This window comes from Neofelis nebulosa, chromosome 10, assembly GCF_028018385.1.
Source record: "Neofelis nebulosa isolate mNeoNeb1 chromosome 10, mNeoNeb1.pri, whole genome shotgun sequence".
NCBI classification, from domain to species: Eukaryota; Metazoa; Chordata; class Mammalia; order Carnivora; family Felidae; genus Neofelis; species Neofelis nebulosa.
The window spans coordinates 4423522-4495610 of NC_080791.1; the positions used below are offsets into that span (position 1 = coordinate 4423522).

General features: G+C 41.2%; 3 long non-coding RNA genes across 7 annotated transcripts in view; 2 read left to right on the top strand and 1 right to left on the bottom strand.

Annotated features, from left to right (window-relative positions):
* Nucleotides 1–3874, top strand: part of LOC131486743 (uncharacterized) — a 7180-nt gene extending 3306 nt beyond the window's left edge. The window contains exons 2-4 of one of the 2 annotated variants that reach the window (XR_009249424.1): nt 1–2143; nt 2400–2551; nt 2950–3874. The exon at nt 1–2143 is cut by the window's left edge and continues 1702 nt beyond it. This is a non-coding gene — a long non-coding RNA (uncharacterized LOC131486743). The remainder of the gene's footprint in view (nt 2144–2399; nt 2552–2949) is intronic. The other variant, XR_009249423.1, reaches the window with a different exon arrangement.
* An 18391-nt stretch (nt 3875–22265) lies between these two features.
* On the top strand, nt 22266–58196 carry LOC131486744 (uncharacterized). Of its 4 annotated transcripts, XR_009249429.1 has the most exons (7): nt 22266–22381; nt 22492–22678; nt 22894–22963; nt 48456–48896; nt 49393–51259; nt 52837–53002; nt 57982–58196. It is a non-coding gene; the product is annotated as an uncharacterized LOC131486744 (long non-coding RNA). The 4 variants fall into 4 exon arrangements; XR_009249425.1 differs by having other exon boundaries at nt 48456–51259; XR_009249428.1 differs by lacking the exon at nt 57982–58196 and adding an exon at nt 53667–53997 and having other exon boundaries at nt 48456–51259.
* Nucleotides 54286–58433, bottom strand: LOC131486745 (uncharacterized). Its single transcript, XR_009249430.1, has 3 exons — nt 58323–58433; nt 56389–56527; nt 54286–54346 (listed from the first exon to the last, which is right to left on the bottom strand). It is a non-coding gene; the product is annotated as an uncharacterized LOC131486745 (long non-coding RNA).
* Between the last annotated feature and the right edge of the window lie 13656 nt (nt 58434–72089).

Genomic DNA, 72089 nt, shown 5'->3' on the forward strand with positions numbered 1-72089 from the left:
ATGGAGAGAAATGGCTTGAGGCAGAGTGTGCAGGTCATTAGCAGGTAAAGTCCAGAGTGTGCCCCATGGGGAGGTAACCATCATCTGTCTCCCCCACTGTCCCCAGTCCCTACTCCATTCCCCCGTGCTTGAGCACGACCTTCCCTATGTTCCAAAACCAGGCGTCAGGCATTGTGCTGTCTCCAGAGCCTGCAGCCTGGAACTTGAAAAGATGGATTATTGATCTCAACCAAAAGCTTTTGAGAATAAGGTCTGTATTCTCCTTCTGGACCGAGTTATGTGCAACATGATGGTGCATTGCTATTCTTACATCTGCTGATCTCTGGATTCTGGATTGTAAGTGAGCAGTTTAAAACACCACAGCTTTCTCTTACATGAAAGGAGAAACCTATGTCCTCACCCAGCCTTCCTCTGATTGTGAAGACATGGCAATTATTATTTGAAGGCACAATTATCTACCTATGAGTCTGATGGGCACTATTTCATCCATCTTCACCCTGAAAGCATTTTTCATTGAAAATATTACCAATATAGAGGCAGGAAATTCATAACAGATGTGTAGCTCCCTCTGGGTATGCATTCTGACCTTGTCACATTTGTGTCATCAAACACATTATTGACAACATGAAAAATAAGCTCTCAACATCAAGATGGTGACATTAGAGAATGTGGTATGAATTTCACATGCTCTCAATTAGAAATAATTTTTTAATGGTGAAGGAGAAACTTAAAGTTTTGTCAAATTTTATTGAAATATAATAGACACACCATGTTGTATTAGTTTCAGGCATATATCATAGTGATTCCGTGTGTATACATTATGCTCTCCAGATACCTAGACAAGTGTAGCTATCATGTGAAAGCATGCAACACTTTCTTACAGGATTGACTGTATTCCATAGGCTGTACCTTGTAGCCCAATGACGTATTCATTCCATAGCTGGAAGCCTGTATCTCTTTCTCAAGGGTGTCAATTTTTTATTCAACCCAAGTATTTTCGTGGTAAACACCACTGCCTGTGGCTCATTCATTATGTGTCAATTTGCGTTCTGTATTTCTGGGAATGCTGCTTAAAGCATTATAGATGAGGGGCGCCTGGGTGGCTCAGTCGATTGAGCGTCTGACTTCAGCTCAGGTCGTAATCTCGCAGTTCGTGGGTTTGAGCCCCGCGTCGGGCTCTGTGCTGACAGCTCAGAGCCTGGAGCCTGCTTCAGATTCTGTGTCTCCCTCTCTCTCTGCCCCTTCCCCGCTCATACTCTGTCTCTCTCTGGTTCTCAAAAATGAATAAATGTTAAAAAAAATTTTTTTTAAAGCATTACAAATGATATCATGACATCAATAAATTGTTTCATTCTTCACTCACTATACAGGAGAAAGAAAAGATTTCTTTGTGTCCCAGGCCCTGTCACTAAGACCTTTCCCAGTCTGGAGAACAGGCCAACTGGATCAGCTACACCCTCAGTACCTCCAGCTGAGCTGCCATGGCCTTGAGCATTGCAGGAATTCCTGCAGCCGGCAGAGGGCGCATGCGCGCGCGTGCGTACCACGCCCAGGGAGGGCCTGGTCTTCTGCGTGCTCAGTGATGGCGGGAGAAGGCGCTTGTTAGGTTTTTCTGATCCAGTGTGCCTCAGAGCTGGAAAGGCTTCCTTGCTTCTGAGGTCCCAGTGCCTCTGAGTGTGGGCAAAGAGCCAGAGCTGCGTTTCCAGCAGGTTCCACCCCAGGCCGGGGGACACCCTGGAGGCTTCCAGCCACTTGGCATCTCCTCAGTGGTGGGGCTGAGTAGTGAGGCAGGGGGCTGGGCGGCTTCCCCAGAAACGCGGGATGGTCAGTGAGCGGCACAGTCCCTTGCATTTTCTGGGGTGTTCTGTGGTTTGTTCCTCATTTCCCCTGCCGCTTTGTGAACAAGATGTATTTCACTCAAGGATCCGTGGATTCAGGGGGTCCTGGGACGCCACGTCCGAGAGGCTGGCGTTGGTTTGTTCCAGGTTCAGGCTTGTTTCGGGGGAGAAATCCTGACACAAATTCGGAGGAGCAGGAGCCGCATTCAGTTGGGAAGTGAAGAAGCCAAATGTTGACTCTCAGAACCTTCTAGAAGAATGAACTGGGAACCACTCTCCGGGTCCCGCCGGAACCAGAGCCCGAGGTAAAAACGCGATGTGCCCTCCACATCATACATGCTTTTAGTAATGTTCAGTGGGGATTTTTTCCCAACAATGTTGTAGTTGTTGACAACAACTGAAAAACTGACAGGTAAGTTGTGTCAGGAACCTCCCGTTATTTGACTGTTCAGTATTATTCCTGCCACAGAATTTGTTACGGTTGTCCTCTGTTGTCTTCGTTGGAAGGAGTCTCATCAATAATATCTTAAAAACATAGTCGTTACCTTTTCCCCTTTTCAGTTGAGATTTGGCATGTTTTCTGATTTCTCATGAACTCGTGAACATCTAAAATACTTTTAAATTGATTGCGGTTTTTACTAAAAGCTGAATCACCGGATCCCTCTGTGACTGCTGCTGGTCAAAGGACATACCAAGGCCACTTCTCAGTGTGGGTAAGATTGTGCTAAGCAAACACTGTGAATCAATTTTATTTTTTTATTTTTTTTATTTATTAAAAAAAAAATTTTTTTTAACGTTTATTTTGAGACAGGGAGAGACAGAGCATGAACAGGGGAGGGTCAGAGACAGGGAGACACAGAATATGAAACAGGCTCCAGGCTCTGAGCCGTCAGCACAGAGCCCAACGCGGGGCTCGAACTCACGGACCGGGAGATCATGACCCGAGCCGAAGTTGGCCGCCCAACTGACTGAGCCACCTAGGCACCCCTGTGAATCAATTTTAGAAGAAAAAGCCTGATGGTATTTTGTCTTTATGAAAATTGATGCTTAGATTCCCCTGTCTGATACATTTCGACTTTTTTTTTTCTTTTTTGCTCATTTTCTCATTCAGAGATTCATAGACCTGCCTGAGTTTCACATTCACCACACATACTTTCAAGGCTCCTTTCTGTCACTGTAAGAAAGAAGACAGACCTTCTGATGCACATGCAAGTTTCTGTAACTTCAAGATTTGTTGTGTAGGTCTCTGTTACTTTTCCCATCCAGTTGAAAATATCATCCCACCTTGGGTAGTTCCATAAAAAAATGTAATCTGTGTGCATCAGTATGATTTCATTTCATTATACTGGATTTCTTCATTGTATGTGTATGTATGTAAGATGTTCTTCATCTTATGTATATGTATACATTAGATGTTTTAGTCCTGAGAAAATCCCACATGTAGTTGAATTTGAAAGAAAAATGTATATTCTGTACATTTTGCATATTAAATTCCTAAATGTAGATTTTTTGCAAGTGAAATTAGGGTTGTTTTCTGAGAAAGATGCAAGGGGAGAAAAACCATTTCAGGGGGAAAAGAATGGTGTGTAGTTTTCACATGTCTGCAGGAGTTACTCAATTACATATGTGTTTATGAGCAGTTTTATGACAGTGTCCTATTTTTCCAATTCATTAATGATTTCATAAGCTACGTATATCACTTTTCATTCCAAGATTATAAAATTAAAACTTCTTTCTTCTGTTGCTATGAGAGTATTTCCATTTTGTATTAACTTGTAAAATTCAAGTGTAATTAACATTGGGTTATGTTTGCTTCAAGGTGTACAGTATAATGGTTTAACACTTCTCCTATGACTCCATGCTCCTCAGTATGAATGTATTCTTCATCTCCTTCCCCTCTTTCACCCACCCCCCACCTACCTGCCCTCTGGCAAGCACCAGTTTCCTCTCTAAATTTCAGAGTCGGGTTTTTTTTGGTCTGTCTTCTTTTCTCCGTTTTCTTTGTTTCTTTGTTTTGTTTCCCAAATTCCATGTAAAGTGATGTCATATGGTATTTTTCTTTTTTTTTTTTTCTTTTTTTTTTTTTTAATTTTTTTTTCAATGTTTTTTATTTATTTTTGGGACAGAGAGAGACAGACAGACCATGAACGGGGGAGGGGCAGAGAGAGGGAGACACAGAATCGGAAACAGGCTCCAGGCTCCGAGCCATCAGCCCAGAGCCCGACGCGGGGCTCGAACTCACGGACCGCGAGATCGTGACCTGGCTGAAGTCGGACGCTTAACCGACTGCGCCACCCAGGCGCCCCGGTATTTTTCTTTTAGCGTACAGCCTCATGGGGGGCTTGAACTCCTGAACTGTGAGAGCATGACCTGAGCCCAAACCAAGAGTCGGACGCTTAACTGACTGAGCCACTCAGGCACCTAAGGTGAATGACTTTCTAAATGCATTGTTGGATTTGGGTTGAAAATATTTTCTTGACAATTACTGTATTTATGTTCATCGGAGATATTGGCCTGTTGTTTTGTTATTGTTTTGTAATGTCTTTATTTGGTTTGGTATCAGGGTACTCATGACCTTGTAGAATGAACTTGGAAACTTGCCTTCCACTTTCATATTTTAGAGTATTTTAAGAACAGGTATTAACTGTTAATTTTTTAAAATATAATTTATCTTCAAATTGGCTTATATACACCACCCACTGCTCATCCCAACAAGTGCCCTCCTCAGTGCCCATCACCCACTTTCCCCTTTCCCCCACCCTCCCATCCATCCTCAGTTTGTTCTGTGTATTTGAGTGTCTCTTATGGTGTGCCTCCCTCCCTCTCTGTTTGTAACTATTTTTTCCCCCTTTCCTTCCCCCATGGTCTTGTTAAGTTTCTCAACATGCACATATGAGTGAAAACATATGATATCTGTCTTTCTCTGACTGACTTATTTCACTTAGCATGACACCCTTCAGTTCCTTCCACGTTGCTCCGAATGGCATGATTTTATTCTTCCTCATTGCCACATAGTACTCCATTGTGTATATAAACCACAATTTCTTTATCCATTCATCAGTTGATGGACATTTAGGATCTTTGCATAATTTGGCTATTGTTGAAAGCACTGTCATAACCATAGGGGTACATGTGCCCCTATGCATCAACACTCCTGTATCCCTTGGGTAAATTCCTAGCAGTGCTATTGCTGGGTCATAGGGTAGTTCTAGTTTTAATTTTTTGAGGAAGCTCCACTCTGTTTTCCAGAGAGGCTGCATCAGTTTGCATTCCCACCAGCATTGCAAGAGGGTTCCCATTTATCCACATCCTTGCCAGCATCTATAATTTCCTGATTTGTCCATTGTAGTCACTGACCAGTGTGAGGTGGTATCTCATTGTAGCTTTGAGTTGTATTTCCCTGATGAGGAGTGACATTGAGCATCATTTCATGTGTCTGTTGGCCATCTGGATGTCTTCTTTGGAAAAGTGTCTATTCATATCTTCTGCCCATTTCTTCACTGGATTATTTGTTTTTCGAGTGTGGAGCTTGATGAGTTCTTTATAGATTTTGGATACCAGTCCTTTATCCGGTATGTCATTTGCAAATACCTTTTCCTATTCTGTTGATTGCCTTTTAGTTTTGTTGGTTGTTTTCTTGGCAGTACAGAAGCTTTTGATCTTGATGAGGTCCCAATAGTTCATTTTTGTTTCTAATTTCCTGGTCTTTGGAGATATGTTGAATAAGAAATTGCTGCAGCCGAGGTCAAAGAGGTTGTTGCCTGCTTTCTCCTCGAGGATTTTTATGACTTCTTGTCTCACATTTAGGTCTTTCATCCATTTTGAGTTTATTTTTGTGTATGGTGTAAGAAAGTGGTCTAGTTTTCTTCTTCTACATGTTAATGTCCAGTTCTCCCAGCACCATTTGCCTTTTTTTCCCATTGGATACTCTTTCCAGCTTTGTCAAAGATTAGTTGGCCATCCATTTGTGGGTCCACATCTGGATTCTCTATTCTATTCCATTGGTCTATGTGTCTGTTTTTGTGCCAGTACCATACCGTCTTGATGATTACAGCTTTGTAGTAGAGGCTAAAGTCTGGGATTGTGATTCCTCCAGCTTTGGTTTTCTTTTTCAGTATTATGTTGGGTATTCGGGGTCTTTTGTGGCTCCATACAAATTTTAGCATTTTTTCTCCTAGCTTGGAGAAGAATGCTGGTGCAATTTTGATTGGGATTGCATTGAATGTGTAGATAGCTTTGGGTAGTATTGACATTTTAACAATATTTATTCTTCCAATCCATGCATGGAATATTTTTCCATTTCTTTGTGTCTTCTCCGATTTCCTTCATAAGCTTTCTATAGTTTTCAGCATACAGATCTTTTACATCTCTGGTTAGGTTTATTCCTAGGTATTTTATGATTCTTGGTGCAATTGTAAATGGGATCCATTTCTATATTTATCTTTCTGTTGCTTCACTATTGGTGTATAAAAATGCAACTGATTTTTGTACGTTGATTTTGTACCCCGTGACTTTGTTGAATTCATGTATCAATTCTAGAAGTCTTTTGGTGGAGTCTTTTGGGTTTCCATGTAGGGTATCATGTTGTCTGTGAAAAGTGAAAGTTTGGCTTCTTTGCCAGTTTGATGCCTTTTATTTCATTTTGTTGTCTGACTACTGATGCTAGGACTTCCAACACTATGTTAAGCAAGAGTGGAGAGAGTGGACATCCCTGTCCTGTTCCTGATCTCAGGGGGAAAGCTCTCCGTTTTTCCCCACTGAGGATGATATTAGCTGTGGGCTTCTCATCTATGGCCCTTATGATGTTTAAGTATGTTCCTTCCATCCCGGCTTTCTTGAGGGTTTTTATTTAGAAAGGATGCTGTATTTTGTTATATGCTTTTTCTGCATCTATTGACAGGACCATATGGTTCTGATCTTTTATTTTATTAATGTGATGAATCACATTGATTGATTTGTGAATATTGAACCAGCCCTGCATCCCAGGAATGAATCCCGCTTGATCATGGTGAATAATTCTTTGTATATGTCGTTGAATTTGATTTGCTAGTATCTTGTTGAGTATTTTTACATTCATGTTCATCAGGGATATTGGCCTGTAGTTCTGCTTTTTTGTGGGGACCCTGTCTGGTTTGGGAATGAAAGTAATGCTGGATTCATAGAATGATTCCACAAGTTTTCCTTCCATTTCTATATTTTTGGGACAGCTTGAGAAGGATTGATATTAACTCTGCTTTAAATGTCTGGTAGAATTCCCCAGGGAAGCCATGTGGTCCAGGACTCTTATTTGTTGGGAGATTTTTGATAACTGATTAACTTCTTTGCTAGTTATGGGTTTGTTCAAATTTTCTATTTCTTCCCATTTGAGTTTTGGTAGTATGTGGGTGTTTACGAATTGTCCATTTCTTCCTGGTTGTCCAGTTTGTTGGCATAGAATTTTTCATAGTATTCTCTGATAATTGCTTATATTTCTGAGGGATTGGTTGCAATAAATCTCTTGTGATTTTATCTACTTGGATCCTCTCTCTTTTCTTTTTGAGAAGTCTGGCTGGAGGTTTATCAGTTTAGTTTATTTTTTCAAAAAACCAACTCTTAGTTTCATTGATCTGTTCCACTGTTTTTTTGGGGGGTTCTGTATTGTTTGTTTCTGCTCTGCTCTTCATTATTCCTTTTCTTCTTTTGGGCTTGGGGTTTCTTTGCTGTTCTGCATCTAGTTCCTTTAGATGTGCTGTTAGATTTTGTACTTGGGATTTTTCTTGTTTTTTTGAAATAGGCTTGGATTGCAATGTATTTTCCTCTTAGGACTGCCTTTGCTGCATCCCAAAGCGTTTGGATTGTTGTGTTTTCATTTTCACTCATTTCCATATTTTTTTTAAATTTCTTCTTTAATTGCCTGGTTCACCCATTTGTTCTTTAGTAGGATGTTCTTTAACCTCCATGCATTTGGAGGGTTTCCAAACATTTTCCTGTGATTAATTTCAAATTTCATAGCATTGTGATCTGAAAGTATGCATGGTATGGTCTCGATTCTTTTATATTTATTGAGGGCTGTTTTGTGACCCAGTATATGATCTATCTTGGAGAATGTTCCCTGTGCACTTGAGAAGAATGTGTATTCTGCTGCTGCAGGATGAAAAGTTCTAAATATATCTGTCAAGTCAATCTGGTCCAGTGTATCATTCAGGGCCATTTTTCTTTATCGATTTTCTGTCTATATGATCTGTCCATTGTTGTAAGTGGAGTGTTAAAGCCCCTGCAGTTACCACATTCGTACCAATAAGGTTGCTTATGTTTTTGATTAAGTGTTTCATATATTTGGGTGCTTCCGAATTCGGTGCATAGACGTTTGTAATTGTTAGCTCTTGTTGATGGAGAGACCTCGTAATTATTAACTAATGCCCTTCTTCATCTCTCGTTACAGCCTTTAGTTTAAAATCTAGGGGCGCCTGGGTGGCGCAGTCGGTTAAGCGTCCGACTTCAGCCAGGTCACGATCTCACGGTCCATGAGTTCGAGCCCCGTGTCAGGCTCTGGGCTGATGGCTCGGAGCCTGGAGCCTGTTTCCGATTCTGTGTCTCCCTCTCTCTCTGCCCCTCCCCCGTTCATGCTCTGTCTCTCTCTGTCCCAAAAATAAATAAAAAACGTTGAAAAAAAAATTAAAAAAAAAAATCTAGTTTGTCTAATTTAAGTATGGCTACTCCAGCTTTCCTTTTACTTCCAGTAGCATGGTAGATGGTTCTTCATCCCCTCTGTTTCAGTCTGAAGGTGTCCTCAGGTCTAAAATGGGTCTCTTGTAGGCAGCAAATAGATGGGTCTTGTGTTTTTTGGTTTTTTTTTTTAATCCGTTCTAATACCCTATGTCTTTTGATTGGAGCATTTAGTTCATTTGCATTCAGTGTTATTATTGAAAGATATGGGTTTACAGTCATTGTATTATCTGTAGGTTTCATGCTTGTAGTGATGTCTCTTGTCCTTTGTGGTCCTTGTACCATTTTACTCAGAGTGCCCCTTAGGATCTCTTGTAGGGCTGGTTTATTGGTGATGAATTCCTTCAGTTTTTGTTTGTTTGGGAAAACCGTGATCTCTCCTTCTATTCTGAATGACAGGCTTGCTGGATAAAGGATTCTTGGCTGCATATTTTTCCTGTTAATCACATTGACACTCTCCTGCCATTCCTTTCTGACCTGCCAAGTTTCAGTAGATACGTCAGCTACTTTCCTTATGTGTCTCCCTTTGTATGTTAAGCCCCATGTATCCCGAGCTGCTTTCAGAATTCTCTTTATCTTTGTATTTTGCCAGTTTCACTATGATATGTCATGCAGAAGATCGATGCAAGTTACATCTGAAGGGAATTCTCTGTGCCTCCTGGATTTCAATGTTTGTTTCCTTCCCCAGGTTGGGGAAGTTCTCAGCTATGATTTGTTCAAATATACCATTGGCCCCTTTCTCTCTCTTCTTCTGGAACTCCAATGATATGGATATTGTTCCGTTTTATCACTTAGTTCTCTAAATCTAATTGGATCACTTAGTTCTCTAAATCTCCCCTCATGATCCAGAATTTTTCTAATCTCTCTTTTCCTCAGTTTCCTCTTTTTCCATAATTTTATCTTCTAATTCACCTATTCTCCCCTCTGCCTCTTCAATCCTCGCTGTGACCACCTCTATTTTATTTTGCACCTCATTTATAGCATGTTTTAATTCATCATTACTATTTTTTAGTTCCTTGATCTCTGCAGCAATAGATTCTCTGCCTTCCTCTATGCTTTTCTCAAGCCCAGCCATTAATCTTACGAGTATTATTCTAAATTCTTGTGCAGTTATATTGGGTATATCTGTTTTGATTGATTGTTTAGCTGTCATTTCATCGTGGAATTTCTTTTGAGGAAAACTCTTCTGTTTCATCATTTTGGCCAGTTTTCTTTTATGTGTTTTAAAAGGTTGTTATGTGCCCTGCACCTGCGAGCACTTCTAGATTAAAGAGGGGTCACACACTGTCCAGGGCCTGGCCCTTTAGGAGATGTTTTTTTGGAGAGCGTTGCTTGCTCTTTGTTGTTGTGACCTTGGGTACTTTATATCCCAACTTGTAGTGATGTTTTGGACCCTCCACCAGGTGTGTTTTGATCATTGAAGTAGCCCTGGAAAGGAAAACCAACAGATGAACAAACAAAAAAAAGAACACAAAAACACACAAACAAACAAACCAAAAAAACCTAAAACAAAAAACCAGAAACATCAGCTATAAGTAAACCACAGGGTGGAGGTGGTGCTGATAAAAGAGGCCTTATCCCATACAAAGAGAGACAGGATAGGGGCGGGGAAAAGAAAGAATAAAAACGGACCAGAGAAACTATACAGCTTAATCTAGAGAGAGAGAGGAAAATAAAAAAGAAGGTGGGGAAGAATGAAAGAAGATAAAGTTGTGCAGACAGAGAAACTATAAGGCTTACTCCAGAGAGAGAATGGAGAATAAAGTAGGAGTTTTGGAACATGTATCAAGAAAATGGATTAAATATGTCTGCTTAAACAAACCAACAACCAGAGTAACCAGAATAGAGGAGGGAAGAGATGAGAAGGAGAAAAGGAAGGAAGAATGTATCTATATAATCAGAAATGTCTGAGAATTAAACCAGGCAATGTAGCAGCACAGGTCTGGAGGAGGGGGCGTCCACTGTGGGTCCTGTCTGATCCCTGTGGCCCCATCTTGGTGGTTGTGGGGAGAAAAATGGCGACTCCCCACCCCCCGCCGCCATCTCTCCTCCACAGACCACTCTGTTCAAGCTGTCCTCACTCTGCCATGGATACAAATGAGGCAATTTGTCTTGCTCCCCCAACTCCCATGCCTGGCACTTGGCTGGGATTCAGACTCACTCCACAGCCCCAATACTGGGGAAGTGTTTCTCCACACCACCTGATATGTGGTCCCTGGCTGGCGGGTGCAGGCAGGCTTTGTCTTGTCCCACAGGACTCCAGGGAGGGGATCACTTTTCTCCTAGTGCAGACTGCACCCCTGACCTAGCCCCCGAGCCTGGGGCTGGCTCCCCTCTTCCCCACGTTCCTGATATGAGCAGCTGGCCCCAGTCCGCAGCAAGCCCCGCAGTTAGAGATTGGATCTTTCTCCGTCCTGGTCTGACGTTTCTCTCTTATCCAGATACAGTCCTATGCTTCCAAAGCCACTCTTTCTCTTCCCTTTGTCTCTCTGAAGAAGCAGATCCCTCCCTCTGTTCATTTCATCTCTCCCAGTTCACAATCACGCACCTATGGCTTGTCAGGTTGTCCCAGTGGGTCCCTGGAAGCGTGACTATCTCTTTTCCTCCTGGACTCATGGGATTCAAAGTCCTTTGGCTTCAACACTTCTTTGGGAGAAGAGTGAAATTTGGATCCCCCTACTTCTCCGCCATGTTGGCCCCTCCCCTCAGGTGTTAACTCTTTAAATGGTTGAAAGGATTCAGCTCTGAAGCCATTGGATCCTGGCCTTTTGTTTGTTGGGAGTTTTTTGATTACTGGTTGAATTTGATTGCTATTCATCAGTCTGTTCAAACTTTCTATTTCTTTCAGGTTTGCTTTTGGATGTGATGTTTCTAAGAATTGATGCATCCAAAAAGAATGAAGGACCAACCAATCAGGTCCTTGATTTGGTTGGTATATATTTTTTCATGATATTCTGTTATAATCCTTTGTATTTCTGTGATGTCTGTCATTATTTATCGTCTTTCATTTCTGCTTTTAGTTTAGTCCTCTTTTTGCGGGGAAGGGGATGAGTATAGCTAAAGGTGCATCAATTTTGCTTATTCTTTGAAACTATGAGCTTCTGGTTTCATTGAAGGCTTCTGCTGTCTTTGGGGTTTGTTGGTTTTCTTTTTTAACTATGTTATGTGTAAGGTTAGATGGTTTATTTGAGATTTTTCTTCTTGAAGGAGGCCTGGATTGTTGTAATCATCCCTCTTAGATCTTTCCTGGCATCCCAAGGATTTTGGACCCTGGTGTTTCTTTTCTCATTTGTCTCCCTATATTTTTAGATTTCCTCTTTGATTTCTTGGTTAACCCATTCATTGCTTAGGAGCATGTTATTTATCCTGCATTTCCTGATTCTTTTCCTGTGATTGATTTCCAGTTTCCTGCCATTGTGGTCAGAAAAGATGCATGAGATGCATTCATCTTTTTGAATTTGTTGAGACTTGTTTTGTAGCCTAACATGTGATCTCTTCTGGAGAATGTTCCATGTGCACCTGACAAGAATGTGTATTTTGCTGTTTTGGGATGGAATGTTTGGAAGATAATTATTAGATCCATCTAGTCCAATGTATCATACAAAGCCACTGTTTTCTTTTTGATTTTCTGATTGGATGATCTGTCCATTGTTGTAAGGTGGTGTTAAAATCCTATACTAATATTGTATTGCTGTGAATTTCTTCTTTTATGTCTGTTGTTAGCTGCGTTATATTTCAGTGCTCCCATGTTGGTTGCATGAATACTCATAATTGGTATGTCTTCTTGTAGATTGTTCCCATTATCACTATGTAGGGTTCTTGGTCTCCTGATGTAGTCTTTGTTTGAAAGTCTATTTTGCCTGATTGGAGTATTGCTACCCCACCTTTCTTTTCACTTCCATTTGCATGATAAATGTGTTTCCATCTTTTTACTTTCAATCTGCATGTGTCTCTAGTTCTGGAATGAGACGCTTGTAGGCAGCACATAGGTGGGTCTTGCTTTCTTCATCCATTAAGGCACCCTGTGTGTTTTGATTGGAGCATTTAGTCCACTTATATTCAAAGCTATTATTTATTTTAGTATATTTTATTTGCTGAATAGTTAACATGCAGTGTTCTGTTAGTTTCAGGTGTTAGTTTCAACAATTTTCTACATCACCAATGCACATCACAATAAGTCCACTCCTTAATCCCCAACTGTGATTCCACCCATCCCCCACCCTACCCCGTCTGGTAACCATCAGTTCTCAATAATTAAGAGTCTGTTTCAAGGCTCGTCTCTCTTCTCTCTTTCCTTCAGTCGTTTGTTTCTTAAATGCCACATGTGAGTGAAGTCATATGGTATTTGTCTTTCTCTGATTGATTTCACTTAGAAGTATACTCTGTAGCTCCATTCATGTCATTGCAAATGGGGATATTTCATTCTTTTTTATGGCTGATAGGATTCAATTGTACATATATATTCCAGGTATGTATGTATTCATCTATCTAGGGACACTTGTGCTCTTGCATAATTTGTCTTGTAAATATTGCTGCCTAAACATGGGGTGCATGTGTCCCTTTGAAAGAGTGTTTTTGTATTTTGGGGGTAAATACTCAGTAGTGCTGTTGCTGGATCATTGGGTAGTTCCATTTTTTACCTTGTGGAGGAACCTCCATAGTGTTACCACAGTGTGGTAGCAGTTGGCATTCCCACCAACAGTGCACGAGCGCTCCTTTTCCTGCACAACCTATTCTACCCTTGTTGGTTCTGTTGTTGATTGTAGCCATTCTGACAGGTATGAATTGATGTCTCCTTGTACTTTTGATTTGCATTTCCCTGATGAGGGGAGATGTTGAGCATCTTTTCATGTGTCTGTTGGCCATCTCTCTCTTCCTTGGAGAGAGATCTGTTCATTTCTTTTGCTCATTTTTTAATTGGATATTTTTGTGTGGGTTGATTTGCTTAAATTCTTTATATATGTGGGATACTTAACCCTGTTTTGGATATGTCATTTGCAAATATCTTCCCCCATTCAGTATGTTTCCTTTAAGTTTTGTTGATTGTTTCTTTTGCTTGATTGTTTCTTTTGCTATGCAGAAGCTTTATATTTTGATGAAATCCCAACAGTTTATTTTTGCTTTTATTTCCCTTGTTTCAGGGGACATATCTAGAAACATGTTGCTATGGTAGTTACCAGAGATATTACTGCCTGTTTTCTGTTCTGGGATTTTTATGGATTCATGTATCACGTCAGGTCCCTAATCCATTTTGAATTTACTTTTGTGTATAGTGTAAGAAAGCAGTCCAATTTTATTCTTTTGCTTATAGCTGACCAGTTTTTCCAGCACCATTTGTTGAAGAGCCTGATTTTTCCCATTGTATATTCCTTCCTGCTTTGTTGAAGATGAATTGAACATAAAATTGTAGGTTTATGGGGCGACTGGGTTGGCTCAGTCGGTTGAGTGTCCGACTTCAGCTCAGGTCATGATCTTGTAGCTCGTGGGTTCGAGCCCCATGACAGGCTCTGTGCTGACAGCTTGGAGCCTGGAGCCTACTTCAGATTCTGTGTCTCCCTCTCTCTCTGCCCCTAACCCACTCGCATTCTCTGTCTCTCTCAAAAATAAATAAACATTAAAAATTTTTAAAAAAATAATTGTAGGTTTATTTATGAATATTTTATTCTGTTCCCTCAACGTATGTATTTATTTTTGTGTCAGGACTGTACTGTTTTACTATCTACTGCTTTGGACCAGAACTTGAAGTCTTGAATCGCGATCCCTCCAGCTTTGCTTTTGTTTTCCAAAGCTTCTTTGGTAATTTGGGATCTTTGCTGGTTCCAAATATATTGTTAGGATTTTTGTTTTAGTTGTGTGAAAAAATGCTGTTGGTACTTTGATAGGGATTGCATTAAATCTGTAGATTGCTTTTTAGTAGTGTAGACATTTCAAAAATATTGGTTCTTTCTTTTTTATTTATTAAATTTTTTTTATATTTATTTTTGAGAGAGAGAGAGGGAAATAAAGCATGAGTGGGGGAGGGGCAGGGAGAGATGGAAGCATAGAATCCCAGGCAGGTTCCAGGCTCTGGGCTGTCAGCACATGGCCTGATGTGGGGCTCGAATGCACAAACTGTGAGATCATGACCCAAGGTGAAGTTGGACACTTAACCCACTGAGCCAGCCAGGTGCCCCTTTTCTTTTTTGTTACATTTTTTTTAACGTTTTATTTATTTTTGAGAGAGAGAGAGAGAGAGACAGCATGAATGCGTGAGGGTCAGAGAGAGAGGGAGACACAGAATCCCAAGCCAGCTTCAGGCTCTGAGCTGTCACTACAGAGCCTGAAGCGGATCTCGAACCCATGAACACGAGATCATGAACTGAGCTGAAGTCAGACGCTTAACTGACTGAGATACCCAGGCTCCCCTGGTTCCTTCTGTGCATGAGCATGGAGTGGCTTTCCATTTATTTATGTTGTCTTCAATTTCTTTCATCAGTGTTTCAAAGTCAGAGTAAAGGCCTTGCACTTATTTGCTTAGGTTTATTCCTAGGTATCTTATTTTTTGTGTGTAAATGTAATTGGGATTGTTTCCTTAATTTTCTTTTTATTGCTTTATTATTATTTTATACAAATGGTACTGATTTCTGCACATTGATTTTCTGTCCTGTGACATTACTAAATTCAGGTTTCAGTTCTGGTAGCTTTTTGGTGGAGTCTATTGGATTTTCTATATAGAGTATCATGTCATCTGCACGTAGTGAAATTGTACTTCTTCCTTCCCAATGTGAATGCCTTTCATTTCTTTTTGTTGGCTAAGTGCTGTGACTAGGGCTGCCAGTACCTATGTTGAATAGAAGTGATAAGAGTGGAGATCTTTACTTTTTACTGACCTTGGAGGAAAGCTCTCTGTTTTCTCCACTGAGTACGATGCCTGCTGTGGGCTTACACAGATAGACTATATTAAGCTGAGGTATGTTCCCTCTAAACCTGCTTTTAGAGGGCTTTTATCATGAATGGGGGTTGTACTTTGTCAAATAATTTTTCTGTGTCTGTAGAAATGATACGTATTTAATCCTTTCAATTATTACTTTGATATAGCAGGTTGATTGATTTTTGAATATGGAACTACCCTTGCATTCTGGAAGATATCCCACTTTATGCTGGTGGACTATTTTTTGAATGTGTTCTTGGATTCTGTTTGCTAAATCTTGGTTGAGGACGTTTGCATCTGTGTGCATGAACGATATGGACCTGTAGTTTTGTTTTTTTGTGGTATCTTTATCTGGTTTTGGTATCAGGGTAATGCTGGCCTCATGGAATTAATTTGGGTATTTTCCTTCCTGTTCTGTTTTCTGGAATAGTTTGACAAGTATAGGCATCAACTTTTCTTCAGATGTTGAAGAATGTGCTTGTGAAGTCCTCCGGTCCTGGACGTTTGTCTGTTAGGCGATTTTTTTTTTTTTTTTTTTTTAAATAAGGGTCTTTTATTTATTTTTTTAAATTTTTTTTTTTTCAACGTTTTTTATTTATTTTTGGGACAGAGAGAGACAGAGCATGAACGGGGGAGGGTCAGAGAGAGGGAGACACAGAATCGGAAACAGGCTCCAGGCTCCGAGCCATCAGCCCAGAGCCTGATGCGGGGCTCGAACTCACGGACCGCGAGATGGTGACCTGGCTGAAGTCGGACGCTTAACCGACTGCGCCACCCAGGCGCCCCTGTTAGGCGATTTTTGATTACTGAGTCTCTCTCCTTGCTAGTAAACAATCTGTTCAAATTTTTGGTTTCATCCTGCTTCAGTTTTGGTAGGTTCCATGTTGCTAGGAATTGATCCGTATGTTCCAGTTTGTCCAGCTTGTTGGCATATAGTTTTTCATAATATTCTCTTACAGTTGTTTGTATTTCTGTGGTGTTGGTTGTTCTTCTCTGTCATTGTTATTTATATGCGTCATTTCTGTTTTCTGATTAGTCTGGCTAGGGGTTATCAATTTTATTAATCTTTTCATGGAAGCAGCTCCTAATTTCATTTACCTTGTTCTGTAGTTTTAATTTCTAATCATTTATTTCTCTTCTGCTTTTAATTATTTTCTTCATTCTTCTGTTTGGGGGTTTTATTTGTTGTCCTTTGTCTAGCTTTTATTGTTATAAGGTGATGGAGTTTACTTCAGGGTCTTTTTTGTTTTCCCCTGAGACAGACCTGTATTGCTATAAACTTCCCTGTTAGAACCACTTTTCCTGCTTTACAAAAGTTTGAATTGTTATGTTTTCATTTTCATTTGTTTCCATGTTTTTTGGATTTCTTCTTTGATTTCTTATTTGACCCGTTGATTGTTTAGGAGCATGTTATTTAACTTCCATGTTTTTGTGCTTTTTCCAGATTTTTTTTTCTTGTTGTAGACTTCTACTTTCATAGCATTGTGGTCTGAAAAGACACATGGTATGAGTTCGATCTGTCTGAATTTATTTTGGCTTGTTTTATGACCTAATATTTTATCTAGTGTGGGGAATGTTGCATGTGCGCCTGGAAAGAATGTGTATTGTGCTATTTTAGAATGGAATGTCCTAAGTTCATCGGTTAAGTCCATCTGGTCTATTCTATTATTCAAAAAGTCACTACTTCCTTGTTAATTTTCTGATTGAATGATCTCTCCATTGATGTCATTGGATGTTAAAATGCCCTATTATGATTATATTACTATCAGTTCCTTTACTTTTGTTTTTGACTGTTTTGTGTATTTGGATGCTCTCATTGAGCGCATATATGTTTACAATTGTTCTTTTTGTTGATTGTACCTTTTATTATTATAGTATCCTTCTTTGTCTCTTGTTACAGTTTTATTTTTAAATCTATTTTGTCTGATGTAGGTATTGCTACTGCTGTTTTCTTTTGATACTTTATTTCTATAATTAGTCTCTTGTCGGTAGAAGATAGATGGGTCCTATATTTTTATTCATTCTTTCAACCAGTGCCTTTTACTATTAAGAGAGAGAGCATAGGTGTGGGAGGGTGGGGTGAGGGGAGTGGGGGAAGAGAGAGAGAATGAGAAATGAATCTTAAGCAAGTTGTATGCTCAGTGCACAGCCCAACATGGGGCTCAATCCCATGATCCTGGGATCATAGCCTGAGCTGAAATCAGTAGTTGAAATCTCCAGTGATTGAGCCATCCAGGGGCCCCTATCTGTCACCCACTGCCTTTGATTTGAGCATTTATTCTGTTTCCATTCAAATCAATAGACATGTACTTGTTGTCATTTTATTACTTGATTTTGGTTGTTTATGAATCTTTCTGATCCTTTCTTCCCTTTCCCTTTTTTATGGTTTGCTGGGTTTCTTTAGTAGCACATTTGAAATTGCTTGTCTTTATTCTCTGCATATGTATTAGTGGTGTTTGATTTGTGCTTATTGTTAGGTTTGTAACCTAACCACTTGTGCATATAGAAGTCTATATTAAGTTGATAGTTAAGTTTGAACCAGTTTTTTACTCCTCTCCTCCCAGTGTTGTAGATATATAGTATCATGTTTCAAAACATTTTATATCATAAATACCTTGACTGATGTTTGATGGAAATACTCATTTTCATTGCTTTTGTGTTTTGCACTTTAATACTGTCACTTTAGGTGTTTATTTTCCACTCAAAGAGTCCCCTTTAACATTTCTTGCTGGGGTGGTTTGTTGTTTGTGAACTCACTTCATTTTTATTTGGGAAACTCTTGATGTCTCCTTCCATCTGAATGATAGTGTGCTGGATAGAGTCTCCTTGGCTGCAGATGTTTTCCATTCAGTACCTTTAACATACCATGCTGCTCACTTATGGTTTCAAAGTTTCTTCTGAAAAAATCCAGTGATAACCTTACAGGGTTTCCCTTGTAGGTAACTGTCATCTTGTGATTTCCTGCTGTTAAAATTTTTCTTTATCACTACATTTTGTGTTTTAATTACTCCATGACTTGGTGTGGATCTGCTTCTGTTGAATATATTGGGAGTTCTTTGTGCCTCCTGCTTCTGGATCTGTTTCCTTCCCCGCATTAGGGAAGTTTTCATCTATTGTGTCTTCAAATTTTCTGGTTCTTTTTCTCAGAGTTCTGAGAATGAGAGATAGGACAGGAAAGACCTATTGAAGGTTCTCTGATGAGTCACTGGACTTACATGCATGGAGGATAGATTTGGGACTCAAATGAACAACCTAACTTTAACTTCAAAGAACTAGAAAAAAACAACAATCTAAGTCCAGTGTTCTCAGATGGGAGAAAGTAATACATATGAGAGTGGAAAAAAATGAAACTGAGACCATGAAATGAATAGAAAATATGAAGAAGACCAACAGTGGGTTTTTTGAAAAGTTAAACAAAATTGACAAGACTGTACATAGACTATGCTAAGACAGAGAGAGGACCCAAATCAAAAGAATTATAAATAAAAGAGAAGGCATTACATCTGATATCACAGAAACATAAAGGAGACAAAGAGGCGACTATGGCCAAATTAGATGCCAGCAAACCGCCTACCTAGAAGAAATGGATAGATTCTTAGAAACACACAACCTACCAAGACTGTATCAGGAAGAAATAGAAGGTTTTCACAGACCAATTAAAGGAAAACTGTATCAATACCAGAAGATAACTAATGCAAGTAATTTGAATCAGTCATTGAAAATCTCCCAGTGAAGAAAAGCCCAGGAGCAGGTGGATTCACTGGTGAATTTGACCAAACGTTTGTAGAAGAAACTAACAGCAGTCCTCTCACCGATTAAAGAGGGATGAACACCACCAAACTCATTTCATGAGATTGGAATTACCCTGTTAGGAAGCCAGTAAAGGATACTACCTGAACAGAAAACTATAGGCCGGTATCCCCATGATGAATATAGATGAAAATTTTCCAATAATATACAGGCAAACCAAATTCAGCAGCACATTAAAAGGATCATTGACCGTGATGAAGGGTTTTTTCCCTGTAAAGGAAGGATGTCTCAGAAATGCAAATCAATAAATGTGACCCCTCACATAACTGAATGAAAGAAAAATCAACCAGAAACCAGACTCTTAACTATAAATAGCAAACTGAGGGTTACTGGAAGGGAGGTGGGCAGGGAGATGGGTTAAGGGTGATGGGCTAAGGAGGGCACTAGTAGCAAGGAATACCGGGTGTTGTATGTTAGTGATGGATGACTAAATTCCATAACCGAAACTAATATTACGCTATATGTTAACCAACTGGAATTTAAGTAAAAACTTGAAAAAATAAATACTAAATACACAAATAAATTTAAACTAAAATAAATAAATTTTAAAAATTGAAAAGAAATCTCATATGACCATGTCACTAGACACAGAAAAAAATCTTGAGAAAATGTGGTATCCATTTGTGCTAAAAACAAACAAACAAACAAACAAACAAACAAACAAAAAACTCTTTAAAAATTCAGTGTAGAAGGAACATATCTCAACATAAGGAAGCCCATGTTTCTGAAGCCCACAGCTAACATCATACTCAATAGTGAAATTGTGAAAGCTTTTCCTCTAAGATCAGGCACAAGACAAGGATGCCCTATATATGTGAAGGGGATTGGGTGATGCAGGCTTCTGGTTATGGAATGAATAAATCACAGATAGAAGATATAGAATGGGGAACATAGTTAATGGTACTGGAATAGCGATGCATGGTGACGGATAACAGCTACACCTGTGTTAGTGTAGCAGAATGTATACACTTGTCCAATCACTATGTTGTTCATTTGAAACTAGTGTAACATAGTGTGTCAGCTATTCCCAAATAAAATGATTTTTTTAATAAGATAAAAGAATGAAATAAAAAGTATAATATCAAAAAGCCTATTAATATCTAATCAAGAAATGCAGTAAAGTTGCAAAATAGAAAGTCACCATACCAAATCCTGTAGCAGTCCTGTACACTAACCAGATTATCTAAAAAGAAGTAAATAAAACAATCCCACTTACCAAAGCATCAAAAACAATAAAACATATAGGGATAAGTTTGGTCAAGGAAGTGAAAGATCTCTCTACACAAAACTATTAAACCTGTGTGGAGAAATGGAAGAAATTCAACTTGGATGAAAGAAACGGAAGAATACACGTCAGTGAAAAGCCATCCCGTGTCCATCTTTTGAAGGAATTAATATAGATAAAATGTCCATACTACCCAAAGCCATCTAGAGATTCAGTGCAATCTTTATCAAGACTCCAATGCAATTTTTATACAGTTAGAAAAACATATACTCAAATGTATTTGGAACCACACAAACACCCCAAGTTGCCAAAGCAAGAAAGAACAAAACAGGAGGCATCACACTTCTTGATTTCAAGCTGCATTCTAACACTAAAGAAATCAGTTATGTCACTGGTATACGGACACACACAAGACAATGGAACAGAAATTGAGAGCCCAAACCCATGCATGCACAGTCAACTAGTATTTGACAAGGGAGTCAAGAATATACAGTGGAGTAAAGTAGTCTCTTGAATAACTGGTGCTGGGAAAATTGGATATTTATATGTATAATAAGACTTAGAACCTTATGTTGTTACACCACTCACAAGAATGAACTTGAAATGAATTAAAGATGTAAATGAATTATAGGGAAACCTAATTCTTCCTCATCATTTCAGCTCTTATTATGCCAAGATGGAGCTGTTGAGGTGGTGAAGGGCTGGGTAGAGAGTAGTCCTGGAAATAGAAGCCTGTGTGTGTGGAACAGACTTTCTTTAGTAGTCTGGAATTATCCCTCTGATCCTTTAAGACTAGCCACTTCCTTCCCTACATTTGCAGGCACAGCTAGTACCATGCATGCTGTCAATAATGCACTGTGGTGTTTCCTCAAGCTCCTAGAAGCTCTAGGTGGGAGCTGGTGGGAAGGATGGAGTTTTGTGGCACAGATGCTGCCCTGTTGAAACCAGGTGGAGGGGAAGGAGACAGGCACTGTTCCTGCTTCACTGGGGTTCAGCTATGTTAGTGTTGGTGTGGTGTTGGATTTTTCACCTTTTACCCTAACACATCTCAAAAGTTTAATTTCTGTCCTGTAGGTCAACGTGGCTGCCAGAGCATTTCTTCGTTTCCCAGAAGTGCCCTCCATGTTGTACCCTGTGGGCTGCCCTTTATCACCATCCATGGGCTTTGGGCCACCCCCACCTTCTCCAAGCTGGTGACCTCTGGGACCTCACCCTCCACCTCCACCATCTGGGAAGATGATCTGAACAGTAGGAGTTAACTTAGAAAACACGTTTTGTCTTTCTTCTTGTTGAGTCTTTGGAGAAGATGCAGTGATGGTACCACATGGCTTTCAGGCCAGTCTGAGGACGTTGTAATGTTTTTTGTTTCTCAGGACATGCATGAAATGGACAGTCATTTCCACATAGTGAGCTGGGCAACATATGTCTCTCATAGAGAAGGAAAGAGGCCTTATACAGGCCGACAAACAGAGCACTCCCTAGAATGTAGCTTGTACAGAGACCATGTGCTGGGCTCTCTGAGGGATGAGACACACCCCTAACTTTATTTCTAGCTAGTTGAGACCTGAGCTGTTCACAGCTGCTTGATTAGTTATAAAAACACCTGAACCAGGGCCCTGTGAACCTTCCTCAAGGGACAGGATCAGATCTCCCTCTTGTCCTCAAGGGTCACCTGAGGCACCTGAAAATCCTCTGCCCCCAGTAAGGGACCCAAGAGTGGGAAAGAGTTGAATATAATGAAACATGTGGCAGAAGGTTTGTTTTTCTTCCACAAAGTCTATGCAAGTCAGAATCACCTCCATCCACCTCCAGCCTTTATGAGACCCAGGACGTGGTACAGCTCCCATGGGGAACATCAGTTCTGTCTCTACCAAGGATGCAGAGAAAGACAAGGTAAATTCTGTTGCCCGTTTCAGTTGTAATGGTTTCTGGAAACTTATCTGGCCTTGTCTGATATTCTATGTCCTCTGGTGTCTTTACTGTTTTATTTACATCCTCACAAGCCTCCAGGCTTCTCCAGTTTAAGATCATCATGGTAGCTGGCACCTCTGGAAGCCACAAGTGTGTCGAGGCTGAGGACCACGTGGCTCTCACTTTGTGTTTGTGGAAATAACTTGAGGAGGATGACACTTCACTGTACCCTCAAGTCTTCTGGAGCGGCTGACTCCTTCCGCACCTTCTTTACATGGTGTTATTATTTTTATTTTTTCCTATTTCATTGTAGGCGATGAACTTGTTCAGAATGTCTGTGATAAGCCTCGTGACTGGAAAAGATGAAAACTCTTTCCAGCTTTATATTGTGTGCTTTGTGCAGTGCTGAATGTTCTTAGATAAATTTCAGAATTCATTACTGATCCTTCTGTGTTGGTAAATATGCGATAGAGAATTTCTCAGTTGTCCCCTAGGTGGAACTACTCTGAATTATGAGAAGCGGCACGTGTACTCGAAAATGTACATGGAACTGCAGTCGTGAAGGTAGAGAATCAGTGATTACCTGCAGGGCCAGTATCTCACAGAGTCCTTCAGTTGTGTTTATATGAGCAGGTTCTCTTGTGTCCCTGGAGCAGTTATAACTGGTACTTTGTCTCACGATACCTTTTGGGAGTTTGACACCTGAAATCCAGACATGTTTCTGTTCATTCTTTTATGTAGAATTTCTACCTCTCTTTTACAATGAGACAGAATAGCTCTGCAACTCATATTGTACTTAAAAGCTGAATTACCTGTGGATTAAGGTAAACATACCTGAGACCAATGAATATGTACAGGTAATGTGTTTCTCTCCAAAAACACATTTCCAGGCCCCCTGCAGGACTCCAGGAATCCCCGTCTCCTCAGAAGTCTCTGTGGCCTTGCAGAGAAGATGCCTTTGTCAGGGAGGGAAGCAGAGCGAGTACAGGCATGGGCTGGCAGGCTGAGCTCTGACCCTGGGTGGTCTTAATCTCTGTGTGGTGCTGGGCTTTTCTTTCCTGCATGTTCTGTCCGTTCTCAATGTGCAAATGAAAAGTCTGCATATGTGGTGGAAGAGGACACCAGAGGGGTACTGGACACAGATGCCTGCCTCTCTGGAATATGCTCCTTTATTAGACTGGCATTACTGCCATCAGTCTTCTAGAATAGGATGCCTTGGCCTACTGCATTTGTAAACACAGGAAGTGACATGTGGCGACAGTAGTTTCTCCTTGTAGCATCTGGTACCTTCAGGCTATAGGTGGGATCTCGTGGGAGGGTAGAGTTTTCTGGCACTGATGCCCTGTTCTAGAACCTGTGAATGAACAAGCAGCCAGGTGCTGACATCTGCTTCATTGGGTCTCAGCTCCTGCGGGCGTTCTGCTTCTGTCTGTCATACCAGCATACCTGTCCCTTCTGTTCTGTAGATCCCTATGGATGCAAGAGGACCTCCTCCTTTACCAGGTCCACCCTGCAGGCCCTTCCCCAAAGACCACTTTTATCACTGTTCATGGGCTCTATGAGCCTCCTCCAGCTCCTTGGTGTCCTCGGACACATGACCCACCACCTCCACCTCAACTATTTATAAGATGATATGAACAGTATGAGTGGACGTGTTCAGCACGTTCAGCTTCTGTCTTGTTGAGTCTTTGAGAAGACACAGAGATGGCCTCACAGGCTTGGCAATGCAAGGGTGCTGCTGGCTGAGGACACTGTTAAGATTCCTCAGGTTTCTCAGGACATACATATGTTGGGCTGTGTCTTTCCCTTACTGAACTGGGGAACTGGGCTGCAGGTGTCTCTTGTGGAGAAGGAATGAGTCTTTTCATAGAAAAGCAGGCATATCAGTTCTGCAGATGTGCCTTGTACAGAGTCCATGTTAATGGCTCTGTGAGAGATGAGGCACACCCCTACCATCAGGGGCTTCAAGTGTCTTAACGGGGAGAGAGTCACATGCATTAAAAGACATGGAGCTTCTGATCTACAATAGTGGCAGCTCCAGTAACGAGGCCTTAAGTACAAGAGCCAGAGATGTGAATCTCATGGGAATGTATTGGAGACTGTGCATGAGAAGGGCGAGCTGAGATGGTCCAGAGGGGAGGGTGTTGGACTCAGTGAGATGGAGTTGGAGGTCATTTCTGGGCCCACAACCTGGGCAGGGAGAGTGAGCTCAGCGTGAGGTCCACACAGAGCTGCTGCATAGGGTCAAGGACAGTTCATGCAGGTATCATCTCTGAAATGTCATGGTGGCCAGAGTGCACCTAGCTCATTATCGAAATAAAGACTGTTGTTTCCCTTGGTTTTCTGAAGGTTCTGGATCTGTGTGAAAGAATGCCCTGGAGATTGGTAGTTTAACTTGGTTCTTATGGGATGCGTGTCTGCCTAAGTTTGTGTGCCTCTGTGAGACTAGATGGGACAAAAGGTTGTAGATCAGCTGTGCGGCTTCCTTGGCCTTCAGCCTGAGTCAGACTCCTAGCGGGGAATTCAGGGTTGACCAGGAAATGCCCCTGCTGGGCTCTTGTCACCGTACCCCTGCACCTGCTGTCACCACCCTGCCTGAAGGTTTGCATCTCTGAAACTTCCCTGACCATTTCCAGAGGCACTGCCTGTGATCCCACTGTCTCAGCCCTAATGCTAGCTCTCAGTGGGGCCATCTCAGAGCCTCAGCTTTGTAACCTGAGAATCAGGGACAATGTTGGTCTCTGAGGTCAGTGCGATGAAGAGGTGGTTAAGCACATAAGGAATTTGTAAAATGTATGGGATGAGTGGGCATTCACCCTTCTTAGGGGGAAAATGAATGTATCTGCACACAGAAGGTCATCAACAGATACTCATTCAATTTCATGAAACTAAGGCTATAATGCCTGAGGCTGGGAGACTGGCAATTCCTGTTTCAAAAGATACAACAAAGACCCCTGTGTTTTTTCTATTAAAATTGGGGTCCTACTTTACAAAGAAGGAAAATATAAGTATGAGAATGTGTAAATTCAGAGATCTACACCTAAGATCTGAAGATAATCCTCCTCCATTACAGGTAGACACACAAATGCAGCCACACAAATATGTGCTCATCCAAAGCCACGGATATATTGTAGAAGAAAAAATGCATAAAGGAGAACAGAAGATCCGTTTGCAATTACTAAAAATCACTTTGACATAGAGGGCAATCAGTTTGAAATTTGAAGAGGACACTGAACCATTACAAACCAGCTGTGGTTATTATATATTTAGAGATGGTGTCCAATCTGCCCCTTGGTCTGAATGCTTTCCCTGCCCACCCCATCCCCTCCACTTTGTCCTTCCTAGTGTCCTCTAATACACTTGTCACAGTCGTGTCTTTGTGTCAGCATCTGCTTCCAGGAAAATCGAGACTCATTCCTCATCAGGTGTATACTTTCGGGTTCCTGTAACACAGTAAACCAACAGGTAGAATGTATAGTATTGGTGGAAGAAGACAGACTATTCTTTGGGGTTGTATTGCCTGGAAGGGACCTGTAGTTCCATCTGAGGAGTTGTACACATCCTTTAGGGAGCTCTGGTGGTGGTTGTTAATTCTGTAGGTAGGTACTCATGAGCATATGGCATGCCTGCTAGTTTATGGGGTTTGTGCTGATGAGCAGGTCAGGTATCTGTCTCTAGGAAAGGGTCTATTCTGAAGGTGGGGAATGGATTCAGGAGACCAGTAAGGAGGCCCTGCATTAATCCAGCACTTGTGCCCTTATGTACCTCACCAGCTGCCCCCAATAGCACCAATCCAGGTGGCCTCCAAGAGGGCAAATGGCAGCAATTTTTGTGGTGAGTCACATGAGGTCCCATAAACCTCCCCTGTTGCCTTATTGAGGCATGGGGAGGGCAGAGGTCCATGGTCTGAGATAGGTTTCTTCGACACCACCCAGGAGAGTTGGGTTGTAAGCATATGGCTCCTTCTACATCGGCCAATCCAATCCACTTTGCCCCCAGGGACCCTGAACCCTGTGAGCCCCTTTTCCCTTCCAGCTTAGGGAAGCAGCCAGCCCTCCAGCAGCTTTTGGGTCATGGCTGGGCCACCAAGGGTAAATGCCTGGCTGTCCACATGCTGCTAGCATTGCTATAGCAAATGTCAACACGAGCAGCTGCTGTACAGGGGGATTCTCCTCTATTGTGATCAGGGCTTGGGACCAAATATGACAGAAGAGAGGGAGAGACAGGAGTGCCCTGTGCTCCTGGACAGGGCTGCATGCACAGAGCAAATAGCCTGAAGCCTGGGGAGAGAAAGAGACCGGGAGAGAGACACTGGATGAGTGATGGGGGATTGGGCAAGTCCTAGAGAGTGAAAGGAAGAAACAGAGAGAGATGGGGTTAGAGAGAAACAAAGAAGTACATGGAGGAAAGTAGGGACCTGGTCCAGGTATGTGGACGGGGTGACATGGGCCAGGGGAGAGGGGGTGTATGAAGTGGCTCAGTGCTGGGGCAGAAAAGGCCGGTATCATGGGCATCAGAGTTCTGTGACTCCCAAGACCCTGGGGCCAAGCTCTGCAGAGGGCATTGCATTTGAAAAGACTGGTATCCCTCATTTCTCCTGGAATTGTGGGGCTCAGCCTCATGTCCTGTCATGGAGAGGGGATGTCTTGAGGGAGAGTGTGCTGCTCTTTGGCAGGTAAACTCCAGAGCCTTCTCTGTGGGGAGGTGACCCTGGGCCATCTCCCTCACTGCCCCAGGCCCTGCTGCATCCCCCGCAAACCTGCTGGCCTTCCTCATGTTCTGAACCCAGGCATCAGGCATTGTGCTGCCCCCAGGTCCTGCAGTCTGGACCTGGCAGAGGTGGATTGCTGATATTGATAAAAAGTATTTGACAATAAGGTCCATATTCTCCCTCTGAAACTAGCGGTGTGTTTCAAGATAGTGGGTTGCTATCCTCCAGTGCACTGCCAAACTGAGGATGCCAGATGGTAGGTGAACCCTTTAAAACACCGTTGTCTTCTCTTACATCAAAGTCAAAGACATTTTCATCTCCCAGCTTTCTTTTAATTCTGAAGAGATGGCAATTCATAATTGAAGACACAGTGGTCCTATAGGAAATTGACCTATATGACTGATAGACATTGCTTCATTCATCTATATCCCTAAGGCACATTTCATTGAAAATATTAGCCAAGGATACTTACAGTAAATTCATAACAGATGTGTAGCTCCCTGTAAGTTGCCTTCTGACCTTGTCACCTATGTGTCCGTCAAAGATATTATTAGTGACTTTTCAGATAAGCTGTCAACATCAAGATGGTGATGTTAGAGAATCTGGTATAAATGGAATTTCACAGATTCTAAATTATGAATGATTTTTTTCTTTCATTTTTAATGTTTATTTTTTTTCCTTTTTTGAGAGATCCTGAGCAGGGGAGGACGTATAGAGAGGGAGACACAGAATCTGAGGCAGGCTCCAGGCTCTGAGCCTGACATAGGGCTCAAACTCATGGACTGCAAGATCATGACCTGAGTCAAAGTCGGATGCTTAACCAACTAAGCCCCCCAAGTGCCCCAGGAATGATAGTTTATTGGCAAAGAAGTAGAAACTAAAGATAGTGTAAAGGATGTCGATTTTTAATTGAATATTGTTCACACATTTGTTGTGTTAGTTTTAGGCATACATTGTAGTCATTCCATATGTCTATAAATTATGTTGTACTTAACTACAAGTGTAGCTATCATGTGAAAGCATGCAACAGTATTACTACAGGATTGACTCTATTCCATTGGCTGTCCCTTGTATCCCTAGGACTCATTCATTCCATAGCTGGAAGCCAGTATCTCTCTCTCAAAGGTGTCAACTCTTTATCTAACCTAAGTATTTTGGTGGTAGACACATTTACCTCTTGTTCAGTATGTGTAAATTGGTGGTCTATGTTTCTATGAACATTGCTTAAAGCATTACAAATGATGTCATTACATTAATAAATTCGGTTTGATTCTTCATTCACAAGAAAGGAGAAGGAAAAGATTTCTTTGTGTCCCAGGCCCTGTCAGTAAGACCCTTCCCAATGTGGAGAACAGGCTTACTTGCCCAGAGTACCTTGGGTCTGTCAGCTGAGTGACCTGGGCCTTCCACATTGCAGGAATTCCCATGGTGGCCAGCAGAGAGAGCTAGAGCACCACAAAGCAGGAGGGGCTGGTTCCTCTGGGTGCACAGTGAAGGCCTGTAGAGGGTACCCCATTGGCTTTTCTGACCCAGGGCACCTCAGAACAGGAAGGGCTTCTGTTGCTCCCAGAGGACTCAGGGCCTCTGCTGCTGCCTCAGGACAGAGACCAGGGCTGCGTTTCCAGCAGGTTCTGCCGCCCATCCCAGGGGAGGCCTTGGGAGTTTTGCAGCAACTTGGCATCTCCTGAGTCACCAGAGAGAAACTGCCTTGTCACACTGAGTGCTAAGGAGGGGGCGCTGGGTGGCTTCCCTGGGCGCGCTGGTCGGTCAGCAGCACAGGCCCTTGCACTTTCTGGGCTGTTCCCGTGTTTCATTCCTCCCCTTCCTGGACAGTATGTGAACAAGAGGTATTTTACTAAAGGACCCGTGGATTCAGGGGTCTCACGACATCACATCATAGATGCCGTGGATGGTTTGTTCCCGATTCAGGCTTGTTTCCGGGAAGAAATCCTGACGGAAATTCAGAAAAATGGGAGCTGCGTTCCGTTAGGACATGAATGCATGAAATGCTCATCTCGGGACCTTCTAGAAGAATGAGCTGGGATCCACTTTCCGAGTCATGCTAGAACCAGAGACCAAGGTAAGGGCACAAACTGGGCCCCACATCATACATGCTTTTTAAAAATTTAATGGTTAATCCAAAGCTATCTACACATTCGATGCAATCCCAATCAAAATTGCACCAGCATTCTTCTTGAAGCTAGAACGGGCAATCCTAAAATTCATATGGAACCGCAAAAAGCCCCGAATAGCCAAAGTAATTTTGAAGAAGAAGACCAAAGCAGGAAGCATCACAATCCCAGACTTTAGCCTCTACTACAAAGCTGTCATCATCAAGACAGCATGGTATTGGCCCAAAAACAGACACAAAGACCAATGGAATGGAATAGAGACTCCAGAACTAGACCCACAAAAGTATGGCCAGCTAATCTTTGACAAAGCAGGAAAGAATATCCAATGGAAAAAAGAGAGTCTCTTTAACAAATGGTGCTGGGAGAACTGGACAGCAACATGCAGAAGAATGAACCTAGACCACTTTCTTACACCATTCACAAAAATAAACTCAAAATGGATAAAGGACCTGAATGTGAGACAGGAAACCATCCAAACCCTAGAGGAGAAAGCAGGAAAAGACCTCTCTGACGTCAGCCGCAGCAATTTCTTACTTGACACATCCCCAAAGGCAAGGGAATTAAAAGCAAAAATGAACTATTGGGACCTCATGAAGATAAAAAGCTTCTGCACAGCAAAGGAAACAATCAACAAAACTAAAAGGCAAGTGATGGAATGGGAAAAAATATTTGCAAATGACATATCGGACAAAAGGCTAGTATCCAAAATCAATAAAGAGTTCACCAAACTCCACACCCGAAAAACAAATAATCCAATGAAGAAATGGGCAGAAAACATGAATAGACACTTCTCTAAAGAAGACATCCAGATCGCCAACAGGCACATGAAAAGATGCTCAACGTTGCTCCTCATCAGGGAGATACAAATCAAAACCACACTCAGATACCACCTCACGCCAGTCAGAGTGGCCAAAATTAACAAATCAGGAGACTATAGATGCTGGCAAGGATGTGGAGAAACGGGAACCCTCTTGCACTGTTGGTGGGAATGCAAACTGGTGCAGCCACTCTGGAAAACAGTGTGGAGGTTGCTCAAAAAATTAAAAATAGACCTACCCTATGACCCAGCAGTAGCACTGCTAGGAATTTACCCAAGGGATACAGGAGTACTGATGCATAGGGGCAGTTGTACCCCAATGTTTATAGCAGCACTCTCAACAATAGCCAAATTGTGGAAAGAGCCTAAGTGTCCATCAACTGATGAATGGATGAAGAAATTGTGGTTTATATACATAATGGAGTACTACGTGGCAATGAGAAAAAATGAAATATGGCCTTTTGTAGCAACATGGATGGAACTGGAGAGTGTGATGCTAAGTGAAATAAGCCATACAGAGAAAGACAGATACCATATGTTTTCACTCTTATGTGGATCCTGAGAAACTTAACAGAAACCCATGGGGAAGGGGAAGGGAAAAAAAAGAGGTTAGAGTGGGAGAGAGCCAATGCATAAGAGACTCTTAAAAACTGAGAACAAACTGAGGGTTGATGGGGGGTGGGAGGGAGGGAAGGGTAGGTGATGGGTATTGAAGAGGGCATCTTTTGGGATGAGCACTGGGTATTGTATGGAAACCAATTTGACAATAAATTCCATATATTAAAAAAAAATTAACCCAAAAAAAATTAAAAAATATTTAAAAAAATGTAATGGCTATTTTTCCAACATAGTGAAGTGATTGAAAACTACAGAAAACCTGGTAGGTAGGTGTCATTAACCTTATGTTATTTTTTAATTTAAATTCTAGTTAGTAAAGATACAGTATAATATTAGTTTCAGGTGTACAATGTAGAGCAACACTTCACATGTCACCTGGTGCTCATCCCAAGTGCACTTCTAAATACCCATCACCTGTTTCACCCATCCCCCACCCCAGTGGGGAAACCCTCAGTTTGTTTCCTAGTTAAGAGTCTGTGTTTCACTGTCTCCTTTTTCCCCCCTTTGTTTTGTTTCATTTCCATGTGTTAGTGAAATCATCTGGTATTTGTCTTTCTCTGACAGGCTTATTTCACCTAGCATGACATTCTCTCGCTCCATCCACCTCATGGCAAATGACAAGATTTCATGTTTTTACAGCTAAATAATATTCCATTCCATATACCATATCTCAATTTATTCAGCAGTTGATGGAAACTTGGGCAGTTTCCATAATTTGGCTGTTGTAGAAAATGCTGCTGTAAACATCAGTGTGCATGTATCCCTTTGAAGCATTATTTTTGTATTCTTTGTGTAAATACCTCGTAGTGAAATTGCTGGATCGTAAGGTAGTTCTATTTTCAGGAATAGAAAGGAATTTTTGTGGAAATCCTTGAATTCCTGAGGAATTTTTCAGGATTTTGAGGAATCCTTTTGAGGATCCTCCTCAAAAGGAAGGAATCTTTTGAGGAATCTCCATGATATTTTCCAGAGTGGCTGCACCAGTTTGCATTCCTACCAATAGTGCAAGAGGTTTCCTTTTTCCCCACATCCTTGGCAACACCTGCTGTTTCATCATTCGTTGATTTTAGTCATTCTGACAGATGTGATGAGTTATCTCATTGTACTTTAGAATTGTATTTCCCTGAAGATCAGTATTGTTGAGCATCTTTTCCTGTGTCTCTTGGCTATCTGTATGTCTTCTTTGGGAAAATGTCTATTCATGTCTTCTGCCCATTTTTAATTGGATTTCTCTTTTTTTGGGTGCTGTGTAACTTTATATATTTTGGACACTAACCCTTTATCAGATGTCGTTTGCAAATATCATCATCCTGTAGGTTGTGTTTTAGTTTTGTTGATTGTTTCCTTGGTGACAGAAGCTTTTTATTTTTAGGAAGTCCCATTATTTTTCTTGTGTTTCCCTTACCTCAGGAGATATATCTACATAGACATTTGTACAGCCAATGTCAAATAAGATACTGCCTGTGTTATCCTCTGGGATTTTTATGGTTTTAGGTTTCACACGTAGGTCGTTTTCCATGTTGGATTCATTTTTGTGTATGTTGTAAGAAAGTGGTCTGTTGTTGTTTTTGGTTTGTTTTGCAGGTTGCTGTCTAGTGTTTCCAAAACCATATGTTGAAGAGACTTTTTTAAAAGTGTATTTATTTATTTTTGAGAGAGAGAAAGACAGAACATGCAGAATAGAGGCAGACACCACAATTCCAGACTTTAGGTTATATTACAATGCTATCGTGGGGCGCCTGGGTGGCTCAGTCAGTTGAGCATCCGACTTCGGCTCAGGTCATGATCTCGCAGTCTGTGAGTTCTAGCCCCACATCGGGCTCTGTGCTGACAGCTCAGAACCTGGAGCCTATTTCAGATTCTGTATCTCCCTCTCTCTCTGCCCCTCCCCGCTCATGCTCTGTCTCTCTCTCTGTCAAAAATAAACACTAAAAAAAATTAAAAAAAAAAAAGCTATAGTGATCAGAACAGTATGGTACTAGCAAAACAAAACAAAACAAAACAACCAACCACAGACGCATAGATTCATAGAATGGAAACCCAGAAATGAACTCATACCTATATGGTCAATTAATCCTCAACAAAGCAGGAAGGAATATCCAATTGAAAAAAAGATAGTCTTGTGGCACATGGGTGGCTCAGTCACTGAAGCGTCTGATCATGGCTTCAGTTCAGGTCATGATCTCAGGTTTCATCAGTTTCAAACCCGTGCCAGGCACCACACAGTGCAGAGTCTGCATGGGATTCTCTCTATTTCTCTCTGCCTCTATTCTGCATGCTCTCTTTCTCTCTCAAAAATAAATAAATACACTTTTGTTAATGTATTGTTGACTTTAATTTGAAGGTATTTTAATGAGAATTTCTGCATACATACTCATTAGGCTATTGGTCTGCAGTTTTATTTTAAAATAAAATTAAACAAAATTTTTTAACATTTATTTATTTTTGAGAGAGAGAGAGAGAGAGAGAGAGACCGAGCTCAAGAGGGGAAGGGCCAGAGAAAGAGGGAGACACAGAATCTGAAGTAGGCTCCAGGCTCTGAGCTGTCAGCACAGAGCCCGACCCGGGGCTTGAACTCATGAACCACGAGATCATGACCTGAGCCAAAGTCGGATGCTTAATTGACTGAGCCACCCAGGTGCCCCTATTTTAAAAAAAATTTTTAACATATTTTTGAATGTTTATTTATTTATGTAGAGAGATAGAGTACATAAAAGTGAGGGAGGGGCAGAGAGACAGGGAGAGAGAATCCTGAGCATGCTCCACTGTCAGCACAGGGTCCAATGTGGGACTTGAACGCATGAACCGCAAGATAATGACCTAATCCGAAATTAAGAGTTGAACAGCCAACCGACCAAGCCACCCAGGCGCCCCGGCAGTTTTTGGTTTTAGTGGAGGCTTTATCTGATTTTGGTACCAGGGTAATAATGGCCTGATAGCATGGGTTTGTAAGTTTTCCTTCTTTTTTATTTTTTGTAATAATTCAAGAAGAATACATATTACCTCTTCCTTACATGTTTGGTAGAATTAATCAGTGAAGCCTTCTGGCCCTGAACTCTTGTGTTGGGGGAGATATGTTTTTATTACTGATTCAGTTTCTTTCTGGTTTCTGATTTTATGTATCTACCTGCTTCAGTTTTGGTAGTTTATGTGTTTCTAGGAATTTATCCATTTTTCCCAGAGTGTCCAATTTGTTGCATATAGTTTTTCATAATATTATCTTCTAATTGTATTTCTGTGGTGTGGACTGTTATTTCTCCTCTCTTATTTGTGATTTTATTTATTTGAGTCCTTTCTTTCTTTCTTTGTGAACAGTCTGTCTAGGAGGTTTTCAAGTTGATTACTGTTTTCCAAAGAACCAGCCCCTGGTTTCATTGATTTGGTCTAGTGTTTTTTAGTTTCTATATCACTTATTTATCCCTTAATCTTTATTATTTCCTTCCTTCTGCCATCCTTAGGGTTGGATTGTTCTTTTTCTCATTCCTTTAGTTGTAAGTTTGGATTGTTTAGATTTTTCTTGCTCTGTAAGGTAGGCTTGTATTGCTATATACTTCTATCTTAGACTGCTTTTGCCACATTCCAAAGGTTTTTACCAGTGTATTTACATTTTCATTTGTTTCAGTGTATTTTCTCATTCATTTCCTGGTTGACCCATTCATTTAGTAGCATGTTGTTTAACCTCCCTTTATTTGTGGCCTTTCCTTTTTTTCTTTCTTTTCTTTTTTTTGGGGGGGGGGCGTTGACTTCAAGTTTCTTAGTTTTGTGGTCAGAAAAGATGCTTGGTCTGATCTCTGGGTACCTGTTGAGGCCTGATTTGTGACCTAGAATGTGATCGATTCTGGAGAATGTCCCATGTACACTTGAAAAGAATGTGTATTCTGCCATTTTAGTATGGAGTGTTCTGAATATGTTTGTCTTTCTCTGATTGACATATTTCACTTAGCATAATATATTCTAGCTCCATCCACATTGTTGCAGATGGCAAGATTTCATTCTTTTTTGATGGCTGAGTGATACTTCATTGTATATGTGTGTGTGTGTGTGTGTGTGTATGTGTGTATGTGTATGTATGTATGTATGTATGTATGTATGTATACACACACCCCACAACTTCTTTATACCTTCAGCAGTTGAGTTGATGGATATTTGGGCTTTCTCTATAGTTTTGCTATTGTTGATAATGCTGCTATAAATAATGGGTGTATGCAATTTCACTATTAGGTATTTACCCAAAGGGTACCAAAATACAGTCTTGGTTTTAAAGTTTATTTTGCCTGATATAAGTATTGCTACTGGCTTTCTTTTGACATTATTGGCATGAGAAATGTTTCTTCATTCCCTCAGTTTAAATCTGAAGGTGACTTTAGGTCCAAATAAGGCTTTGTAGGCAGCATCTAGATACGTCTTGGGTTTTTTTGTTTGTTTGTTTGTTTGTTTTTTTTCTTTTGTCCATTCTGACACCCTATTCGGTGTCTTTTTATTGGAGTATTTAGTCCATTTACATTCAGAGTAATTATTGATAGATATATAGTTAGTGCCATTTTATTGGGTGTTTTGCCATTATTTCTTGATGTTTTCTCTGATCCTTTGTTGTCTGTATCACTTTTGGTCTTTCATTTCCACTCAAAGAGTCCGATTTAAATATTCTTTTCTTTTGGGGCGCCTGGGTGGCGCAGTCGGTTAAGCGTCCGACTTCAGCCAGGTCACGATCTCGCGGTCCGTGAGTTCGAGCCCCGCGTCAGGCTCTGGGCTGATGGCTCGGAGCCTGGAGCCTGTTTCCGATTCTGTGTCTCCCTCTCTCTCTGCCCCTCCCCCGTTCATGCTCTGTCTCTCTGTCCCAAAAATAAATAAAAAATGTTGAAAAAAAAAATTAAAAAAAAAAAAATATTCTTTTCTTTTGACTGGTATTAATTAATTTATTTTTCATATTTCTTTTTTTTTTTTAATTGAAGCTCAAGTTAGTTATCTTATAGAATACATTTTCAGGAGTAGAATTTAGTGATCCATCAACTACGAAAAATACCCAGTACTCATCGCAAGTGCCCCCCTCCAGTGCCTGTCACCCATTTAGCCCATCCCTATTCAGTAACCCTCCAGGAACCCTGAGTTTCTTCTCTGTATTTAAGAGTCCCTTATCATTTGATTCCCTCTCTGTTTGTATCTTATTTTTGCCTTCCTTTCACTATGTTCATCAGCTTAATTTCTTAAATTCCATAGATGAGAGAAATCATATGATGTGTGTCTTTCTCTGACATTTTGCTTAGCATAATATAGTTCAGTTCCATCCACAGTGTTGCAAATAGCAAGATTTCATTCTTTTTGATCACTGAGTAATATTCCACTGTATAAATATGCCACATCTTCTTTATCCATTCATCAGTCAATGGTCATTTGGGCTTTTTGCATAATTTAGCTATTGTTGATAATGCTGCTATAAATATTGGAGTGCATGTGGCACTTTAAGTCAGCGTTTGTGTATCCTTTGGATAAATACCTAGTAGTGCAATTGCTGGGTCATAATGTAGTTCTATTTTTAGTTTTTGTGACGAATCTCCATACTATTTTCCAGTGTGGCTATACCACTTTGAATTCCCACCAGCATTGCAAAAGGGTTCCCTTTCTCTGCATCCTTGCCAACACCTGTCAATTCCTGAGATGTTAATTTTAGCCATTCTGATAGGTGTGAGGGGCTATCTCCTTGTGGTTTTGATTTGAATTTCAATGATGATGAGTGAGGTTGAGCATCTTTTTTTATGTGTGACCAATCTGGATGTCATCTTTGGTAAAGTGTCTCTTCATGTCTGTTGCCCATTTCTTCACTGGATTATTTGGTTTTTGGGTGTTGAGTTTGATACGTTTTTTATAGATTTTGGATACTAACCCTTTACCTGATGTGTCACTTGCAAATATCTTCTCCCATTCCATCATATGCCTTTTACTTTTGCTGATTGTGTCCTCTGGTGTGCAGAAGCTTTTTATCTGGAGGTCCCAATAGTTCATTTTTGTTTTTGTTTCCCTTACTTCTGGAGACACGACAAGCAAGAATTTGCTATGGCCAGGATCAAAGAGGTAGGTTGCCTGTTTTCTTCTCTAGGATTTTGATGGTTCCTGTCTTACATTTAGATCTTTCATCCATTTTGAGATGTGTGTGTGTGTGTGTGTGTGTGTGTGTGTGTGTGTGTGGTTTAAGAACATAGTCCAGATTCATTCTTCTCACTGTCCAGTTTTCTGAGTACCATTTGCTGAAGAGACTCTTTTTTTCCATTGGATATTCTTTCATTCTTTGTCAAAGATTACTCGGCCATATGTTTGAGGGTCCATTTCTGGGTTCCCTATTCTGTTCCATTGATCTCTGTGTCTCTTTTTGTGTCTGTACCATACTGTCTTGATGATTGCAGCTTTCTAATACACCATAAAGTCCAGAATTATAGTGTCTCCAGCTTTGTTTTCTTTTTCAATATGACTTTGGCTATTTGGGGTCTTTTCTGGTTCCTTACAAATTTTAGGGTTGTTTGTTCTAGCTCTGTGAAGAATGCTGGTGTTATTTTGATAGGGATTGCATTGAATGTGTCGACTGCTTTGGGTAGTATTGACATTTTAACAATATTTGCTCTTCTAATCCATGAGCATGGAATGTTTTTCCATTTCTTTCTGTCTTCTTCAATTTCTTTCATAGATGTTATATTGTTTTTTCTTTTAATTTTTTTTAATGTTTGTTTATTTTTGAGAGAGAGAGCATGAGCAGGGGAGGGGCACAGAGAGAGGGAGACACAGAATGTGAAGCAGGCTCCAGGCTCCAAGCTGTCAGCACAGAGCCCATCGTGGGACTCCAACCCACAAATGTGGGATCATGACCTGAGCCGAACTCGGCGCTTAACTGACTGAGCCACCCAGGGGCCCCTCTACTGTTTTAAGTGTACTGATCTTTCACCTCTTTGGTTAGGTTTATCCCTGGGTATTTTATGGTTTTCAGTGCAATTGTGAATGAGATCAATTCCTTGATTTCCTGCTGCTTCATTATTGGCATATAGAAATGCAACCAAATTCTATATCTTGATTTTATATCCTGAGACTTTCCTGAATTCCTATATCAGTCCTAAAAGTTTTTTGGTGGAGTCTTTTGGATTTTCCATGGAGAGTATCATGTCTGCGAGGAGAGTAAGTTTGACCCCTCCTTCCTTGCCATTTTATACACCTTGTATTTCTTTTTGTTGTCTGATTGTTGAGGCTAGGACTTCTGACAGTATGTTGAATTGTAGTGGTGAGAGTGGACATCCCTGTTGTGTTCCTGACCTTAGGGGGAAATCTCTCTTTTTTCCCCATTGAAGAGGATATTAGCTGTGGGACTTTTGTATCTGGACATTATGATGTTGAGGCATGATCCTTCTATCCCTCCTTTCATGAGGTTTTTTTTTTTTCATGAAGAAAGGATGCCGTATTTTGTCAAATGCTTTTTCTGCATCTATTGAGAGGATCATGTGGTTCTTACCCTTTCGTTTATCAATGTGATGTATCCCATCAGTTGATTTGCAGACACCGAATCAGTTATGCATCCCAAAAATAAATCCCACCTCATTGTGGTAAGTAATTCTTCTTATGTATTGTTGGATCTGGTTTGCTAATTTTTGTTGAGAATTTTTGCATCCAGGTTCATCAGGAAAATTGGTCTGTAGTTTTCCTTTTTAGTGGGGTCTTTGTCCAGTTTGGACTCAAGGCCATGCTGGCCTCATGGAATGAGTTTGGAAGTGTTCCTTCCATTTCTCTTCCCATGACCTTATCTTGTTCTTTCATTTGGGATGCATTCCTCTTGTCTTGGTATTTTGGCTGAGTATTTGCCTTCTCTCTGTTACCAAACCTCATTGTGTTACCTGCCTGTGAGTTGAATGGTTTTATGAAGAGGAGCTCATCCAATGTCCAGGGCCTGACACATCAGGGAGTGTCTGTGGTATGTGTTGCATGCACTGTTTTGTGTTCTGGCTGCACTGTCCTTCAGGCCAGTTGTATGGAAAGTGTATGGTCCTTGGCCAGAATGTGGTGAGTTTTATCTAGGTCTGCTCTGATCTGCTTGTTAAATAAGACTTGAAATGACTGCCACTAGAAGTGAAGCCCTGCAGAACTGTCTGGTCAATAGAGGTGGTGTGGTCATGGGCTTCACCTGGTCTTCTGGGGAAGGGGCCAGCTCCATTGGGACTGAGGCAACCTTGAATGACCCAGAAGGCCAGTCTCGCCAGAGCACAGGAAGGTGGGGCTTGGTCTAAGCAGGTTAGGCAGCCAGTGTGGGAATGGCCTTGTTTCTAGCAGGTGGTTCTGTGTTTATGCTGGGGGGCAGAGGAGGGAAATGGCGCCACCCAGCTCCTCTGGCCCAGCTCCTTTGTCCCCTCTTTGTGAACACTGCCTCTCAGGGATGTTCTCCAAGGTGAATGTATAATCTCCCCACTGTGTGCACCAGGAGTTGTACAGATCACTGTTTCCATGCCATCTGGTTGCAAATAGTTTGCTGCCTTCTCTCCAGGAGTAGACCAGTGTCCTCAGGGCTGTATCCCAGCCAAGCCTAACCTTTGAAACTCCACATTCTTGGAGTGCCTGGATGGCTTGATTAAGTGTCTGGCTCTTGATCCTGGCTCAAATCATGACCTCATGGTCATGGGATTCTCTCTCTCCCTCTCTTCCCGCCCCTCCCTTGCATGTGCTCTCCTTATGTCTGTCTCAAAATATATAAACTTAAAAAAAATTAGTGGCACGGAATACCTTATTTAGGTAAGATTGCCTCCCTGAGGGGAATGGCAGGAGTCTATCAGTTAAATTTCCAGCACTGACTAGGAAATTCTTTGTTGACTCGTTAAAGGTTACATTCCTGCAGGAATGAAACTAGGTTTGGTGACATGGGGCCTTAACGTAAGTAACTCCATGATGGGGCTGTGATTTTTCTTAATATTCCAAACCCAAATTTTTACACATCCATTTTTTATTAAAGATATATCCCTAAATAATATTTTAGCCATCTACTGCCAGCCCGATTTTTCATATCCTGTGAAACTATGACCATCTCCTAATCATAGATGAAGATCAACTCTGTGGCTCTAAGATCTTTGTGAGTCTAAGTTACTGATGGACTTTTGAAGTCTTTGACCCAGGGACCCCCAGCCAGGCTGCTGAGCCATCACTTAGGCACAGAAGCACCCTTTCCAAGTCACCCCTTCCTAAAGTGTTCTTTCCCTCTTGTACTTCTGGGTCTTACCCTTTGGCAAGTCACATATCCTCATGCAAACCTGTCAAAGTGGCCCAGAGAAAGCTGATTGCCTATGACTGCCACTTCATGGTCACATCTTTTCCTTCTGAAACCACTTGAAATCCCTATCATTCTTCCAGTCTTTGAAAATCTCTTTGATTTGGAAATATTTTATGCTGTTGTATTCCTGCTAAAAATATGCATGAAAATATTAAAGCAAGGATTCTTTAGCATAAGTGAGCCGGTCACAATGATTCATCTGGCCATTTGTACATTTTTTTTTAAATGTTCAGGCATGATGTGAAGCACATCCTGTAAAATCTGAGTATCATTCATTATCTAGGATAACCACCTTTATGGAAAGCCATTAGATGACATGCTCCTTCCGAGATCAGAAAAACACTTAATTTACATACCACAGAATACAGTGGTATATACATGTTATTACCTTAAAATATGTAAAGTAGATGTTTCTATGAATTGTATATCATTGTGCATTTGGTTTTCCATAACATGAATGCTATTATTTAAATTAAACGATAGTAAGAACAAGAAGAGGTACATGTCAATCACTAGTAACTAATACTAGAACTAGTTATATGATATTATGTGTTGAAAAAATAAAACCATGATTACTAATAATCTTTTCATTCGTGATGGGTTTCTAGTTACCAAAAAAATTGGGAAGATAGTACTGAGTCTCCACAGACATCAGACTGTTTTCTGACAATTGATGTCCTATGAGTTGGTACATTATCACAATCAATATCCCGAAGAGATATGGTAGTATTAACTAAAGTTTATATGTTAACTCAGATTTCTTCAGTTTTAACCTCTTCTGTTCCAGACTCCTCCTCGCTGGCACATTACATTCACTCATTCTGTCTCCTTAGGCTCCACCTGGTCATGATGATTTTTAGATTTTTCATATTTTTCATAATCTGCAAAGTTTTGAGGGTACTTTTGTACAATGTATTTTGTAGTATGTGGTTGGGATATGTCTAATGTTTGTTCAAATGCTTAGGCCAGAGTTAATGTGTTTTGGAGCAGAAGATCCAGAGGCATAATGCCATCCATAATTATCACTTCACATAAAGGTTGTTTACTCTGAAGATTGGGGTCTTTTGTGGTTCCATACAAATTTTAGGACTGTTCTAGTTCTGTGAAAAATGCTGTTGGTATTTTGATGGAGATTGCACTAATTGTGTCAATTGCTTTGGGAAGTATAGACATTTTCACAATATTTGTACTTGCGATCCATGAGCATGGAATGTCCTTCCGTTTCTTTGTGTCATCTTGAATTTCTTTCATCACTGTTTTACACTTTTCAGAGTATAGGTCGCTCACCACTTTGGTTAGATTTATTCATAGATATCTTATTATTTGGTGTGCAACTGTAAATGGGACTGTTTTCTTAATATCTCTTTATACTGCTTCATTATTGTCTAGAAATGCAACAGATTTCTTAACAATGATTTTGTATCCTGTGACAGTGCTGAATTCATTTATCAGTTCTAGCAGTTATTGGGTGGACTCTTTAGGGTTTTCTATATATAGTATCATGTAATCTGCAAAGTGTGAAAGTTTCACTTCTTGCAGATTTGGATTTGTTTGGTTTTGTTTTTTTGTCTGGTTGTTGTGGCTTGGACTTCCAGTACTATGTTTACGAAAAGTGGTGAGTAAACATCCTTGTCTTCTTCCTGACCTTAGAGGAAAAGCTCTCAGATTTTCCCCATTAAGGTTGATGTTAACCGCATAGATAACCCTTTATTACATTGATGTATGTTCCCTGTAAACCTAGTTTAGGAGGGTTATAATCATGAAAGGATGTTGTACTTTGTCAAATGCTTTTTTCTGTATGTATTGATAATGACCGTATGTTTTTTTTCTTATATGTTTATTCATTTTTGAAAGAGACAGAATGTGAGTGGGGTAGGGTCAGAGAGAGAGGGAGACAAAGAAGCAGGCTCCAGGCTCTGAACTGTCAGCGGAGAGCCTAATGCAGGGCCTGAACCATGAACCATATGGTCATGACTTGAGCCAATCAAGAAATGAGCCACCCAGGAGCCCAGATCATATGGTTTCTTCCAGTGGTGTAATGCATCACAGTGATTGATTTGTGAATATGGAACCACCTTGCAGCTTGGGATCAAATCCACTTAATAGTGGCGAATGATTTTTTGAAGGTATTTTTGAATTTGGTTGGTAGTATTTGATTGAGAATTTTTGCATCCATGTTCATCAAGGATATTGGCCTGGAGTTCTCTTTTCTAGTGGACTCTTTATCTGGTTTTGGTATCAGGGTAATGCTGGCCTCATAGAATGAATTTGGTAGTTTTCCATCCTTTTTTATATTTTGGAATAGCTTAAGAAGATGAGGTCTTAACCTTGTTTTAACTGTTTGGTGGAATTTACCTGTGAAGTCATCTGGTCCTAGACTTTTGATTGTTGAGAGTTTTTTGATTACTGACTCAATTTCTTTGCTGGCTATTGTTCTGTTCATGTTTTCTATTTATTTCTGTTTCAGTTAATGTAACTTATATGTTTCCAAGAATTTACCTGTTTCTTGTAAATTGTCCAAATTTTTTACTTACAAGTTTTCGTAATATTATCTTATGATTGTGTTTCTGATGTGTTGGTTGTGATTTCTCCTCTCTGATTTATGATTTTATTTGAGTCCTTTCTCTTTTTTTTTCTTCTGATACAAGTATTGCTACCCTGGCTTTCTTTTGACGTTCATTTACATGTTTCTTGACATCCTCTCATTTTCATTCTGTAGGTGTCTTGCGGTCTAAAATGGGTCATTTGTAGGCAGCATATAAATGTGTTTTGTGTTTTCAAACATTTTTACACCCTATGTCTTTTTATTACAGCATTCATTCCATTTACATGCAAAGTAATTATTGATTTGTATCTATGTATTGCCATTTTGTTACCTGTTTTGTTGTGGTTTCTAATGATTTTCTCTATCCTTTCTTGTCTTTCTCTTTCATGTTTTGCTGATTTACTTTACTGATGTATTTTGATTTCTTTCTCCTTATTCTTTGCATATTTATGAGTGGTTTTTGATGTATGGTGACCATTAAGTTTTTACATAATTTCTTTGTGTTTAGCCATTTATATTAAGTTGATGGTCATTTACCTTTGAACCCATTATTTTCTTCTCCCTATATTTTGGTACATGTTATTATGAGTTCCTTGACTGATTTTTTACAGAAATATTCATTTTTACTGGATTTGTGTTTTCTACCTCCCTGTTGTCACTTTTGTTCTCTCCTTTCCACTCAAAGAGTCCCTCTTAGTATTTCTGGCTGGCTTGGTTTAGTGGTACAGACTCCTTTAGTTTTTGTTTGGGAAACTCTGTGTCTCCTTCTATTCTGAACGATAGCCTTGCTGGATAGAGTGTTCTTGGCTGCTGATTTTTCCATTCAGCGCTTTGAATATGTCATGTCACTTCCTTCTGTCTTTCCAAGATTCTGTTGACAAATCTGTAGCTGTCTTTGGTGGCTGGGGGCAATGCACCAGGGCAACCAGGGGCTCAAGGCTGTGCACAGAGTGTGTCAGTGGCTGGGACATGTGGGTGGGTGAGACAGATGAGGGTAGCCAGGAGTGCACAGCATGCGGTGGTAGCTCTGCCTGCAGCTGGCCAGACAGGGTGCCCATGCAGTTTTAACAAAGTTTGCCCTGAGCCCAGCGCTGAGGCCAGCAGGCTTGGAGTGGGTGAGTCCACCAGAGGACTGGCACATGGCTAGTATGTTAGGTAGCAAGTGTCTGTGCAGCTCCACTCCCTGGTATGTGCCTCTGGTCTTATTCCTGGACGGGGGGGTGGGGGGGGTGGGGGTGGGGAGAGGCGGGAATGGTGCCTGTAAGCTCCCTCATTGTTGGAGAAGTCCCCTAACCACTCAGAAGTCAGCATGAACAGATCTGTCTCCTGTTGCCTTGGCGTTGTGTAAAATGCTACATTTACGTTGTCTCTCTACACTGGCAGGGAGCTGGCTATCACTTATCCTCCTGGATCACCCAGTGCTGGGCCATCTGACCTCCAAAGCTCCAGGATCCAAACTCAAGGGAATTCAGCCCCTCTGGGTTTTAAAGCCAAATGTTCTGGGGATTAGTCTTGCCTGTGTGAGCTCCCTGGTGTGAGGGCTCACTTTCTCTGCCCTCTCTGCAGGCAGCTGCCCTCCACCTTTCTGACCTTCCTAACCTTTCAGGTACAGCTTCTATTTAGTTGTGGAGTTTGTTCTGCCAGTCTTTGGATCGCTCTCTGGTTCATGGACTTGGATGTGGATGTTATGCAGTTGAAAACACGGGACAGGGTGAGCTCAGAGTCCTCTTACTCTGCTATTATTAATTTTTTAAATGTCTTCATCTTTTGGATTTTTGAGACATGGTCAGACAGACTCCTATCACCCATGCACTCAGGATTAGAAAGGAACTTTCCCACATTTGCTTCTAGTATGGTATGTTTTGAAACTCTTTTTAATGAGGTATAATTTACATATAACAAATAGCCTCTAGTTAAAGGGTATAATTTGATGAGACTTGATCTCATAGGTACAGCACCATGAAGTCATATGGTTTCTCTCTAAACCTTAAATCATGATTCCTTTGTGTCTAAGTTAATGTTGCTTTTGAAGTACGGGCTACATTTTTTTTTATGTTTTCAGATATTGCCCAGGTGTCTGAATGCCTGCACTGGGGTACCTCCTTTTCTGATAGCCTGTATTCCTGTTAAGTATTGCAGTCGGTCTAGCTTTGGACTTTATCCTGTATTGTATCTTTCACTCTGTTTACTTAATTTTGTTGCAGTATGATGATGTTGCAGTATGAGTGATGAGGGATTCATAATTGGATTGATTTTCACTAAGTGGCACGAGCTGCAGTTCCAGTTATGACAGAAAGCATGGGCTTCCTGTGTTAGGTACTCAAGAGCAAGGCAGATATTCTGGGCACTTGAGCTGAGAATGTCACTCTTTTTGCTCACACTCTTCCCTTCCCTTGGAGACAAGAATCCCCTTTTGTTCACACAGAAATGTAGGTGAAGTCAGCAGAGAAACGTACCTTCTCTTCTCTCCCCTTTGTCTCTCAGACTCCCTGTCGCTACCTTCTGCTTGTTCCTTTCTCGGACTCAATCCCCCAGGTCCCCTGCTCCAATCCAGCCATGATCAGGGTGTCCTCCAGCTCCTGGCCTCTGCTCTGGCCATCCCTCAGTGAGGAAACTGCAAGAACATTATGTAGTTCATGGGTCTGATCAAGAAATATCTGTTCCTCAGAGCCCTCCTACACATGGTGCTGTCTGTGGAGACCTGGCATCCTGGGCAAGGGTTTGACTCCATGTGTGGCCTCCTCACTCCTCTCCCACAGTCACTGCTGGTCCCTCATCCTTCCCCACCATTAGAACTCCACGATTTCCCAGGGACAGATACCTATCTATTTGACCCCAAGGTACCAGGAAGCCAGTGAATATTTCTAAAATAAATGATCATAAGCACCCCATCAATCTAGATATAGGAAGTTCCCATCACCCCAGAAAACTCCCTCGGGCTCCCCTGCACAAAGGGTGATCTTGCTTCTATCCTCTATCACCACCATTTCTGGTAACACTTTGTTACCTGTGTGTACAGGAACCCCACTGTGTGCACTCGATGGGGAGTGAGAGTAGATGGTCCTAGAAGCAGACGCTGACACAGAGATAGAACGATGAAAGGTGGATTAGCGGACAGTAGGAACGACAAAGTGGAGGGGACAGGATGGGCAGGGAAAGCATTCAGGCAGATCTGACACCTTCTTAAAATGTATATGTAATCACCATAGTCTGTCTTCGTGCACAGTCCTCTTCAAATTTCAGAATAGTTGTCCTATAAGGCAAAGAGATTTTGGTTTATTTCCCTCTGATCTTCTGTTTTCCTACATGCATTCTGTCTTCTGTAGTTTATCAGTGGCTGTGGCCTCAGATGAACACTTTAGTCTGTGGCTGCATCTGTGAGATTGTATGTAATGGAAAATGATTGTCTTCAGATCTAGATCTCTGAATGTACACATTCTCATAATTATCTCTTCTTTCTTTGTCTGGTAGGGCCCGAATTTTAATAGAAAAATGAGGGACCTTGTCTCATTGTTTAAAACGGCGATTCCCAGTCCCTGGGCTGACATGTTAACAGTCTTAGTTTAATGAACTTCTGTGACCATCTTTTTTTGATGATCACTGTGTGGAGATATCTTTTTTTTTTTTTAATTTTTTTTAACGTTTATTTATTTTTGAAACAGAGACAGAGCATGAATGGGGGAGGGGCAGAGAGAGAGGGAGACACAGAACTGGAAGCAGGCTCCAGGCTCTGAGCCATCAGCCCAGAGCCCGACGCGGGGCTCGAACTCATGGACCGTGAGATCGTGACCTGAGCTGAAGTCGGACGCTTAACCGACTGAGCCACCCAGGCGCCCCTGTGTGGAGATATCTTAATCGAAACCGTGAGAAGGGTGAATGGACACTTCCCAGACATTTTGCAGATGCTTTATGTATTTAATGTCTTCTTTTCATAATGTTCTTAGAAACAAATATTACCCCTGTTTTCACAGATAACACAGCTGAGGCTCTGTGTAGGTCCCACTGAGAACTGGTATTAGGGCTGAGACAGCAGGAACACAGGCAAAGCCTCAGGATATTGTGAGAGAAGTTTGAGGAGATGCAAAGCTGTAATCAGGTTGATGCAGGAGCGGCTTCTGGCCAACCCTGAATTATAGGTTGACCCACTAAGAGTTTGACTCAGGCTGAAGGCCAGTGCAGGCCCTCAGCTGATCTAGATCCTGTCTCCACTTTTAGTCTCACTGAGGGATATGAACTTGGGCATACAAGCATTTCCATAAGACCAAGTTAAATTTCCCATGTCTCCAGGGCATTTTCCCCCCACAAATATCCAGAACCTTCAGAAAACCCAGGGTGACAACAGCCTTTTTAGATGATTACCTAGGTGCACTTTGACGAAAATGACATTTCGGAGATGAACACTGCATTGTGCACTGAGAGTGATCGCACATAGCAGCTCCGTGTGAACCTCACACTCCCTGCTCAGGCTGTGGTCAGGAATGGCCTCCAACTGCATCTCACTGACCCCAGCACCCTCTGCTCTGCACCTCCTCAAACTCTGCTTACTGTCCTCAACTTCCCTTCTATTCCTGTGTGATACAAGTTTCCCCTGTTTCTTTCTGCACTGGATCCTTCACTCGTGTTTCCATTATGGTGATCACAAGGTCTGTATCACTTAATGCATGTCCCTCTTTCACATAGGACACCTGATGCTCTAAAAGTTAGGGGTGCGCCTCATTCTTTACAGAACCCAAAACATTGTGCCTCCAAAATATGCACCAGTGCTGCTGATACGTCTGCTTTTGTGTAGAAAATCCTCTTTCATTTTGACAAGAAAGATGTATATAGCTCACTGTATTACAGGGAAATGACACTGCCCATTGTATGTGTGTCCTGAGAAACTTGAGATATGCTACAGTGTCCTCAGGCAGGTTGTAGTTGGATTGCCAAGACTCAAAACCATCTCTACATCATTGCCACAAAGTCAATCATGAAGAAGATGAATATACTTTACCAGCCACTCATCCAGTTCAGGTCATCTTAGCAAATAGAGTAGGTGGAAGAGAGGGAGGTGGCCCATAACCCATGACTGGTAGTGAAGGGCGGTCCATGGGTTAGAGCCTGCAAGGCAATCCTGGGAAAGGAAGAGGCCCTCTTGCATACATAATGGCCTGCAGAACAGAAATAAAAGCTATGTTCATAGGATAGAACAAAGCACCAACACCAGCAAAGAGCAGAAACCCAAAGAAGCAGTGCTCATAACCTGCCAGCTTCCTGACCACCAGGTTCCAAGAGGGCAGCATCAGTGCCAAAATCTCTACCCATACTTTGGGTTCCACTTAAAGCTTTGGGATGGGGAACGGATGTTATTGGGATAAACTAGTGTCTCCACGTGTCAGGAAATGTAGAAACATCAAGGGCTCTATTGCTAGAAGATTAGTAGACTTAATACCAAATTAACAACGTAGCATATTCCAGATAGGAAGGCATCTATGTCCAGGATCACCCTCTACCCCTCATCCCCCTCCACCACAGAGGCTGCTTATTTATGTGTGAAGAACTACAGAATGAGAAGGAATGACAATCCCAGTCTCCACACATGGAATCATAGCCCTCGTGGCTCAAAGCTCTGCCTCTAAGCCCTTGCCTGTGCCCAATTTACTTCTCTCCCAACAGTGGGGTCTCCTCCTCTCTGGAAGTGCTATCCATGGGCACAGAGACACATGGGGAGATGGGGATCCTGAGGTCCTGCAGAGGACCTGGATAAGCATGCTCTTAGAGAAACAGGTAACCTATACATGTTAGTTGGGTTCAGCTAATTTATTTGAATTCAGAGGTACTCCTCAGCTTAAGTACAGTACATTTTGCAGGGTAATTGTGTCCTCTGGAAAAGTGAGCTGAAATCCTAAATGACAAAATTAACACAAATGCACTTTGATTTCTGGCGTATGTTTCTATGTTTTAGCTGTACCTGTGACACAGGGCGCAAGAGAATGTGCTCATGTGAACACAAGTGAAGGACATGGTGGGGACTTGCCACACAGGTAATTTTGGATTTTTTCTCTTCACAACTTAAGTTTCAGGGCATGTTTTCTATGACAAATATGTCACCTCTTATAGTTTACAGTATTTATACCCAGGGCACACCTGAAAGAATTTTGGACAGCACATTTACCAAAAAAAAGATGGAATGCTGATGGGTATGAAATTTACTTTGTCTAAGACCATTCTAAATGATGCCTACATAAATATAAGTTGGAGTGAAGGCAGTTCTCATTTTCAAACTGTAAGGATACCCACAGATTTTTCTGAACACGTGAAAACCCTTGATAGAAAGAAACAGGAGAGGAAGAAACAGCAAAAGCAATGATTTCACACTGAGAAGATCTGGAAAGAATGAGGCAAGGTAGGAGACTTCCAAGTGGAGTGTGGTGTCATCCTCCTTGATTTATTCCGGGAACACGTTGGAAAAGCCCTATGGTTCTCACCCTTAAGCACGCTTAGCTTCTAAAGGTACCACAAAGAGATGCCAGCTGGAAAACAGGGAAGCCTGTAGACTCAGGGGTAAAGGTTGTGCATTTGGGGGGGGAAAAAAAGCACCCATACCATATGGCACTCAAACCAGAGACAGTGGCAGGAGAGTGTGCTGCACAGAAAGATGCGGCTCTCTGAAAAGACATAGAACTGAAAATGCCACAGCATTTACCTTATGCTTCTTGGCAGTTTTGGTAGAGCCAGTGTTGATGTCACTCTTGGGAGTGACACCTGCTTCTGGATCTGCTAAAGGCCCTAGAAGGGATGGAGGTTTATTTTGATTTGAGTAGACTGTTTAGAGATCAAAAACAAAAACAAAAAAAAAACCCTCCCTTCATTCTTCTGACAACTTAAACTCTTTGCTCCAGTCAGATCCCAAATCAGATGCAGAGGGTGTCCCACATGCCTCAGGTGATCCCCAAGAAGAACTTGAAGAACCATCCCTTATAACCTAATGAAGACTCCCAAAAGCCCTGATTCAGATGTATTCCTCACTCATCGAACAACTATAGATGGCTGGGGGCACAACTAGATGGACATACGTTACGTTGTGCCTCATGCCTCACAGATCCCAGCAAATGGACTGTGTATAGGGCATCACTGCTGAACCTCTATGTCTGCTTTTCTGCACACGGCCCCATTCCTTCCCCACAAGAGACGCCTATACCAACACATGGTGGGGGAACTGGCAAAGATGATATGTTGAGCATGAGAAACTTGAGGAATGTGGTAATGGAAGCAGACACATTCCCCTTGTATCACAATGGTCTGTGGCACTGCCCCTGCACCTTGGCCAAAGACCTAACACCAACAAAAATAAGATGAGTGTGTTTTACAAGTCAACTTCTAGTGCTCAGATCATCTTACCAAGTGTCGCAGGTGGAGGGGTTTGGGGTGACCCCAGGGCCACCAAGGTTCAGGAGGTGGATGTGCCTAATAGTCCATGGGGGCGGGGCGCCTGTAGGGTAGGGCATGCAAAATCGTCCAGTTAACAGAGGAGGTCCCCAGGATCCAGACTGCCCTGCAGAACAGAAGTGACAGCTACATTCATATGCCAGACAAGAGAACAAATATCAAAACCAGAGAAGAATGTGTTCGCACCTGCCACCTTCTCTGCCACCAGGATCCAAGAGAGTAGCATCAGTACCTGAAAGCTCCATCCCTGCTACTGGATACCACCTACAGCTTGGGATAGTAGATGCAAGAGGTTAACCTACTGCCACCACTCATCACTGCCCATGTCTGCAGAAGTAAAATGGCAAGGGTCCTGTCCTAGAGGGTTAACAGAAGTAATTACAGACTAATGAAGTAGCATTCTTTGGACAGGCAGCCATCGATGTCCAGGTTCACCCTGCATCCCTCCTCTATGGCTACTCCAGATGCTCTGTTTTTGGTATGTTAAGAACACAAAAAAATGAGTGGGAATAAATGGCTCATATTCTGCTCATGGAATCATAGCCACTCCTGGTGAAAAGTTCTGCAGCCGGACCCTCACTTTGCCTCCTCTGCTTCTCTCCCTGAGAAAGGAGTCTTCCTTCCTGAAGTGTTGTCAAAGGCCTCTGAGACCTCTGGGGAGTGGAGGATGCCTGGAATCTTGCAGGGGAATGAGAGTCTTCTGTGACGAATAAGTTACTTATGAATGTCTACAAAGCTCAGATGTGTTCATCTTAATTCATAGGGAATTCTGACTTTAAGCATACTACAGGACACAGAGTAATTATGCCCAACAGAAAAAAGAGGTAGAAATTCACATAACAGATTTAAAGCAAGTGTTTTGGTATAAAACTCCTGGTATGTGTCATGAGACTGTATCAGCTCTAACAGTGACTGGGGACACAACCAGAAACTGCTCATATAAACATAATTGAAGGACACAGTGTTCAAACTATTTTTACCTAAGGTATAGCTGGAAGGATTCCAGACAACTCATTTACCAACAAAGATGGGAAGGTGATGCGTGATGACACTGACTTTATCTAAGACCACTCTAAATGGTACAGGGCACAAAATATAAAGTTGGAGTCATGATGTCGTTTTGCACTTTCGAATTTTAAACAATATGGCAGACTTTCTAACAGGTTAATCTCCTAGCCAGAATCAAGAAAGGAAGACACAGCAGCCACACTGTTCCCACAGAGGTGAGGTCTGGAAGGGGTCACGCAGCCCAGGAGACTTCTGTTTGGAGTGTGGGGTCATCCTCCTCTTATTTCCTGAACCACACGGAAAAACCTTAAGGTACTCAGTCTCTAAGCACTTTTCGTCTCTAAACTTACCACAGAAAGCTGACAGACTAAAAAGTGAGAAGTCTGTGGGCTCCTGTGTTATGGGTGTGCATTTGGAAAACAAAGAACAAACAGACACAGAACACACAGAACAAGACAAGGCCGGGAGAGTGTGCTGTACAGAAAGATGAGGGTTTCCCGAACGAGTTACAACTGAGAATGGCCCTAGTGTTTACCTTGTCCTCGTCTGCATTCTTGGTATAGTCAGAGCTGCTGTAATTCACAGAGGTTTCAGCAGTTTCTGGATCTACTAAAGATCCTAGAAGGGATGGAGGTTTATTCTGCTTTTAGAGGACTGTGTGGAATGAAAACAATCCCTCATCTCATTCCTCAAATATCTTAAACTTTTCCCTACACTCAGGTCCCTGACCAGAGGCAGAGGGTATCCCACATGCCTCAGGTGACCCCCCCCCAAGGATAAAGGGGAGAACCATCCCTCACCTTGATAAAGACCTCACGGTGCCCTAGTTTATGTTGTTTTGTAATTAATCAAATAACTGTGAACCGGTCAGGCACAACTAGCAATTTAGAAGTCGTCAGTAAAACAGAAGTTTCTCAGTATACATCATGGGAAATCACAATTTCATTACAGATTAAGAATAAATATGAGGACGCTTGGGTGGCTTTGTCAGTTAAGCATCTGACTCTTGATTTTGGGTCAGGTCATGATCTCACAGCTTGTGAATTTGAGCCCAGCATTGGGTTCCTCACTGACACTGTGGTGTCTGCATGTGATTCTCTCTTTGGGCCTCTTACTCTATGCCTCCCAGACTCTCTCTCTCAAAATAAATAAACTTAAAAAAAAAATAAAAAATAAAATTGAGAATACTGGTTTGGTGTATATCCTCAATGAATCTCAAGAAGGGTGCATTTCTTCAGACTTCAGGCAAATTGTTCAATCTCTCAGCTTATCTACAAGCTGTTTTCCACATGAGAGCAGTTATTATATAACGAAAGACTAATTTTACACTGAGAAAAGGAAAACTATGAGAAGTTAGCAGTGAAGCTGCAGAGTTGCACTGATACCATCAGAGGACTAAGCTAAGCTCTATGGAACTTGAATTCAGGGATGTAGGGCTACGGTTCCCAAAAACAAACAAAAATAAAGACCATTAAAATAGTGAATAAATGACCTTCTCCTCAAATAAACGAAAGTCTTCACACTGAGTCCGGGTGGGAAGAAGGATGAGGCCCATGTCCTGTCATCCTTTCCAGGCTCTTCAGACAGGGGGATACTAGAGGAGGTGGGAGGGTCACCGTCAGAGGAGGGGCATGAGCTCCACCAGTCACAGGAACAAGTGCCTCACTGTCTGTGGCACCAGAGGAGAACACCCTTCTGTCTCCCCTTCAGACCACCTGCCGTCCTTAGTGCTTGTGATTCTTTCTAGACCACACAATGATCATCCACAGGAACAGGTTGCACAGCAGAAGTTAGATTGCGGCACATCACAACGTGCTCCTTACCTCTCCTTGGAGGGTTCTGTGTCTCTGGTCTTGCAGCCATTGGTTTCTGCCTTGTGTATCCCTCAGGCAGCCTCTTTGCTTCCATCCTGTCCAGTCTTGGATACAGAAAAATAATGGACTTCTATAAGAAGTGGTGCAACACCACATCGTCTACTAGACAACAAACAGTGCACACATCATCCCTGGAAACACCCATAAAAACGCAAGTCAAATGACCACACCTGTATTTCAAGTAAGGGACCTCCCTGCCCTACTCCACCCTCTCCCTATCCCAGATCTGAGTCTTGATCTGGAGGAGAAACAACACATCCACCTTCAGTCGGAAGGTGGTGCCACACTGTGCACCAAAGAAAGAGGAGGAAACAAGAAAACACTTACCTAGATGTCCTGAGCATTCTTCTCATGAACTGCAAGCTGAAAAAGCCAACAATGAAAAGCCCGTGGTCAGGGATTCCAAGGGCCACTACACTCACCCGCGTGAGGTGCTAAGGGTTCAGTATGTCAGGCAGAACTCAGGTTACCTGTTATCTAAAGGGGAGCTCTGCCTGCTGCAGCTGTTCCCGTGTTTGTTCAATTTGTTGCCTGTGAGTTACAATTGCTCTTGTCAGATAAGGCCCGATATTGGGTATGATTTTAAATAAGCTGCCCACGTTCCCAACAACCTCATATTTGTCCCAGGATACAATTTATTCTTACACATGAAACACTTTGCACATGATTATCAATGACCAGTAGGATCAAAGCTATTGTTACATCCTTTCCTTACTCATTATTCCATGCCCGTAGGGCTCAGAGTTCATAGAATTCCTTCCCAGTTTCAATCTTTCCCTAATTCATCATGTGACAAGTGTCTTTCAGATAAAGTTCTATTCTTCTTTAACTTATATCCTCACCAGGTTTCCCAGGGTTGCAAAGACGAGAGCCATGGAATGGCACTACCATGTTGATGGTTATGATTCATCGTACAACACACTGCTCTCCTATAGATTATGACAATTGACACCACCCCCAAGGAATGTTGGCATGGACAAAGTTTCTACACAGTCTGGCTATTGCTTGAGATCTGCAAATGTTTAAAAACCTAATTGTTTTGTTCTTTCTAAAACTTACCTTTTTTATCTGTTAATACTCTATGTATATGATCTCTGAATTTTTGTTTATATTACTAAGTTGAGTCTAAACATTGTAAAAAGATTAAAAACAAAAAAATGAACAGAGGTTTCATGAGCTGCTGGTAATTAGTAGCTGAACTCACTTGTACTTACTTCTTTCGTAGCTATTTTCCTTTTTTTTTAATGTTCATTTTTGAGAGAGAGAGAGAGAGAGAGAGAGAATGAATGCGGGAGGGACAGAGAGAGAGGTAACAGAATCCGAAGCAGGCTCCAGGCTCGGAGCTTTCAGTACAGACCCTGACGTGGGGCTCGAACTCATGGACTGAAATTATGACCTGAGCTGAAGTCAGACGCTTAACTGACTGAGCCCCCCAGGAGCCCTTTCTGTAGCTATTTTCAAATTTTACCTGCAGCTGCCAGCTGATTCTTCTTTGCCATCAGTTCACACTATCATTCTCAGCTTCCTAAGATGGGAAAGGTATATACAGTCAGGACCAAGATCCAGAAATTCTCCCTTTTTACCTCCCAGCACTCTTGAAGGCCTATGCAGATATCCCTTCCCCCACCTCTCCCATAAATGCACAGACTGACAACACAATCCGAGAAAGGAGGTGAACACCCCATTTAAGTTAAAGAAACTTCAACCTCTGTTGCTACGTCTCTGCTATTGGAACTGTCTTTCTAGTTCTCTTTTTCCTCTCCTTCATCATAAAGTCATCAAATAACATTGCACTTTGTGCCTTCCCAGAGTTCGTCTTTGTTTGAGATGGTGAAGACTCATTTCATCAGTGTGAAAAACCATGTCTGACCAACTGTACCCATTAGGATAAAGCAGGGGATCATCACTAGTCTTACACCTCCATGGGGAGCCCTGATTCTCAGTCCAAAAGTTGTACCATGACACAGACAATCACCCTGAAAGACGACCTCCCAGACTATGGCTTCACCAACATTGCAGCTCACTCCCAGACATCGCTAGAGTTCAGGACTCCAACCCCTGCCTCCACCTTTACATATCCTAGTGGAGAAAAAGGCCAATCTTAGAGGGGCAACATCTCCTGAAGTACAATCTGATATGAAATGTCACACAGTCTGGGTTTATTTCCAGGAAACAGATTTCAGATGGAAAAATCTCAACTTCATGGAGCCAATCTACTTTCACAAGACTGGTTCCATTGATAGTGAAGGCAGCAAAAGGCAATGCTTAGAAAGGCTGGTTTGTTGTGTTGCCCTCACACTATTTTGTTTGTGGTGTTCATTTAAAGGCTTTCACATTGACACTTAATGTACTCAAGAATCACATGCAAAATTGAAATTTTCTTAAAAATGGACACAAAAGCATGAGACACAGAAAGGCACATGCATTTCCTTCTGGCCTCAGGCAGTCCTTCAGCAAATGCTTTCTGTCGTGGTTGTAATGTAGTGGCTCTGTTGTAAGGGGTTGAAGATAGAAAGGTGGTCAGGGCACTGTATTCACAGAAAGAGCCTACAAATTAAAACAAAACAAAACAAAACAACACAAGATGCCAGTGAGACAGAGCAGGCCCTAACCCCAGGTGTGGAAAGGACTAACATAAAGCTGAGTCTCCAGGGAAGAAAAGGAGGAGTTCACTTTCCACCATGAGTGAGGGACTCTAAAGTCCCTGATGTCCTGAGAACAAAAGGAAATACTGTACAAAGGAGGAAGCATGTGAGTGAATGCATCAAATATCTAACAACCCCACGAAGACACACAAGACCAAGATAGGAAGGAAGCCCAGGACAAAGCCAGCCTGGCAGTTGGACCCAATCTTCCTAGGGCTCATCATTGATTTGGGGGGCATACATCTGAATGGCAAAGAAGCTGAACAACCTTATGGGCAAAGACTTAGAAGTAAACAAATGTAGTTCAGGGCGGCCAGCAAAGATGAGCCCTAGTGAAGCTGCAGGCTTTGGTCAAGACTCAGAAGAGTTACACTTAAAACCTCAGGGGACAGGAAACAATTCGACTTTCTTAGGGATTGGGCCTGCACTGAACAATCTCACTGGCCGAATGGATTCAGGGATTCAGTGCAGCTGGTACTCCTACCCACTTTTCAGAAAGCAGTTTCTCTTGTGTCTGTAGCAAGATAATTCAAATTCCCCCCCCCCCGCCCCCCCACATTTTTGACCCATGTCTGGCCCTGAACAAAATGACCTAATTGCTGGATGACAAAACAGTGTGATGGGCTTGAAACCTACATAGGACAATGTAGGTGTATCTGCAATGGATCCAGGTATCAACGTTACTGCTGGTACATTCCCTCTTTGGCCCCAAATTCATGACACAATGTGTGACAAGCACTTAGGGCAGAAAGGAAAATGCAGGTTACAGAAAGCAAGGTAGGAACGGCAGGCACAATTCCACTGAATGCATTTGGCAAAATACTCTGGATCCAGTTCCAAAAGAAATATAATTATCTCTACTGGCTGCCACATTCTTTCTTACAATGCAGTACTTGTGACAGTTCTCACATGAATATCTTACTCTTCTGTAGCCACTTTTCTTTGTTCATAGAATTCTTCTAGGTGATATGCTTTCTCCTTCAGCTGTTTGACTTTTGCTTCCTTTGTTGCTTTCACAGTCCTCAATGCATTACACTTGTCTTCCAGGGCCTTTTTATTTTCTGTAAAAAAGAAAAAAAGGGGGTTTTCTTTATAAAGGTGCACAAGACCTGAGTCTTGATTTTGGCGAGACAGAAAAAACGCAAGAACCTTGAAGGCATGAGGGTATTCTTTCCCTTTCCAATGCAGTCATTGCCATCATATGGAGATTTCTTCCCAACAGAAAATATACCTTCCAGTTGACAGTTATTGGACCTCAAGGCTCTTAGCTCCACATCCTCGAATTCAACTTTTGCATCTTGTGGTTAAGACAGATATGAGAAAAGACTTTTACAGAAAACTGATCGCACAGCAATAAGATCATGCATTGCAATAAACAAAGACCTTGAGGCATAAATATAACTAGAAGACAAAGATGGTGGAAGATAGTTCACGTCTAACAACTCATAAATAGCTTTCTTAGTGGTATACATATGTATGTATATGTGTATGTGTGTGTGTGTGTGTATCCCCCCTCCCCCATTCATGTTGAGAATTCACTGTTCAGCCTTAAGAGAGAAAGAGACTACAGAGCACCTGGGTGGCTCCGTCAGTTAAGCATCAGACTCTTGATTTTGGGTCAGGTCATGATTCTAGGATCATGCGATCCAGACCTGTGTTGGGCTGCAAACTGAGTGTGGATCCTGCTTAAGATTCTCTCTCTTTCCCTCTGCCCCCTCCCCCACTCACATGCCTTGTCTCACTAAAAAAAAAATAAAAAAATAAAGAATGATTTAAAAATATTTTTTTTTAAAAGGAAAGGATTATACACTTTGGCTATCACCCTTTCTCTCTCAACTATATTCGGGGATTTTCTACATATCTTGGAGGGCAGAGTTGAATGATGTGATAATTACCTAGTTGTGAAAACAAAAGGTAGTCCTTGAAACGGCAAAACTTATCTTGGTTCTCCTACTGAAATTCCAGCTAATTGTTCAGAAAGAGGTTTGGCTCCCAGAGGCCCACTCTCTACTGTGGTAAATGGCAAGCAAATATGCTGTGCTTACTTCACCCAATGAACAAAAAGCCTCCAAAGCTAAATTACAGTAAAACTCAGCAGCCAACTCTTACCACTTCCTGATTCTTCACATTCCTGTCTCTCTCTCGCTCTGAGTTTGCAAGGTAGCAAGTGCACTTTGAAGGGTGTCATTTAAAAGTTCATTCAAGTGGGTGCCTGGGTGGCTCAGTCGGTTAAGAATCTGACTTCAGCTCAGGTTGTCATTTTGTGGTTTGTGAGTTTGAGCCCTGTGTCAGGTTCTTTGCTGACAGTTCAGGCCCTGGAGCCTGTTTTGGATTCTGTGTCTCCCCCTCTCTCTCTGTCCCCTCTCCTGCTTGTGCTCTGTCTCTGTCTCTCAAAAAATTAATAAACACTAATATTTTTAATTTAATTAAAGTGCTCAACTATTTTGATGTTCTCCTTCAACAAAACGTGTTGAATGAGTAATAATAATTCATTACTTTTACTTGTGTTTTTTAGAATGCAATCCAGGCAAAGAAGGGATTCTCACCTTCAATTTAAGAGTTTCATCAGAGAGAAACTTACTTTCTCTCTTAGTTTCCTGAAGACATTTCCTTAATTCATTGTTGTATAAAACACAAAAAAGGAATCAGAATTTAAAAAAAAAGCATAGTACTAGATAAACCTACCTTCTAATGTGTGACTCCTTTCACAAATAAAGAGGTAGCTCTTTACATTTGTGAAGCTTGTCTTGAATTGGTACTGCTTATAGAACACATAGAATAGGTCAGTAGGATGATCTACCAGAGTGGAAGTAACCAAAATGAAATCACAAAAAATATTTGAAAGGGCCATGCTACCTTCTGTTCCCAAATGGATATTTCTTCAGGAAGTAAAGTTCTCTGTTTTCTTTCTTATAAGTATTGATCTTCTCAGTTTTTCTCTGTAAACTAACTAAAAGGAGAGAAAACATTTTCTAAGTTTGTTACCAAACCAGTGACATCGAATAATCCCAGTGTATTAGCAGCACAGACACATGATCTGACAGGTGGGTGTAACTAACATTTTAGCTTTCCCGTTGTGCCTGAAGGAATCAAGTTTTAGCAGCATTTTAAACCTAAGAAAACCTTATTTCAATGAGACTCCTATTTAAAATATTGTCCAAAATGGAGCAACACAATAAAATATCTTCTAATTTCTCTCCCATCAGGAAACACCCTTCTTGGAAAATTCAATCACTTCAAATACTTATGTCACCACCAGAGATGAAACAGAAAAATCAAATCCTATCAACTTACATTTCTCTCCTCCAGTTATTAAGGTACATACATAGGTCCCTGCAAATAAAGGAACAAACAAAAACAAAACCATCATTTAGTCTCGATTTGAGCTACTTACACCCCAGGTGCTATTAGGAATATCAAGGAAAGCTCAAACTGCTGACTGATTGACTGCTCAAAGGCCTTGGATGTCTTCCTGCTGCTCACAGATTGCCTTTCATGAACCCAAGGCTGGGGGCCCTGGAGGACAAGGTCTTTGGAATCAAACATACGGGTACAATCTCAGCTTTACACTTAACGGCTGGAGGATCTGGATTAATGGCAATTCCTAGAAGACAAACTTTTTTCATTCCAACATGCGAACATTACCCTCCAACCTTACAGGGATATTATTCAGCACACACGAAGCACCCAATTACAGGTGGATAACACATGTAAGCTCTAGAACAGACTTCTCTAACAGGGATTAATTCTCTCATCTGACCATATAGTGCAAACGTCTCTTCTGTTGGCGTAGTTTGAGAGCTCTCATGCCCTGAGATCACTTTTCTCACCACCACCACTGCTGCATTCAAAGGGATAAACACCAGCCTTGGAGGGTTTGCTAAGTGTCAGGCAGCCACCCTGGCTCTCAACAGCGCCACAGAATCACCACAGTCTACCCCCATTTGCAAGAAATTCATTTCCACTCATGCTCTCCTGGCACAAATGGCTCCCTCCACTTCAGACTCAAAACCATGGTTTAAACCTCTCTTGTGACACACACCCTGCCTGGAAATATCTGGCTTCTTCTCTAAGCTTAGGCTTCTTGATAGACTCAAAAGGGTTTTCTCTTTGTGACATTTCAGCAAGAGCCAGGTCATGGCAAAGTACTCACTCCAAACCTCAGACTCATATCATCACTTGTTTCATTCCCTCTACTCTGGTGATGTGTTCCTCCTCCTGATGTCTTATCTTAAGAGATGGTAACTCCCTCCACATTGTCACTTAGGCTCTGAACAGGGAAGAGAAAGATGAATTTCAAGAGTTAACAAATCAATTAGACAACAGACGTCACCATATTTATTCTTAGTTGAATTAAAAAGCACATCGAAGGGTACCTGGGTGGCTCAGTTGGTTGAGTGTCTGACTTTGGCTCAGGTCATGAGCTTGTGGTCCCATCAGGCTCTGTGGTGACAGGTAGGAGCCTGTAGCCCGCTTCGGACTCTGTGTCTCCTTCTCTCTCTGTCCCTCCCCCACTCATACTCTGTCTCTCTCACTCAAACATTAAAAAAAAACAAACCCACACCAAACACCAGTACTGAGAAAATACTGCAAAGAAAACTAAAGCTTAAATTCTTACCATGATATTCTAGAGGCTCTAAGAGGGGAAAAAACAAATTTGTTGTCAAAACATATTATTAGTAAAAGCCTGCATTTTGCATAATTAATTCACAGGATTAAAAAATAAGAAAAAATAGAATTTCTTATTTAAGTCATGTTACTTCACAATTTCTGTTAAAGAGCACAACATAAATAGCTTTTTTTTTTCAACCAAAAATCTGTTTATATTGAATGAATATAAACAGCCTATTCAGCCTATTCAATTTTGACCATTGATAATACAGACATTTACAAAGTGCTCTAAATCGTCATTTCCCTCACTTATTTTTTTTTTAAACCCAGTATTCACACTGAAGTTTAGAACTAGGATTATTTTTAAATCCTGAAATAAAGAAACAGGAAGGGAGGAAGAGTGGGCAAAACCTTTGAACTAAGATATGTCTCTTTCATTCTCTAGAAAGCTCTTCTGAAATATTACATGAAGTTGGCTGTTTGCTTAATTCATACAGAGTTATAGCACATCAGGTGCCATGAGCTTTTCCAGACTGCTACAAATGAAATAAAAGCCACCAAATGAGAGAAAGAATAAAACACGGCGAGAGCTAAAGCACAGCAACAAAAGAAATGACAGCTAATGTTTAAAAAAAGAGCAAAAAGTGCTCTGCAGACCTCAGTCACCCCTGATAAATTCTAGCTCAATCAAATCTAGACATGACCCAGTTTTGACACCATTAACATATTTCCCCATTCTAAAGTTTTAAAGGATGATGAGAGGCTAAGGCCAGCCCTAAACTCTTGCCAGGACATCAGAATATCATCATGCTATCAAAAAGCCACTTAGGAACTTCTGAGCTTCCCTGCCCCTTGTCACCCAGCCACACTGGCAGGGGAAGTGGAAAGGAATATGAACTCAACAAATACTTAATATTTGTGTTTCTTTGTGAAGGCAAGTTTTCTACAGTGGCAGGGAGAGGGGGAAATACTCATTTAGAAATAAATTCCAAAGTATTCTGTTCTTCCAGAAAAGATCTCCCCTCAAGAGAAACTAAGAGCCTAACTGGGGATTTCCCAAAGAGTAACTGATACAGCTGAGGGAAAAATACTCAACTCCAGGGCTCTCTCCTTCCTGTCTCACCTGGCAGTAAATTCAGCCTAACCCCCAGCCATATAAATATAAAAACCTCACACTCATGTTCTATTTACCTCAGTTTCTTTACCAGCACGTAACATTTAGCTTTCCACACAACTTACAAGGCATAGGTAAGTAAAAACCACACAGTTTGAACACAGACAGCAAGCACTAGAATCACAGAGATGAGCAGAATGAGCAGAGATGTAGGAATTACCAGTCAGGGAACTTAAAACCACTTCCATTCCTATGATAATGCAGATAAGGAAAAAAGTGGACATCATGCAAAAAGAGATGGTGAATGTAAGCAGAGAGATGAAACTCTAACAGTTTAAAGTGATTCGAGATATCAAGAGCACCATAACAGAAATAAAAAATGCCTTTGATGGGTTCATTAGTAGACTCAACATAGTTGAGGAAAGAATAATTGAGGATAAAGAAATGCCAGTAGCGAAACACACACATGTTAGGCATACCATGACAATGGAGGAGAGAGACTTGAAGCAATAATGACAGGATTTTCCAAAATGAATACTGGTCACCAAATCACAGATCCAGGATACTCAAAAAATCAAAAGCAGGACAAATACCCAAACAAACATACAAACAACTAACAACAACAACAAACCCACCAACCATGCTTAATATATAATATTCAACTATGGATAATTAAAATAGCTTTGGAAATCTGGAGCAGGGGTTGGAGGTATAAGGAGAGAGGGGCGCAAGAACACCTTACCTAAGAGGAACAAGGATAAATCCCTGAGACTTCTTTTCATAAACCACACAATCAAGAATGAAATATTTCAAGTGTTAAGGGAAACATTAAACTATCTGTAGCCAGTGAAATTATCCTTCAAACACACTACAGAGTAAGGAAAATTGTCAGGGATCATGACTGGCATTATTTCAATGGTAAAGAAGTCAGTTCTCCAAAAAGACTCAACAATTTCTTTTTTTTTTTTTTTCCAACGTTTATTTATTTTTGAGACAGAGAGAGAGACAGAGCATGAACGGGGGAGGAGCAGAGAGAGAGAGGGAGACACAGAATCGGAAGCAGGCTCCAGGCTCCGGGCCATCAGCCCAGAGCCCGACGCGGGGCTCGAACTCACGGACCGCGAGATCGTGACCTGGCTGAAGTCGGACGCTTAACCGACTGCGCCACCCAGGCGCCCCAAGACTCAACAATTTCTAATGTGCATGCATTAACAACAGATGAGTCTAGATACACAAGGCCAATGCTGACAGAACTTCTGGTAGAAGGAGCTGAATCCATTACTATAGCTGGAGAATTCAATACCCTCTATCAGTCACTGACAGATCCAGCATATAGACATTCAGTAAGATCACAGATGAACTGAACAGTATCACCAATCAACTGGATCCATTACCATCTGTAGAATACTTCATCCAACAGAAGATTATACATTCCTGTCAAGCTCAAATAGAACGTTTACCGAGATAGGCCATATTTGTGACCATAAGATACATCTGAACAACCACAATAACAGAAATCATAGGAAGTATGTTCTTAGACCATACATGAGTCAAATTAGACCTCACGAACAGAAAGAGAGCTGGAAAATGACAAAAACCTTGTAGATTAAATAAGCTTCTAAAGAACACATGGGTTAGAGGGGAGATTGGTGGGGGGATGGGCAAAAGAGGTGAAGGGAATCAAGAGTATACTTATGGTGATGAGCACTGAGAAATGTAAAGAATTGCAGAATCATAATGTACACCTGAATCTAATATTACATTTTATGTTAATTATACTTGAACTTAAAAAAAATGGGTGAAAGAAGACATTTCTACAGAAATTTTTAAATAATTCAGTCTAAATGATAGTGAAAATTGAACAGATTAGAGTGAAATTTGTAATACTGAGTGCATATAAAGGCACAGGGAATATAAAATTTTCTGCTTATTTATGATTTAAAAAATATAAGGTACTTTAGTATATTCACAGCAAGGACAGTTCTCCAGGGGTAAATTAGAAATGCATAAATTCCAAGGGAGGCAGTAATAATGTTATGTTTCCACAGAATTCCAAACACATCAGAGCCAAGAGAGAAATGGTAGGCTCAAATATGGAGAAGCCGAAATAATATTGGAGACAACGAGGAATCCATCAGACATTGACAATGTATCTGTCAAAAAGAATCATCTTTACAAACCCTCAAACAATCTCCAGGAGACTTTCCAATGCCTCCTCTAAGGAGAAGGACAGACGGGTTAGAAAGGAGCAGGAGCAAACTTTTGGGAGTGATGCAATGTGTTTACTCTCTTACTGTGGTGATAGTTTCATTACTCCTTACATATGTTAAATATCAACAAATTGTTTCCTTTAAAAAGGTGTTATTATACATAAATCGTACCACACTGAAGCTATAGGAAAACTATAACAGGCAACACTTAGGGATTTTATTTTGCTGAAAAACACTTCCAAATACTTTCTAAATAGTTAACTTAAGAATTTATAAACCAACTCAAAACAGAAAAATACATAATATTAAACATATGGTAGATAAGAAGTCAACGACTTCTATTGTACATTAATAAAATACCTAAATAATAAAGTAAATAAAATTACTTCCTTTTATCTCAACAGAAATGTATTCTCATTCCTCACATCTTTCTTACACATCTTTTTTTATATGCAGAGTTACTTTTCTTATTTCTGTCAGTCTTAATTACATTTAGCAGAAAACTTTTAACTCTTAGAAACCTAAGTCTCCAGTAAAAACTAAGTAGTAATCAATTGTGAACTGTCTGTTATACCAGAATTCTTCTAGATCTAAAATGTATAATTGCATTTTATCATTTAAAAACATATTTTTCCCTAGTACAATCTTTTAAGGAATCACAAAGCATATTCCCAACAGACCCAAATATCCTCATCTTCTCTTCAGTAAGAAGCCCAAAGCCCAAATCTATGTTCAGTAATCAATGTTACAGCACTCAGTCCTATTTGGAAAATGCACAGATGGCCAACGAATTCAGTTCTATTTATCATTCAAGCAAAACTTTCAAGTTAAGGACTTTGAAAGCTATCTTAACAATTACCCAAGAAAACTTTGAGACAGACAAAATTAAGAATCATTTTAAGTCATCTTTTTGCTAACAAATTGCAACATAAATAACACAAGCTTATTTGACTTTCTGCACAACTTGGTAGAATAAAAGTTTTATATTTGATGCTGACAACTCCAAAGGCATGTCCATTTTCATTAAACCAACAAACATAGTTTACCAAATATATTCCACCTGGGGCCACTAAAAAGTCCATCAGTTTGTTCCCCATTGTCAATTTTTACCTGGAGCTGCTGCTGCAAATCTGAAATAAGTCCAAGGGGTTACTCTTTGCTCCTTGACAGCGAGGATAGAAAGAGCCAGTGCTGCCAGAGGCACTAAGGATAGTATATGAGTTTAATATGCAGGTGGCACCCCAGGTGGTAGAGAAAGAGGAGGAGGGGCTCTGGGGAAGCCTACCTGTCTCCTACACTTGCCATGGCCCCATGAAACACTCCCACTCTAAGTGTATCCTGTCCCTACCCTGTGCCCCTGTCCTCATGGCCACCCTACCCTGGCCACTTTCTGGAATCCAGGCCTGGGCACAACCCTCCTTAAGCCACTGGCATGGGACAGATGCCCAGCACAGGGTTAGAACCAGGAAAATACCCTCTTCCATGACAACTTGGAACAGGTCATGCCAGGGTCTATGCATTCCATCTGCTTGTGCTGGCCTTCACTGGAGTGCCAGAGTTACGTGGAATGTGGTGTGTGTGTATGTGTAAATCTACATTATGCACCTGTGAGTATGAGTTCTCTTTCTGTGAATATATTGACTGTCGACATGAGTTTCCTGTTTTTAGGTTGCTTTCATGTTTTACTCTTGTGTTTATCTGTATGCATGTGTATTTGTGTCTGTCTCTGAATGAGCATATATCTGCTGAGCAAATCTGTGTCTGTTACTGTATTATCTGTATCTCTCGTGTACATGTGTCCCTGTGGGAGTATCATGTGTTTACTCCCTGTGGGAGTAAACACATGAGTATCATCATGTGTTTGATGTCTGTGTGTGTATTGGTTGTATGTGTGGATTTGAGGCCCCTTTGAGTGTTCTTGATCATACCTGTGGGTATGTGTGTGGTTTTCTGTTCTTGTGTCTAGTATGTGTAGAGTTTGCTTTATGGGGCTTAGTCATGTGGCCCTGTGTGTGTGTGTGTGTGTATTCCCCTCAAGATGTCATTGGCTATGTATGCTGTGTGGGTCTGTGTGTGAGCCTGTCCATGAGCCCCATACCTGAGTCCCCAGATGAGGCTGTCGGTGGCTCCATGCCTGTGTGCCTCTGTGGTTGTGGTGTCTGTTTTTTCCTCCGCACGTGTGTATCCATGCAGCTCAGAAGTAAGCAGCTGTAGAGGGGACCCTTTAAGGGTGACTCCTGGGAGGGGGTGAGCAAGAGACAATATGTGCTTCCTCCACTCAGGCTCAGCTCCCTCTGCCTGTTTTTCTCCCATCCTTCAGTGCCCACCTTGTGGTGTGATGCCTAGTGGTGTAGATGGATGGAGTGCAGGATCACCTCATAAGATCACAGGCCAGGGGCTGGGAGGGCTGTAAATGGCAGTTGGAGGTCACAAAGAGTGGGGAAGCCTCGGGGCCCCTGGTGACGCTGAGGGATTCCTAGGCCCTGGGAAGGGTGAGTGTGTGGGAGCCCCAAGGGAGGGCTGGGGGCTCCTGGGACCCATGGAAGGAATGCAGGATTGGGCACCCCGGGAAAGAGCTGGAGGAGTCCTGCAGGACTTGTGAGTCCCCAAAGGGCAGATCCCTCAATCACCTGTGCTGGTACAGGCTGGGGCTGGGAAGCAGCAGCAGCATCCAGAGGCAGCAGATCCATGGGATGGTAGATGGAGCAGTGAGCCATGGTCTTGCAAGCAAGTGGAATCACCACGCTGAGCTGCCCTGGGCCCTTTCCCCCTTCCCCAGCCACCTTGCTAGCTCTGGCCCTGACATCACCCTCCAGCAGGGCATGGGCAAGCCAGGCAGAGACAGACACCTGTGGCCATAAAAGTGTCTCCTCTGACCTCTGTGCTAATTGTTAAATGGGCATAAGGAGTCACCCAGGGCCCCTGGAACCAGGAGGGAGAATTTAGCCCTGGAATCTTCTCTGATGGGACTTGGGGAGAATTATGGAGGGACAGCATTTAGTGCCAGTTCATTCACAGGATAAAAGCACAACACGAGGTCACCTTGGATGCTGATGTCAGTGTTTTCTTACCCAGACCACTTTCAGAGCACTCACTCAGGAGTGAGAATAACTGATATTAATTTAAAAGAACAAAAATGCTGGATCGTGTGCACTCTTGATGCTCTTACAGAACAATGCCCAACACTCCCTCCTCATCCTCTCCATAGTGTGGAAACTGAGGCAGTCAGGGATTTGGTCAAGATCACATAGTGGTTTCTGCATGTTTTGCTGATTACATCTGACTAAACTCCATTTTCTGAAGCTCACGTCTTTAATTTTGTCAGTGATGTTTTTGGGCCGCTCTGTGACAAATTTCACCTCTTCAAGGATGAAGCAAAGCCATCCTCAATGAGTCCTGCTGTCATTTCCTACCAATGACCCATGCCCCTCCTTTGCCCCTGCACAGTCCCCCAGACAGTCTGGTACCATATGGTAGCCTCACTACGCTCCACGAAGAATGTCACATTGTCCTCTGACCCCGTAAGCTGGACGCAGCCCTGTGATGTGCTCTGACCTGTGAAATGTGAGTGGGAGTGAAATGTGCCACCTCGAACACAACACTTGGGAACAAGTGCATCTGGCCACCTCTCTGTCCATCTCTCATGGCACCTGGTAGTTACCTATGGTGGGTGATCTTCTATCCTGGTCCCAGGAGGATCATGGTGGACATGTGGCATGAGCAAGGAAGAGAATTCCCTTATTATAAGCCATTAAGACTTTGGGGCTATTTCCCACAATAACATCTAGCCCATCCTAACTGGTATGCATCCTCCATTCTCCTCTCTACAAGGCAGCACAGCCTAACATTCAAAGCATGATCTCTGTTGTTAGATACACATGGGTTTGAGTTCCAGCTCCATCATTTAATTAACTCCAACCCCAGGCAATTTACTGGGAGTCTCTGAGCCTCCATTTCTGCTCCATAAAATGGATGGTTACACCATCTCATGTTTGAAGAGGATTAAATGAAATAATAAAACATATAAAACTTTGAGTCCAGGGCCTGGCACCCATAGTGAATGCTCAATAAATATTAGCTCTATAGCTTTATGTCCAGATTGCATTCAGAAAATGCAGCAACTATTACAAAAGAAAAGAAGGAAATATTAAGCCTATGGCATATGTTGCCTTTCAAACTGTTTTATAACAACTAGGATAATGTTACATATTTCACACCCTGCTTTCTACTCTTAATAAGATATTGTTGTGATATTTTTATGTTACAAATAAAAAGATCTGCATCGTCTTTTTAAATTATAGGACAACATTAAATACCATGAAGAATTCAATCACTTCTCTGTTGCTGGACATTTCCATAGGTTGCACTTGGCACTTAAAAAAAATGAAGTAAATAAAAACTATCAGAATGTATTGTTTTCTAGAATAAATATTTGTTAACTTTTGTTTGTTCTGTATCTATATATGTATTGGGTTGCAATTTACAATGTTTTTCTTATCACAAATAATGTTTTTTTTTTAAAATTTTTTTTTTTCAACGTTTTTTTTTTTATTTATTTTTGGGACAGAGAGAGACAGAGCATGAACGGGGGAGGGGCAGAGAGAGAGGGAGACACAGAATCGGAAACAGGCTCCAGGCTCCGAGCCATCAGCCCAGAGCCTGACACGGGGCTCGAACTCACGGACCGCGAGATCGTGACCTGGCTGAAGTCGGACGCTTAACCGACTGCGCCACCCAGGCGCCCCCACAAATAATGTTTTTAAAAACTATGGCAGTTGTTTTCAAGTTTTTTCAAAATCTGAAAGGTTACAAATAATCCATGTTTTTAAATTTCAGGAATAGAATTTAGTGATTCATCACTTACATATAACACCCAGGGATCATCCCAAAAAGTGTCCTCCTTAATGCCCCTTACTCATTTAGCCCATCCCATCCAACACCACACCAATGACCCTCTGTTTGTTCTTATTTAAGAGTCTCTCATGATTTGTCTCCCTCTCTGCTTTTATATTATTTTTGCTTCCCTTATGTTCATATATTTTGTTTCTTAAATTCCACATATGAGTAAAATCATGTGATATTTGTCTTTCTCTGATTTGTTTAACTTAGCATAGTACACTGTAGTTTCATTTACATTGTTGCAAGTGGCAAGATTTCATTCTCTTTGATTGATGAGTAATATTCCATTGTATATATATACCACATTTTCTTTACCTATTCATTAGTCAATAGACATTTGGGCTCTTTTCATACTTGAGCTATTGTTGATAGTGCTGCTATAAACATTGGGGTCATGTTCCCCTTTGAATCAGCCGTCCTGTACCCTTTGCATAAATACTTAGTAGTGAATTTCTGGGTCATAGTGTAGTTCTATTTTTAATTTTTTTTAAGGAACCTTCATACTCTTTTTCAGGATGGCTGCACCAGTTTGCATTCCCACCAGCAGTGCAAAAGGGTTCATCTTTCTCTGCATCCTCGCCAACATCTGTTATTGCTTTAGTTGTTAATTTTATCTGTTCTGACAGATTTGAGGGAGTATCTCAGTGTGGTTTTGACTTGTATTTCCCTCATGATCAGTCATGTTGAGCATCTTTTCATGTGTCTCTTAGCCATCTGGATCTCTTCTTTGGAAAAGTATCTTTCATGTCTTTTGCCCATTTCTTCACTGGATTATTTGCTTTTTAGGTGTTGAGTTTGATAAGTTCTTTATAGATTTTGGATACTAACCCTTTATCTGATATGTCATTTGGAAATATCTTTTCCCAATCCATTGGTTGCCTTTTAGCTTTGCTGATTGTTTCCTCTGCTGTGCAGAAGGTTTTTATCCTGATGAGGTCCCAAGAGTTCATTTTTGCTTTTGTTTCTCTTGCCTCCGGAGACATGACAAGAAGTTGATGCAGCCGAGGTCAAAGAGGTTGTTGTGTGTTTTCTCCTCTAGGATTTTTGTGGCTTCCCACCTTACATTTAGATCTTTCATCCATTTTGAGTTTGCTTTTGTGTATGGTGTAAGAAAGTGGTCCACATTCAGTCTTCTGCATGTCGCAGTCCAGTTTTCCCAGTACCATTTGCTGAAGACACTGTCTTTTCTATTACATATTCTTTATTGCTTTGTCAAAGATTAGTTGGCTATAGGTTTGTGGGTCTGTTTCTGGGTTTTTATTCTGTTCCATTGATCTAAGAGTCTGTTTTTGTGCCAGTACCATATTGTCTTGATGATTACAACTTTGTAACGCAGCTTGAAGTCTGGAATTGTGATGCCTCCAGACCTTGTTTTATTTTTCAGGATTGCTTTGGCTATTCAGGGTCTTTTCTGATTCCATACAAATTTTAGGAATGTTTGTTCTAGCTCTGTGAAGAATGCTGGTGTTATTTTGATAGGGATTGCATTGAATATGTAGATTGCTTTAGGTAGTATCAACATTTTAACAATATCTGTTCTTCCTATCCATGAGCATGGAATGTTATTCATTTTTATGTGTCTTCTTCAATTTCTTCCATACACTTTCTGTAGTTTTCAGTTTAGAGATTTTTCACCCCTTGGTTTGGTTTATCCCTAGGGGTTTTTATGGTGTTTGGTGCAAGTGTAAATGAGATTGATTCCTTGATTTCTCTTTCTGCTGCTTCATTATTTGTGTATAAAAATGCAACTGATTTCTGTATACTGATTTTGTATCCTGTGACTTGGCTGAATTCATCTACAAGTTATAGCAGTTTTTTGGTGGAGGATTTGTGTTTTCCACACAGAGTACCATGTCATCTATGAACAGTGAAAGTTTGACTTGCTCCCTGCTGATTTGGATGCCTTTTATTTCTTTGTATTGTCTTATTGTTGAGGCTAGGACCTCCAATACTATGTTGTATAATAGTGGTGAGAATGGACATCCTTGATCTAGTCCAGACCTTAGAGGGAAAGCCCTCAGTTTTTCCCTGTTGAGGATAATATTAGCTGTGGGTCTTTATTATATGGCCTTTATGATCTTGAGGTATGATCTTTCTATCCCTCCATTCTTGAGGGTTTTTATCATGAAAGGATGCTGTATTTTGTCAAATGCTTTTTCTACATCTATTGAGAGGATCATGTGGTTAGTATCCTTTTACTAATGTGATGAATCACATTGGTTAATTTGTGGATATTGAATCAGCCCTGCATCCTAGGAATAAATCCCACTTGATCATGGTGAATAGTTATTTTAATGTATTACTTGATCCAGTTGCCTAGTATGTTGTTAAGAATTTTTGGATCAAGGTTCATCAGGGAAATTGGTCTGTAGTTCTCCTTTGTAGTACAGTCTTTGTCTTGTTTTGAATTAAAGGTAATGCTGGACTCATAGAATGAGTTTGGAATTTTCCATCCATTTCTATTTGTTGGAACTGCTTCAAAAGAATAGGTGGTAACTTCTTTAAATGTTTGGTAGAATTCCTCTGGAAAGCCATCTGGCTCTGGACTCTTTGTTGGGAGATTTTTGATTGCTGATTCAATTTCTTTAGTGGTTTTGGATTTCTTCAAAATTTCCATTTCCTCCTGTTTCAGTTTCGGTAGTTTATATTTCTATGAATTTGTCCATTTCTTCCTGATTGCTCATTTTGTTGGCATATAATTGCTCATAGTATGGTCTTTTTATTGTTTGTATTTCTGTGATGTTGGCTGTGATATCTCCTCTTTTATTCACGACTTTAATTATTTGCATCATTTCCTTTTTCTTTTTGATCAATCTGGCCAGGGGTTTATCAATTTTTTAAATTATTTCAAAAAGCCAGCTTCTGGTTTTGTTGAACTGTTCTACTGTTTTGTTTTTTGTTGGTTTGTTTGTTTGATTTCTGCCCTAATCTTATGATTCCCTTCTTCTGTTTGGGCTTTATTTGCTATTCTTTCCCCAGCTCCTTTAGGTGTAAGGTTGCATTGTGTATTTGACACTTTTATTCCTTATGTTTGTGATTAATTAATTGATTTATATACTTGAGTTCCACCACGTTGGGGGCACAAATGTTTACAATTGTAGATCTTCTTGGTGGATAGACCCTTTATTTATGATATAATGCCCTTCCTCATCTCTTGTTACAGTCTTTACTTTAAAATCTAATTTGCCTGGTAAAAGTATGGCTACTCTGGCTTTCTTTTGGCGACCATTAGCGTTATACATGATCCTCCATCCCCTTATTTTCAATTTGTATCTTGAGGTCTAAAATGAGTCTCTTGTAAGCAGCATATAGATCTTGTTTTCTTATCCCTTGTCATGCCCTATGTCTTTTGATTGGAGTGTTTGGTCCGTTGACATTTAGATTGAGTACTCAAAGATATGGATTTTGTACCATTGTGTTGCCTGTAGATTTGCGGTTTCTGATGATGTTGTCTGGGCCTTTCTAATCTTTGTTGCTTTTGGTATTTTCTGTTTTGTTTTGTCTTTTCCCCAAAGATTCACCCTTAAAATTTCTTGCAGGGCTGGTTTAGTGGCTGTGAACTCCTTCATTTTTTGAATGTCTGGAAAACTATCTCTCCTTCTATTTTGAATGACAGCCTTGCTAGATAAAGAATTCTTGGCTGCATATTTCTCTGATTCAGCACATTGAATATATCCTGTGACTCCTTTCTGACCTGCCAAGTTTCTGTTTATAGGTCTGCTGCAAACCTGATCTGTCTTCCCTTGTACATTAAGGACATTGTTTCCCTTGCTGCTTTCATAATTATTT